The sequence below is a fragment of the Hyperolius riggenbachi genome, chromosome 2 (genome assembly GCF_040937935.1).
Source record: "Hyperolius riggenbachi isolate aHypRig1 chromosome 2, aHypRig1.pri, whole genome shotgun sequence".
Lineage (NCBI taxonomy): Eukaryota > Metazoa > Chordata > Amphibia > Anura > Hyperoliidae > Hyperolius > Hyperolius riggenbachi.
Genome location: NC_090647.1, coordinates 70,676,325 through 70,744,487, shown reverse-complemented (window position 1 = coordinate 70,744,487; position 68,163 = coordinate 70,676,325). Strand labels below are relative to the sequence as shown.

General features: G+C 46.5%; 2 protein-coding genes across 2 annotated transcripts in view; both read right to left on the bottom strand.

Annotated features, from left to right (window-relative positions):
- Window positions 1–8,215: 8,215 nt before the first annotated feature.
- Window positions 8,216–35,164, bottom strand: LOC137543904 (sarcolipin-like). Its single transcript, XM_068264975.1, has 2 exons — window positions 35,062–35,164; window positions 8,216–8,861 (listed from the first exon to the last, which is right to left on the bottom strand). Exon 2 carries the CDS (start codon window positions 8,780–8,782, stop codon window positions 8,657–8,659), a length of 126 nt encoding a protein of 41 aa, XP_068121076.1. The 5' UTR covers window positions 8,783–8,861; window positions 35,062–35,164; the 3' UTR covers window positions 8,216–8,656.
- Window positions 35,165–59,671: 24,507 nt separating this feature from the next.
- Window positions 59,672–68,163, bottom strand: part of LOC137543902 (sarcolipin-like) — a 15,194-nt gene continuing 6,702 nt past the window's right edge. Inside the window, exon 2 of the mRNA XM_068264974.1 lies at window positions 59,672–60,323. Coding sequence (XP_068121075.1) covers window positions 60,143–60,238 — 96 coding nt within the window. The 5' untranslated portion in view covers window positions 60,239–60,323 and the 3' untranslated portion in view covers window positions 59,672–60,142. The remainder of the gene's footprint in view (window positions 60,324–68,163) is intronic.

The following is a 68,163-nucleotide window of genomic DNA, read 5'->3' as shown; positions in this document are numbered from 1 at the left end:
TGCTTCTTTTGTCTGCCTCTGTTCCCCCTGTGCCTCTTTTATCCCCATGTTACCATCTTGTCCCCTTTTGTCTCAGCTCGCCCCCCTGCGCTAGCCAGGTATAGGTGCCCCCAGTGTAGGTATCCAGGCATAGGTGCCCCCAGTTTTGGTTCCCCCAGTATAAGTAGCCAGCTATAGTTGGTGCCCCAGCATAGGTAGCCTGGTGTAGATGCCCCCAGTATAGGTAGCCTGGTATAGCTCGTGCCCCAGTAAAGGCCAGCAAGATACATGTGCCCCAGTATAGGTATTCAACTATAGGTGGTGCCTCGGTATAGGTAGCCTGGTATAGTTGCCCCCAGTATAGGTAGCCTGGTATGGGTGGTGCACCAGTATAGGTTAGCCAGGTACATGTGCCCCCAGTATAGGTAGCAATTTATAGGCATACCAGTATAAGTAGCCAAGTATAGGTGGTGCCCCAGTATAGGTAGCCAGGTACAGGTGGTGGCCTCAGTAAAGGCAGCCAAGTATAGGAGGTGCCCCAGTATAGGTAGCTAGGTATAGGTGGTGCCCCAGTATAGAAAGTCCACAGTAGCGGGCTCAATCATCTGCTCCCCATGTTCAAGTGCTGATGTCACTCTTGTACTGGTTAGTGGCCCGCAGCCAGCACATGCGGCCCTTCCAGTGCTTTGGGGGGGCCAGGGCCCTGAGAAGCCCTGGGCCCCTCACTGCAGTGTCAGTTGTCCCCCCTGATGGCTGCCCTGATCTTATGTCCTGTTTGTGGCCGCTTATTTCTGACAGGACGTAGATTTCATAATCAATTACAAGGATATATAAAGTTTAAAAAAATTGTCAGGAAACCAGCAAAAATGACCATGAACTTTCTTCTTTTTTAATGTGCAAAAATTGTACAAGTGTACAAAATTCTTCAATCTCTCTGGTTAAACTCGATGGACGTATGCCTTTTTTCAACCCAAATACCTATGTAACTATGTAACAATTCATCCATAGACATTTAATGCAATACAAGTGGAGAATAAATATTCAAGGCAGGCGACAACGTCGACTTGTTTTGAGTGGAAATGACTCTTTTTCAGGCCTTTATAAATACAAAGTGTATCTGAATATCATATACTGACAATAGTGGTTAATAAACATCGGAACAATGATAAAGCCCGGACAAACCACCAAACAGATGCCAAACAAGGTAGCCGCATGAAAGCAGGACAGCCTGGGACCTGTTGACCACCTGAGTATGGATGAATTGTTGCATTTAAAAATTTTGCACACTTGTACACTTTTTGCACATTAAAAAAGAAGAAAGTTCATGGTCATTTTTTTAATGTTATATATCCTTGTAATTGATTATGGTTTATATTATTGTGCTGGAACACCGTGAAGGATAGTTTTTTTCCCATATTTCCCTATTGAAATTATTGCAGGACGTAGATTTCAACATTGCTGCTGCGCGATCCCGCTGATCTGCCTCTGCCGCAGCTCACTTGCCCTGCGCAGTATGACGGCAGAGTTCTGTGAGCCGATTTCATTGGCTCCTGACCACGTGATCACTGTGAGCTAATCCCACTGGCTTACATTGATGACAGGGTCAGGAGCCACCCCCCAGTTACCAAACAAAGACAATTAAGAAAAATACAAACCGTTTAGAAAAAACTACAAAGACAGTTGACTTAGGGACTTAGCCTTTTTAATATGTATATTTTGAGGTTATATTACTGTTATGTTAGCAAATAAGGGCTTGCAATGATTCCCCGGATAACTAAAAAAAAAAACACAAGACAGAAAAAAGACACCTTTATTTCTAATTAATATATTGTCGCCATACATTGTACTAGGAACATCATTTAAATGTTGTGATGACCGGGACTAACAGGCAAATAAAATGTGTGGATTACATTTATAGTAGCAATGCATAGAAAATAAAGTAATTACTGAAAACAAGTATCCCCTCCAAAAAGCTTTGTGGCAAAAACAACAAGATATAGATCATTTACGTATGATCCGTAGTGATTAAGTTATTGGCGAATTAATGGGAGGAGCTTTGACAGGAAAATTGCTTCCGTCCTTGAGGGGAAAACACCTGTAGGCTGAAGTGGTTAAAGGAAACCTGAGACTAAAAGCGTCTTAGGTTCCATACTTCCTTAAACCCCCTTAAAGCCGCTCGTCCCTCGCCGTCTCTAGTCCCCGGCAATTCCTCCAGAAAGCTTGGCCGAGTCGTGCTTCATTGCGCATGCATGGCCCGGTCAGGCGCGCTTCCACGTCGCGCTCCCGTCCCTTGGAGTACTACTGCGCAGGCGCAGATTGCTCCCAGGGATGGGAGTGTGATGGGGGAGTACACCTGGCCGGGTCGCGCATGTGAGATGAATCGTGAGTTGGCCAGCCTTTCTGGAGGTATTGCCAGGGCCCGGAGCCACACAGGGAGATGGCAAGGGACAAGCGGCTTTAAGGCAAGGGATGTAATAAATGGCAACAAGGGCTCTGAGAAATGAGTATAGCCAATGAAATCTCACAGGGCTCGGCCCAGACTGGTTGGTCTTTATCAGTGCATGGCATGGATTAATGTGGCTATAGGGTATGACTTCTTCTCTGTAGAAGAATGTGAGATCCACCTGCCAGCACCATGGACAGCACTCACAAGTCTATGACTCTGGAGACCTTCAAGTTCAGTCAGCTTCTTGGAGAGGGGATATTTAAGAAGATGAGTGACTGGATAGAGGATGGAAAGGGAACCCAGCTGGCACTGAGGCTGTGGTACAAGGTGGTCATTAATGCCTTTGTCTTTAAAGGACTACTGTAGGGGTGTAGGGGGGAAAAAGTTAAACTTACCCGGGGCTTCTAATGGTCCCCCGCAGACGTCATGTGCTCGCACAGCCAGTCACCGATGCACCGGTTACGCCTCCGGTTCACCTGTGGAATTTCCGACTTTAAAGGCAGAAACCACTGCGCCTGCGCGACCATGTCCTTGCTCCCGCTGACGTCACCAGGAGCGTACTGCGCAGGGCAAGTACTGGGCAATACACTCCTGGTGACGTCAGCGGGAGTGAGGTTGCGGCCACGTGACGCAGGCACAGTGGTTGTCGGACTTTCAACTCGGAAATTCCAGAACAGGACGTCTGCACGGGACCATTAGAAGCCCCGGGTAAGTTGAACTCTTTTCCCCCCTACACCCCTACAGTAGTCATTTAGGCAGGGAACACACTTGACTGTTTTCGTGCGCGTTTTCTGCAAAGAAAAACTGAGAACTCATGTTAATTAATGTGCTAGTGCACACTAACTGTGTTGTTCGCACGCAGAAAAAAACCTGACATTCTGCATCCTGATTCTGCACATTTTGGCAGTTTCCTCTATCATTTACATCAGCTGCTGTGAAAAAACACGCGCGTTTTCCTGCATAGAAACATACTTGGTGTGCAGAAAAAGTATGCAGAAAAACGTGCGCGGAAAACTGAAAGTCAAGTGTGTTCCCTGCCTTAAAGAAAATTTCTTAGCATCAATTTTTTTGATGATATTCTTCAATCCTACCTTCTGCGTATACACAGAGGGCTTGTGATTGGTTGCTCCAGTTTTCTTTGCCCTTTCTTGAATAATCAGCCTGCAGAAAGTATAATATCTATCCTGTACTGTAACATGTATACGTTCTCTCTTCTACCATGTTCCATGTCATTCCTCAGTGGGGGAAACCTCTTCCATTTCCAAGCAAGAAATTCTCCATTTAGAAATGGATATAATCAGGTATGTGATCTTTAATATACTCACCTATAGTGGCTTTAGGCACAATAAATCCATTTATTAAAAGAGTTTCGTCTAAGATAAAGCGCTGGTAAGCGCGAAACAATTGTCGACAATACCATCATCTCTGTTAAAGTGGACCCAAACCAAAAATGTTTTTAATTCAAAATATTTAGTTGCACCACTCTGAAACATACAATGATAAATAAACACTCCTTCAAGCCTATGAGCATTTCAGTGCATGCTTTTCACCCTTCTCTTTTCATTACTAGGGTTATACAGGTGGCAGCCATTAGCAATTCCTCCATGCCGGACACCACCTACTCCACCAGTTTGCCGGATTCTGTCCCGGCAATATGAAAGGAAGGGGGGGTTCCTCCAATAAATGTAAAATATTTTATATGTGTCATCATGCAGCTGAAAAAAGGTTGCTATTTATTATTATAATTTAGAAAATAGATTTTATTTCTGAAATCTTGTATTTTTAATTTGGGTCCACCTTAACTGCCAGCTACCCTGGAGCGGTGATGTATCATTGAAATAACATCTGCATAGTCTTCATGTAACACTCCTGGAATAAATGAAGCTTCTTTATCTGGTGCCCTCGGATGCTTTTTCTCCTGATGTTGAATAATTAAATGAAATATGATATTGAGAAATTGTTAATTCCTCTCTGTTATGCTAGGTACACACTAAAACATTTTCTGGCAGATTTACTGTCAGATCAATTATTTCCAACATGTCTGAACTGATTTCCAATCACTTTCCGATCGATTTCTGTTAGAAGTGAATGGAAAACAGTCAGAAATCGATCGGAAATCAGACATGTTGGAAATAATCGATCTGACAATAAATCTGCCAGAAAATCTCATAGTGTGTACCTAGCATTAGATTCATCAGAGCAGAGCGTCTGTGTGGCCTGCAGCTCTGGCACCCCCTGGTGACCATTCACATGTACTGTAATGACTGTTTCTATCAGGCCCGGATTTACCTCATAGGAGCCTATAGGCACAGATGTCTGGGCACCCTAGACTCTGCCCTCCATGAACCTACAAACCCCCACTGAACCGCACCGCAAGTGTGCTGGCTGTCCCAGCTGTCACTTCTCCCTTACTTCACTTCACTATATATATTTTAAAGGAAAACTGAAGTGAGAGGGATATGGAGGCTGCCATATTTATTTCCTTTTAAACAATGCCAGTTGCCTGGCTGTCCTGCTGATCCTCTACCTCCTAATGCTTCTTTAGCCATAGACCCTGAACAAGCATGCAGCAGATCAGGTGTTTCTGACATTATTGTCAGATCTGACAACATTAGCTGCATGCTTATTTCTGGTGTTATTCAGACACTTCTGCCACCAAATAGATCAGCAGGGCTGCCAGGCAACTGGCATTGTTTAAGGCTGCTTACACACCAAGACGTTACAGGCGCACGTTAGTGCGCCTGTAACACTCCCCCAACGCACAGCAATGTAACACAAGTGGGCTGTTCACACAATGTAACGCTGCACGTTCTGTGCAAAGTGCAGCATGCTACGGCGTTGGAGCGGCTATAGCCGCGTTAGACTGTTTGCACATGCGCAGTGGGGGGCGGAGAGGAGGCGGGGAGAGCCAGCTACAGTAGCCGCGCACATGGCTACTTAATATTCACTGCACTGGCGGGCGCTGATTGGCCGGCGGGACCACGTGATGCGGAGTGTCTCGCTCCGCATCACGTGGTCCCGCTGGCCAATCAGCGCCACTCTGGGAGACATTATAGGACTCGAGCCGCCTAACGCGGCTCACACTACCGTCGGCTCTTGCAGCACCATACGTTGTGTTAGGTGCACGTTATGCGACCTTAACGTGCCACCTAATGCAACGTCTTGGTGTGCAAGAAGCCTAAAAGGAAATAAATACGGCAGCCTCCATATCCCTCTCACTTCAATTGTCCTTTAAAATGTATATAGTGACTTATTGCTGTACTGACCATGGATCTCCCTGTCTACAGCAAGTCAAGGCTTTACTCAACTCAAACCTTCCTCTCTTCCTGGTATTTCAACAAGTCATTTTGGGGATACCATATAATTGTACCAGTGATTACTTCTCCTTCGAGGTTCTGGTCCATAAGATGGTGGGTATGGACCACCCATTTCCACCGCACAGAGGAGAAAGCAGAGATGATAGTGGCTATGTGCACTAAAAGTTCTGACATTTGAGTCTTGTAGAGAAGCCATTGACCCCAATGCCCAGGACCTAATAGAATAGGCAAATACATTCCCTCTCATAGCTGGGAACGGAAGAAAAATCATTTTTCTTTTAAAGGGAAGGTTCAAGCAAAATAAAAAAATGAGTTTCACTTACCTGGGTCTTCTACCAGCCCCAGGCAGCCATCCTGTGCCCTCGTAGTCACTCACTGCTGCTCCAGTCCCCCGCTGGCAGCTTGCCGACCTCGGAGGTCGGCGGGACGCATTGCGTACATTTTTACGCATTCCCGCCAGTGCAGGAACATTAACACATACATTTTTACGCGTTACTGGTTTAATGCGTAAATTTTTACGCATAGAACCAGTAATGCGTAAAAATGCATGTGTTAATGTTCCTGCACTAGCGGGAATGCATAAAAACGTACGCAATGCGGCCCGCCGACCTCCGAGGTCGCCAAGCTGCCAGCGGGGGACTGGAGCAGCAGTGAGTGACTACGAGGGCACAGGATGGCTGCCTGGGGCTGGTAGAAGCCCCAGGTAAGTGAAACTAATTTTTTTATTTTGCTTGGACATTCCCTTTAAGTGTAACAAAAAAAAAAGGATTTTACTCTGGAGTTTGTTGTAGGTCAGAATTGACAGGATTAAGATTTGAGTTAAAGGGAACCTGTAACGAGTAAAATTATTTAAAATAAACACATGATTGATGTACCTGCAAATGAATATTACATACTAACCTCACTGTCAGTTCCTCTCAAAAGCTCACCATTTTCTTCTTACAGTGATTCCTTCCAGTTCTGACAATATTTTGTCAGAACTGAAATATACCAGTTGCTGTCAGTTATATATCAGCAGCTGTCAGTTACAACTGAATGTGCAAGGTAATGTCCATGTTTTCCTATGGCTCAAGTGGGTGATATTACAGTTTAACAGTATGCTGATCAGGAAGCTGTTATGGGTAATGGCCATTTTTAAAATGAAGGATGGAGAATTCCATTGATCACAGTGGGCAAACGGGACGTGGAAGAGGAGAAAGAGATTGAGGAGTAGACTACACAGCAGGTAAGCATGACCTGTGTATGGCTATTTTGACATTTTATTTTCAGTTCGGGTTCTCTTTAAGCTCAGGATAAATGTCATGGGAATGGTGGTATAGTATGGTACAGGGTTAAGTTTAGGGTTTGGGGTGTAGAAAAGAATATGAAAGTTACGATATGTTAAGTAAAACAGATGGAAGAGGTTATATTAAGACAAAGTGCAAGGTATGAATTAATGTCAGGGTACAGTAAGCCATCACTCACTATCTGCTGCTAGCCATCACCCACTATTTGCCGTTACACGTTGTCTACAATCTGCAGCTACCCATCGTCCACTGTCTGCCACTTGCCATCAGCCCACTACCTGTCACCCACCATCTGCTGCTAGCCATCACCCACTCTCTGCTGCTTACATCATCCATTATATGTCACTATTTATCACCCACTCTCTGCCACAAGCCATCTCCTACTTACTGTCACATCAGGTGGCAAGCTATAAAAGTATGGCTATCACCCACTGTCACCCACTCTCTGCCGCAAGCCATTTCCCACTATCTGCCACTACCTGTCACCCACCATCTGCTGCTAGCCATCACCCACTCTCTGCTACTTACTATCACCCACTATCTATCACTATTTATCAGCCACTGTCTGCCATCTCCTACTTACTGTCACATCAGGTGGCAAGCTATAAAAGTATGGCTACCTTTACATGTGACAAATGTAGCAACCAAATCCTCAAATATTTGCAAACCACACAGATGTTTTGGAAGCATTTTTCCATGAAAGTAGAGTAGGGACTTAAATACAGATTAGAATGAGTTTAGCCACTCGGTAACACCATACTATACTGAACTGTGTCTGAGCTGCCCAAATTACTCCACCTATCCCATCATCACCCATATAGGATAGTCAGGGAAGAGATGGGAATAGAGACCAATACTGTATTTTCCTGTCAGTTGACTGCACCCATCTCCTCTCTGTTGTTGCTGGAAGATGAACTCTTTGTGGCCAGCATTGCAACTAAAATGAACTCCCACTCTACTAGTAATAAGGTGCTGGCTGCTGGATCCATCCAGACAGGAACTTTTATTTATTGTACAGACATGCAAGGAACAAATTTTTCTGTACTACTAATTATTACAAATTGTGAAAAGAGGATGCCAAACAAGGGCTTTCACTGTCAAGGCATTCAAGAAAGGATTTGTACGTAAAACTACTTAAAAAAAAAAAAAAAAAAAAAAAAAAAAAGCTCAAAAAGAAAAGAAAACTATTAACAGTTGGTGGGAAAACTTTATTGTGATGTCAGACACAGCAGTGAAATGTTCCATTTCACTCATAATCAAAACATTCCCAGTTCTTATTTCTAGAGCCAGAAGTTGGACATTTTCCCTCTGTTTCCTCCTTCAGACTAAACATATCTTCTGTGTATAACTCTCACTCAATCAAGTGCTCATCGTGACCAGCTAATCAGTCACCGTGCAGTTTCTCAAGACTCAAGCAGTGGAGGCTAACATTGCAATTTCACTTCCAGACTGGGGGACAGGCACACGCACGCAGGTGACAAGATTTTGTTGTGGTGAAGGCTTGGACCTTGGTGGCGGTGGAAGAGACCACACTGTGATGTTTCAGGGGGGCGTGCACAGAATTCTTGATGACTGTCACATATTTAAGAACTCTTGGTGTTGTTTTATTCCATAGTAAAGGACTTTTGTTAGCTTTGGTAAGATTTCACAAGAATCCACATGAGCAGGACGGTGATCAAGACAATCATGAAGTTAAGGAACAGCTCTTGAGTTGATCGCTCCATTCTGGCGAAGAGCGGAAGGTTTCTCAGCATTTATGGGCAAGAGAGAGGCACCAAGGCGTATCCTCCGAAAAGCTTCTGAGCTCTGTGATCACAACCAGATCAACTCGTCCTAAGGAAAGGTAAAGAAACAAATTACAAAGATCACTCAAAATTGTAGTTAAGCAATAGCTATATTTAACAATAATAAAGTGTACCCAATCCTTGGGTCTAAAACCAGATCCATACCTAAGAAGAGGGAAGCCTCTGGATCCTGTAAAGGCTTCCCACAGTGACCTCCAGACCACCGTTGTAGCTCGCGGACCCTCCAAAGAAATCCAACATAAGGTTGTGGATATAAGATCCGGGTTGCGCACCTCTTCATGCACGAGTGCAGCCACACTGCCCCTGCACAAGTATTGCCTGCACAGTAAGCCGGAGGCGCTCAGGCACCAGTGGCTCCATGCTACTGCGCAGGTAAAGCTGTGCTTACGCTGGTGCAGCACAACCAAGCTCATGCATGAAGAGGAACATGATCCGGATCTTCCAGAGGCCCCTGGCAAGCCGCGGCAGAGGCAAGGAGGACTTGGGAAGTCTCTAGGATCCAGGGGCGTCCCTTTTCTTAAGTATCTGCATTTTGTTCTGAGGGGAAGTGTGCCTTCCCCAGCATGGCAGGCTATGCAGAGTGGTGCAGAGAGTGTTTTTATATTTACCTGTCCAGATGGTTGGATTGGCTTCTTCTCTTCCTCCACCCACGGCAATGTAATCCCGACATCCTCTTCTTGCTTCCGATCACATGACTTGTGATCGGGACTCAGAAAATAGTGTCAGCGTTGCAGTGCCATCCGATGGTGATAAAGTCTCTTCCATCTCCCCTTTTCCACCACCAGAGGGTGCAGCTATGCTGACACTAACATCTAACCCCTTGTTCACATGTAATATAATGTGATCAGAAGAGGATGTCGGAATTGCACCTAGCCTCCTATCTAGTCATAATTTTTATTTTATTTTTTTCATCCACAACTAATTTTTAACCTTTTTTATCGTAATTGAATCAACATCTGCACCCAAAAAAACTGAAAAAATAGGAAATCAGTGATACTGTCCACTCTGTCAGCTATGTGCCAGTTTATAAACAGGAAACAAGGCAATATGTAAAAAAAAAAGAAATAAAACAACTTTTCACCACTTTTTTGTTAATATAAATTATCCAGAAAGACACAAAAAATGGTAGGATGTGTCAATTATTTTTTTTTATTTCTTTTATTTATAGCATGACCCTTTACAGAGAATGCTGAACTATTCAAACACAATTCCCTCATCATGAAAGGTCCCTACCACAGATTAGGCCCAGTGCCAACAATAATAACACATGTGAAGTTCTCTCCTCAAAGCACATGGCTTGTCTCAGACCAGTAATTGGCGGCGGGCAGGATTATGTTACAAAGGAAGAAAGTTAAATGTCCATAAATGCCAGACTAAACAGATGGCCTTTCAGTCTAGATTTAAATAACTCAAGGGATGGAGCTATTTGGACTGCAGTAAGGAGTTCCTGAGGGTAAGAGCAGCATGTCAGAAGGATCTGGTTCCTGTAACGATTGGTGTCAGCAAGAACAGATTTTCTGATTATTGGTGATCTGCAGTATCACCAATAATACAGATGCTATACCTGATTATGTGGTGATCTGCAGAATCACCAATAATATAGTGAGACACAGGACTACCAGATGTAAAGATAGGTGTTTGGTGCAACAGTATGTATATAGAGATACTCACTACCCCAGAGGAGCTGGTAGAAGGAGATATCACTATTGAACACAGGAATACAAACTCCAGCAAGCTGGAGATGCAGACAAGGTAGTGATCAGTTCATCCGAGGAGCGGGTGGTATACAGTAAGGCAAGGGTACTGATCACCCGAGGAGCGGGTGATTCAGACTGCACTGCAGCAGGAGATCACCTGAGGAGCAGGTGATTAAGACTGTACAACAGCTGCGAATCACCTGAGGAGCAGGTGATGAGGATAGTGCTGTAGTTGCTAGTCACCTGAGGAGCAGGTGATTAAGACTGTACTGCAGCCACTGGTCACCTGAGGAGCAGGTGATTCAGACTGTACTGCAGCTACTGATCACCTGAGGAGCAGGTGATTAAGACTGTACTGCAGCTACTGGTCACCTGAGGAGCAGGTGATTCAGACTGTACTGCTGCTACTAATCACCAGAGGAGCAGGTGATTACTATACTGAGAATCCCTCACCAGTGACTAGGCTCACTGGTGAGGAGAGGAGAGTCAGACAAGCAGATTCGGCAACGGACGGACAGATACGGTACAGAGACAGAAGGCTAATCAGAGTAGTGTTCAGGCAGAGTCGGCAACAGGATCAGATAGGCAGAAGCACAGAATCAGTAAGCAGAAGAGTAGTCAAAGCTAGCAGTAGGTCATAACAAATAATACAATTCAATTAGTACTTTAAGCTATCAACAGAATCTGACTAAGTGTGGATCCCCAGCTCCTGCTGGTTCTAGCACACTTTGGGATCTGACTAAGGTCTGAGTGCTAACACGTAGCATTCGCAACAGTAGACGCGGAGAAACTGACAGGCCAGTCCTATATGTACTGAAAGCGCTCCACAGCACTGCCCCAGTCACTCAGCCAATCCGCAGCACTGCTGGAGTCAGCTGACCGGCCGATCAGCTGACTCCCCTTCTACTCGCATAAAGGTCCTGTCGCCTGGCGCGCGCACGCGTAGCCCTCAGTCTATGTGCAACTGAAGGACCAGGCAAAACTCCAGCATGTAACTGCGCGGCGAAGGCCGCCGGCTGAGACGCGGGGATAGCCGCCTTGCCGCTTACCGCTGCGGCGGTATCTCCGCTATCTATTACAGTTCCAAAGTTTTGAGTTGAAATCCTGAGGATTAACAATTTAATAATCTTATATGAGGCGGTGGTTGGTGTGATGCAATTGTAACAAATCCCTGAGACAGCCGGGGCCTATATTGGACTTGAAGGCTAAACTTGAAGAGGATTCTCCATTTTATGGGTGACATGTTGAGTTGAGCTAAAGATTGGCGTTATGTGGCAATGGTGGGTTTGGTTTGTTAACAGTCTTGCAGCAGTACTGTGTACTAATTTATTTGGACGGCCGGTGTAGTGGACACTGCAATAGTGCTTTGATGGAATGAAAGCATGAACTTGGGTTAGGAGATCCTCTGGGGGTGAGGTGCTTAATTTTTGCAATGTTCCCTAGCTGAAAGTAGGAAGATTTCACATCAGCAGAAATTTGATTTCTGAAGTTTAAAGCAAATGTGAAGCCATGCTGAAAAAAATGAGATACCTATGGAGAAGGAAGGTTTCGGAACGCACTCGTGTTCCTGAAGACAGGCACAACCGTACTGTGCATGAGCACTCGCCAATGCGCAATACAGAACCGCTTGTCTTCAGAATTCCTTGGAAATGCAAGTACTTCTGAAGCCTTGATAAAGACTCCCAAAGGTGTATTCGACCAGTTGTTTGAATCATTTTTGTGGGGAAATAAGGGTGGACCGAGGGCCCTAAAAGGAACGTGAAGGTTCTATGGGGTCCAGAGCCTTCCCTCTCCATAGATGAGAATCTAAGTATTTTTTGAAGGATGGCTTCAGTTTTGATTTAATTCCCCATCAGTTAATACTGCCTACAAGGTCAGAGGCTTTTAAATGCTTGATGTCCTACCCTCGGAGGTGCTGGGGGAGAATAGAGCTGGTTGCTGCCAGCACTGGCCTTCAATAACAAGAACTTCAGGTTTTAATTTCAGCCAGTTGTCGCTCATATCTCCTGTAGCTCAGCTAAGCGAGCATGTACTGTTGACATGAGGCATGTCACATCACAACATTACCAACCTCTCTTCCTCAAGCTTGCATAGCCTTTGACCTGAAGCTTGAGAAAGAGGGTTGGTCCCCTTGAAACATCCTTTTATTATGCTGGCTGTCTGCATTTGAATCTTGCGGTGATGCTATTATAAATAAAAGAGCATGAAGATTTGGAATCTAGTGCTGGGTCATCAATTTTTGCTGTTCCAGTTGTTGTACCTCATTGGGCAAAGAGGTTTGGACTCATAGCACACCTGCTTACTGATTGGGTGCTGCGTAACAATTGTTGCTATGTCACATCACAACATAACCACCTACAGAATCTCACAAAAGTGAGCACACCTTTTACATGTTTGTAAATACTTTATCATATCTTTTTATGGGACGCAACGCGTCGATGGGCGGGTGCAAATCCCGTGGCCAATGAGCGCTCCTGAGCGGCGGCAGCTCTAACAGCGTGTGAGGTGGATCGGCGTCTGCTCCCCGTTAAGGCACTGCGGATCGGGTAGAGCGCCTTGCCAACCACCGAAGATTGTCGGCGAAAAATAAAGCTCAAGACCACTGCAATCCTTTACTGACAAAATCCGGAGATGCTGAATGAGAATCCCAGGAATAAGCACTTGTGGTGAGATCTATAATTGCCGTTATACACTGCTGATATATATGCTTGCAAGTTGAAGATTCTTTCTCATATACACCTACGTTCAGCTCTCTCCCCCTCTCTGAAGATTTGGACTATACGGGTACCGGTACCAGAAGGGGTGTATGATTGCAGGAGGGTGTATGGTGAATTGAGTGAGCGCTCAAATCTGGCCAGTTTTCATTGATTTTAATTGGTTGGTCTGTGTCTATATATACCAGGCTTTCTCAACCAGGGTTCCTTGAGGACTCTGCAGGGGTTCCTTGGCATTTTACCCCATCGTGGGGAAGTATACTAGAGCACACTATAATAGGTGGTACTGTAACAAGAAGCACTAAATTGAGGGGTCTGGAGGCAGTATAATGAGTAGCATTGTAATGGGGGTAGTGAAATTAACAGCCTAACCTACTTTTAAAGACCATGCATCTTAAAAATAAATGTAGGGGTTCCTCGAGACCAAAACATTGTTTGCAGGGTTTCCTTGAGATCCAAAAGTTATTTGCAGGGTTCCTCCAAGGTAAAAAGGTTGAGAAAGGCTGATATATACTGTATGATTCCTTCAATAATACTGTTTTTGTATGTTTATACCTATGAGAGACCATGACTATGAATGTTTTTGGATAGTGATGTACTTTTTCTTGTGGTCACTCCCTTGGGATTGAGGTGGGGGTAAAAAACATTAAGGTGATGGTTGAGTCAGGCAGCTTGTGATTCAATATATACCACACTGAAGATATGACCCTTTGATACGATGTAAAGTATTCACTGTACAGCTTGTATAACAGCGCAAATTAGCTGTCCCATCAAAATACAAACACTAATTACTGTCTAATTCTGGGCATACACGGCGTTGAGGGGAGGATTGATAATATCCGATGTGTCCGTTCACCGCGGGGATCGATTCCGCGGTCGATCCCCGCGGGCGGACAATAGCGGCGAATCGAGCGGGAGATAAGAAGCGTCGGCGGGGACGAGCGGGAATTAATCCGCGCGCACGCACGGACAAGCGGGGATGCGGCGGGGGTCGATCCGGCGGATAATCGGCCGATGGATCGACCCGTGTATGCCCAGCATAATATGCTGGCAGCAAAAGATTTCCAGTACAATGAAACTGAGCTGCAGTACGGTGGCCAGGGCTATACAGTTGTTTAACAGGAGAGGCCCCACTCAGAACCGACCTCGCCAAGGTTGGCCAAAGATGTTGAGTGCATGTGTTTAGCGCCATTTGCAAGTGCCACTCCCATTGTCCATGCCGCTGCTGTGACCCTGTAATCCGTTCACTCTGCTGTCACACTGACAGCAGAGCTCCATATCTCGGTCAGGACCCAATTTAAATTGGCTCCCGACTGTGATGATTTGCTCAGCTGCCTGTGCAGGCAGCCAGCCTTTTGACCATTGTGTAGGTTTGCATGCTGCAGGACTCTGGAAAGAAGAGCTTCTGTCAGTTTTGCAGCTTGTGCTTGCAGAGGAATTTGCATACGTTGTCATGCAAATTGCCTGGCCACATTCATTGGAGGCGTGTACTATAAGTACTATGTCTTTCCCACAATGCTTCGCTGTTCATAAGGATTTTGTCCTGTGTAACACTCCTGCCGGGAGTGTCAGCCATGCTCTTTGTTTGAAGTTCAGCTTAGAGTAATTCCTGAATCTGCGCTAGGCAGATTTCCCTAGTGCAGTTAGGATTGTATTATCTGTATTGCCTGTTCTGTCTTGTCTTGCCTGTTGCCATTGTCCTGTCCCTATGGTGGTTGACAGGAAATGTCACCTTCCCCATTGCGGTGAACAAGCGCTGTTAGCGCGAAACGGACGTCCGCAGGGGGACTCAGACCTGGCGCCCACTTAACCTGCTCTGATCATCTGGCTGCTATCCAACTGTAAGTGCCTTTTTTCTACAATAAAGTACCCTAACTGCAGTGCTGGCTCAAGCCTCCTCTCTCTATACCCATGCGTTGACAGGAAATGGTTCTGATCTCTGTTCTTGGAGTATAGCTGGTGCAGCGGTTGCTACCAGCTATCTCTTCTGTTCTGTCTCCTGGGATCGCACTAGCTACTTTTTGCTAGCGCTGGGGATCCTTCTGTTCTGTCTCCTGGGATCGCGCTACCTACTTTTTGCTAGAGCTGGGGATCCTTCTGTTCTGTCTCCTGGGATCGCGCTAGCTACTTTTTGCTAGCGCTGGGGATCCTTCTGTTCTGTCTCCTGGGATCGCGCTAGCTACTTTTCGCTAGCGCTGGGGATCCTTCTGTTCTGCTACTCTGTACCTGGATCGCGCTAGCTACTTTTCGCTAGTGCTGTGGATCCTATCTCTCGCTTGTCCCTGTTTTCGTGTGTCTGTCTTATCTGCTACGACCGCTTGCTGGAGGCTCGGTGAGGTAACCGTTAAGCAAGCGTTCGCGTCCTCTGTTTCATGTTTGTCTGTCGATGGTTAGTTAGGCGTGCTTGTCTCTATTGTGCTTATCACGTGGAGACCGCGCATAACCGCGTGCACTGTTGCGAATGAGTGCGGTGTTCGCGGTTAGCTAGCGTTTGTTGTTTTCCGCATCTTCTCATTGTATTATTTACTGTGCCTTTGCTACCCTCGTATTCTGTCCTGATCTGCCTTGTGTCACGTCTGGTGATCGCACCTCTCGCGATCGCGTTCCTGTTTCATATCTGCTGTTGTGTTTGCGTGGTCGCGGGGTGGCGACTGGATTGGCGCACACACATACAACCTGTCCCTTTGCTCGTTCTCATTCGCAATCGCCTCTCTTGCGATTGCGTTCTGCGCTTCGTACAATTCCTGTCTGGCATTTGTGGAGGTACAGAGGATTGGTTCCTCTGCACTCCCCAGCGCCATCTGCCGACAGGAATTTCCCTCTACAGGTGCGTAGCACCTTTTGCTGGGTGCTTGCAATTACACGCTTGTGGAGGATTTCCACCGTGTCAGCGCACGTGTTGTGCGCTGATAACGGAGAAAGTTCCACAATCGTTACACCGACCCCGTGATTACAGTTAGCCAATCACGGTGATCACTGCTTGTATTCTTAAGAGAAGAAAAAGTCTCTGGTCCTTAAGGGGTCAGAGACGCAGAGTACGGAAAAGGTTAAAGGCCCATACACACGTCGGATTTGCGCGAACGACGGGTCGTTTGAACGTTCCGTCGTTCGCACGTTTCCGCATGAAATCCGGCGTGTGTACAGACTATCGTTCGGGAGATAAGACTGGTTACCAGCGATCCGCCCGGTGGATCGTTGGTAACCAGTCTTATCTCCCGAACGATAGTCTGTACACACGCCGGATTTCATGCGGAAACGTGCGAACGACGGAACGTTCAAACGACCCGTCGTTCGCGCAAATCCGACGTGTGTATGGGCCTTAAGGCTGGCTTCACACAGCGATAGTACGCGGTAATCCCTGTCTGCCAGCTGTCAAGCAGGAAGTGACGCTAACTTCCTGTTGGTGAAGCGATCATGTGCGCGGAAGCATATTACTAAAATACGCTTACACGCATGCGTGACACGTAAAACCAGCGCGTCGCCCTAGACTTACATGACTTCCGGTCCGCTGCACGTCGTCGCAGAGCCACACGGTAATGTAGGATTGCCCTCACATTGGGGATGAAAGGCCCCATAGAGTAACATTGCCCTAGCGGTGGGGTGTGGTAAAAATGCTGCACCGCACCACCCCAGTGGGTAAGGGCCTTCAAGATTAAAGATGATAAGCGAGAAAACCCACAAACAGTTTGCTGAAGACAAACAGACTAAGGACATAGTGCTAATAGTGCTCCCCGTGGCACCTGCAGAGTACTCACAGCAGAGCAAACTCACCTTTCCAGGCAGTGCACTCCCACCAGTCTGTGTCCTTCCATCATCACCAGTTCCCTTTCACAATGAGCACTATTAGCTGGGGTGAGATGTAGAAAGCCCATCAGCCACCACTGGGGTCTTTCCCAGATAAGTTCAGCTCCCGATGCTGTACAGACACATCACTAGCCTACAGGCTAGCAATGAGTTTGTTGCTATGAAGGGCGGCAGAGGGGTGATGAGTGGTGCACAAAGTGGCGGCTTTGTGTGGGTGGGGTGATTGGGGAGAACTATATGATTAGGGGCTACTCTGACTTTGGGCATCACTAAAGATCTGCCATGCTGGATCTTTAGGCAACTTCAGGTATCTGCTGTACACATGCTAGATCCTCGTCCGTGGTGGTCTTTATCTGCTGCCATGGCCCAGTTTAATAAAGTATGTATACAGAGCTTATCCAGCTAAAGATATACCCGCAGAACATTGTCAACTATGACGCATTGCTTTGACAAGACAAGAGCAGCCTTCCTAACTAAGTTAAAATCGCTTGTTTCACAAATCTCCGTTTATTTCTTCATGTATAAAAACTTCACTTCCATTCTCTTAAAAAGAAACCGTAACCAAGAATTGAACTTCATCCCAATCAGTAGCCGATACCCCCTTTCCCATGAGAAATCTATTACTTTTTCTGAAACTGATCATCAGGGGGCTCTGTATGGCTGATTTTGTGGTGAAACCCCTCCCACAGTGTGATGTCAGCGGCTCACAGCTCTGAGGTCCTGACATCACACCGTGGGAGCCTTGTTGCACTGTGGGAAATAACAGCTGTTTACAACTGCCAAAAAAGCAAGCAGCATCTCCTTCCAGTGACATCGCCTGCCAGCAGTAAAAATGTCACCATATGATAAATGTCAGAATGTAAATCAGGGAGAGGAAAGATTTTACAAAGAGCACACACTGACTAAATCACTTATACATTATTTTTTTTTATTACATTATTTTCACTGGAGTTCCTCTTTAAGCTTTGTTTCTTTGTTTACCTCTGTTTAATATTTATATTTTTCTTGATATTGAGAAGCTGGTAAAAATCTATTATATGGAGAGAAAATTACCATGTCCTTCAATGGCGGTCTTTTTGCTGGTAGTAACAATACTGTTACTCACGGTGGTATATTCTCCACAGTCAGCACGTAATGCATAACCTGACGTGAAGGAGACACACACACGTAAGCACAAGGAACCAGGATATCCCCAGTGTAGTGGAGGAGAGGACTGACTCCCGTAGGAGATGTGGTACACAGAGCAGGCGTAGATCCGCGCAACCACAAACAATACTTAATATACAATGGATATTATATTCCTAGTGTATTATAATTACAGCTATCAATGAAACTACAAACGACTGACTAACATATGTATATATCGGCGAGGAACCGATATATAACATAAGCAAGGAACACTAGCTAGGAACTGGAGCAATACAAGGAACAGGACTAGGAAGGGTTCGCTACTTCTACGCAAAATTGAGCGCAATCCACGCAAGGTAACTGGAACAGGACTGAACTAACTAAGCACGGGTGATCACGATAAGCGCAACCTACCGAAACGTGCTGGAAACTGACTGACTGAACACAGGATATAAACAGTTCGAGTACGTATACAGTATATCAGCGACACTGATGTATTAACGTAACACAAATACAAGGAAAATAACAATCACGCTAGTATGTGTATATATTGGCGATGAACCAATATATGATGCAAGACTAGCAAAGTAACAAATACTGATAAACAAGAACTGGACTAGAAGGACTCACTGACTCCTACGCAGGAGATCAGTGCAGTCCACATGAATTAACACTGGTCCAGAGTAACAGCAAGACAGGTTGATGCTGGAACTATGATAGCCTATGGAGCACTGCAGAAAGTAGCTCTTTGTACTGAGGACATCAAATGGGAGCAGACATGCAGATTCCCACACAGGTGAATGATAATCAGTCACAAGCTGGCAGCAGGGAAAGGCAGACAAAGCTATGCAACCTGCATGAAAGGGATTGGAGCTCCACTGCAACAGACAATGTTTGACTTCACAAGAGCATCTTAAAGAGGAACTCCAGTAAAAATAATGTAGTAAAAAAAAGTGCTTCATTTTTCACCATAATTATGTACAAATGATTTAGTCAGTGTTTGCTCATTGTAAAATCTTTCCTCTCCCCGATTTACATTCTGACATTTATTACATGGTGACATTTTTACTGTGGGCAGGTTATGTAGCTGCTCCTAGCTGTTTTGGCTGTTAGAGACAGCTGTAAACAGCTAATTCCTGTCTGTGAACATTGTTACATTGTGGCAGTTTGCCCAGAGTACTGCGGTACTCAGAGCTTCTTGTGGGAGGGGTTTCAGCACAAAATCAGTCATACAGCGCCCCCTGATGGTCTGCTTGTGAAAATCATTCTATTTCTCATGTAAAAGGGGGTATCAGCTACTGATTGGGATAAAGTTCAATTCTAGGTTGGAGTTTCTCTTTAAACTGTCATTAACTTCAGAGCGACTGCAGATGGAATTAACACTCAGTGTGAGCGCAAGCAAAACTATGCGAGCAAATGCACGCAAAGAAATCAAAAACTGCTTGTCTACATGCTGCAGAAGTGATCATAACAAATACATTTAGTTAAACTGCAGTATAGTAAAGCAACCACAAGATGTCACTGTAAAATGTAGAGTGCTGCATTGACATCTACAGTATTGTATTTTCCTGTTTTCATTCTCTATGTTTCTCTCTCTTATAAGTAAGTTGAAGGTGGTGATTAACCACTTCACCTCGAAGGGTTAATCACCACCTATAACTTTATTGCTACTTATCACAACAAAACAATCTATATCTTTTTTTTTTCGCCACCAATTAGGCTTTTTTGGGGAGGTACTTTTTGCTATGAATTATTATTATTTTTTTATTTTATTTTATTCTAACTGCGTTTAACAGGAATAATAAGAAAAAAAATGGGGAAAAAATGTATTATTTCTCAGTTCTCATTCATTGATCTAGCGGCTACCGATCGGTGGTAACGAGCAGGGGGGAGTGAGTGGGAACGCGCGGCAGGGAGGGACGTAGTCTTTGCACAGAGATATGGCATTTTGCAGGGATGTAGTTACTCGTCCCGGCAGAGGGAAAGTGGTTAAAGGACCACTATTGCAAAAAAAAAAAAAATTTAAATAAGAAGTACATTTCTTCCAAAGTAAAATAAGCCTACGCTGCTGTCGCTTACAGTAAGTAGTAGAAATCTGACAGAACAGGTTTTGGGGTAGTCCACCTCGTCATGAGGGATTCTCAGCATGGCCTTTATTCTTTAGAAAGACGCTCCCTGATAAGTATTTTTACAAAGATGCTGGCCAGCCTCCCTTTCGTCTTCACAGTTTTTTGGCAGTTGAACAGAGTAACTGCCATTCGCTAAGTGCTTTAGAAAAAAAAAACCTGAGAACCTCCCATGAGAACATGGGCTATTCCAAAACCTGTTGGTTCTTTCAGATTTCTTCTACCTACTGTAAGTGGCAGCAACATAGGAGAAAAGTAATGTATGGCTCATTTTACCCTGGAAGAAATGTACTTCTTATTTGTATATGTTTACATATATTTAAAATGTTATGATTTTAGAGATAGTGGTCCTTTAATCTCTGCATGTTTTTCTTCAGTAAAGAGTTCTAACTTGTTATACTGGGTGCTTATCTGCATGTACAGACTACTCTGCTCCATTACTTTTCTGGGCAGAGTGTGGACAGTGTTTCTCGCACACAGAGCAGAAGGGTTCCAAGTTCCTGCCGCTCATAAAAGAAATTCCAGAGGGATCGAGTTACTCGCTATAGTGTGTCACCAATCACCACGTCTAATCAGGTGAATGAGCGATAATGCGCTGCAGCACGGACTGGCCTTGGCGTTATTTATATAAACGTTGGTAATTGCATAGCTTGGAAATCCTCTGCTTTCCATTTTTAGCCCCATTTTATGAAGTTGTGGAAAATGTACTATAAAAGGCATCTGAGGATCTCTTTTTTTTTTTTACCTCTGATGATTGTCCCGTTGCTTTCTTAAACTCAATATGGACATAAAAGACACTCATTTTTTTGCTTTCCGAATCTGTTTCCATGCCTGATATAGCAATAAATTATGGTGATACCCCAATAAAGTCACCAATTTAAGGAGAAACCGTAACCAAGAATTGAACTTCATCCCAATCAGTAGCTGATACCCCCTTTCCCATGAGAAATCTTTACTTTTTTCAAACGGATCATCAGTGGTGGGGTGGGGGGATCTGTATGGCTGATAGTGTGGTGAAACCCCTCCCACAGTGTGATGTCAGCGCCTCACAGCACTGAGGTACTGACATCACACTGTGGGAGCCCTGTTGCATTGTGGGAGATAACAGCTGTTTCCAACTGCCAAAAATGCAAGCAGCATCTTCTTCCAGTGACATCACCTGCCAGCAGTAAAAATGTCACCATATGATAAATGTCAGAATGTAAATCAGGGAGAGGAAAGATCTTACAATGAGCAAACACTGACTAAATCGTTTATACATAATTATTGTAAAAATAAAGCACTTTTTTATTCCATTATTTTCACTGGAGTTCCTCTTTAAGCCAGGGCCGGTTCTCTCATGAAGCAAGGTGAAACATTTGCATCAGGCGCAGAGATTATAGGGGCAGCATGTTTGAACTGTTTTTACACTTACAGCATGCAGAGTAGGAGGAGAAATGAGAGGAAAGCAAGCGAGGTGAAGAGGTCATCATTTAGGGAAAAGTAGCTTGTTGTGCTGTGTGAGAAGTCTGACAGTGAGTGAGGAGGGGGGAGGCAGGATTGCAGCAGTGTGTCATTTGACTCGCACAGCAGAAGGGAGGAGGTGGCACTGCTGTCCTGACTGAGGAGGAATGGAGGACGGCTGACTGGCTAAGGGTGAGCAGTTTGTTGGTCACAGACTCGCAGCCAGCCAGTGTGTTATTGTGGTGAGCTGCTGCACGTAATGCCTCAAGTTGTTGCATATGCTCCCTTGCTGACTGAGAACATTAACTGAAGCAGAGTAAATTGTCGGGAAATCGGGGGGGGGGGGGGGGGGCACATTCTCATAAGTTTGCCTCAGGCAGCTAAAAGTCTAGAACCGGCCCTAAGCATAACTAGAAATCATGGGGCCTCCCAACAAAACTTAAATGGGGCCCCCCAATGTACCCACTCTTACCTTTGGTGGCCCTCACAGCCCAGGTGCCCATCTTACAAGGGTCATAAAACAGGTGTGACCATCATAATCTTCACACCCATAACAAGTATTGCCACAAGAACACCGGATGTGAAGGATGGACCCCTTTATTGGAGGAAGTGAGGTAGCAGTTGGGGCCTCCTTACAGCTCTGGGCCCCCTGCAGTCGCAGGGGCTGCTCCTCTGTAGTTACGCCCCTGAACTGTAGGTTGCTTACAGGGGTACAGTGAGACCTGATGCTTTGTTTCAGTGGCACACCTGGAACCCGGCATGCCCCCTAGCAAATGTAAACCAGCCAGCTCTACGCACAACCCTGCAATCACATGACATGCAGAGACTGGAGCTGCACTGTACAGAGTGGCTGAAGAGAGGAGCGAAGAGCGCATGTCACTAGATCCGCTGCCAGGCGCCTCTCACAAAAGAGGGCCCCTTTACCCCTGTCTGCCCCCCCCCCCCCCCCCATTCAAAGCTCACATTTATATACTTTCCAACTCTGTCATCGTCATCTAAAAGACCCCCCCAAATCTGTTCCTCAGGGCTCATTCTCACGGGTGGCCTAAAGGGGCACTCTGTGAGCATTCCATGTTGCTCACAAAGTACACCCCAACCACATAAAGGCACCCGGAAATTTGGGTGCCCAGTAATCCGGATAGTAAAGTATTTAACCACCCTGGCGTTCTATTAAGATCGCCAGGGCGGCTGCGGGAGGGTTTTTTTTAAATTAAAAAAAAACTATTTCATGCAGCCAACTGAAAGTTGGCTGCATGAAAGCCCACTAGATGGCGCTCCGGAGGCGTTCTTCCGATCGCCTCCGGCAGCCAGAAGTAACACGGAAGGCCGCAATGAGCAGCCTTCCGTGTTTGGCTTCTCCTGTCGCCATGGCGACGAGCGGAGTGACATCATGGACGTCAGCCGACGTCCTGACGTCAGCCGCCTCCGATCCAGCCCTTAGCGCTGGCCGGAACTATTTGTTCCGGCTGCGCAGGGCTCAGGCGGCTGGGGGGACCCTCTTTCGCCGCTGCTCGCGGCGGATCGCCGCAGAGCGGCGGCGATCGGGCAGCACACGCGGCTGGCAAAGTGCCGGCTGCGTGTGCTGCTCTTTATTTGAGCAAAATCGGCCCAGCAGGGCCTGAGCGGCAGCCATCGGCGGTGATGGATGAGCTGAGCTCGTCCATACCGCTAAGATGGTTAAAGAGACTCTGAAGTCTCCTAAAAAACAGCTTTTTACTTCAAAAATATGTTTTTCATCCCTACCCTACCTAAAACGCTGCGTCCCCGCGGCTGTAATCTATCTAAATCCCCCCAAACTCCCCAGGGGCAATCCAGGCAGCGCTTCCGTGATATCAGCGCCGGATCGCCGCCTCTCCCCCGCCCCTCTCAGTTTTGCTTCACTGAGAGGGGCGGGGGAGAGGCGGAGATCTGCCGCTAATAGACGCGAATGGAGGCAGAGCTGCGGCTGAAAGTTCTGCCTCCAACAGCAGCAAAATCCACAACCAAGAAAGTCGTGGATTTTGCGGGGGAGAGGGAGGGGGAAGTTAGGGGGGGATTTAGTTAGATTACAGCGGTAGGGATGCAGCGTTTTAGTTAGGGCAGGGAAGAGAAACAGATTTTTGAAGTAAAAATAGGATTTTTATGAGACTTCAGCGTCTCTTTAATACTGATAGCTGACTGTTAAAGTGTAAATATGATAGTAAAATGTCTGTATTAAAGAGAGTCTGAAGCCTTGCAAAAATCCTCTTTTTATTTGACATTTATCTTCAGCAATATGAGCATAGCTAAAACGCTGCATTCCCGCAACAGAACGTTGACCCATAACATGCGGATGCATTCACATCAGATGCCATACTTCCATTGCAGTGCACCGCATCAGGTATGAAATGTCCCATAGACTTTCATTGTTTTAACATTACCGTGCAGTAAAAACCAGTAACGCAAAGCAATGAAAGCAGTCTAGTGTGAAAGGGAACTGAGAGTTCCCAGCACAGAGCGAGATACTGCTTGCTTGGCCGCTGGAAAAAGCTGTTATTTCCCACAATGCACGAGGTTCACAGACAGAAAACTGTCAGAGCCATGGCCTTGACATCACACTGTGGGAGGGGTTTAACCACAATATCAGCCATACAGACTCCCCTGATGATCTAACTATGAAAAGGTAAAGATTTCTCATGGATAAGGGGATATCACCCATTGATTGGGATGAAGTCCAATACTTGGTTAAAGTTCCTGTTTAAGTCATCTGCTTTTGACTTTTTTGTTTGTTTTTATAGTAAATTATTACAAGTCATTTAACAGAATGAAATTTGTTTCAGTATTTTCATTGAATCTCACAGAAACGTCAAAGTCCTCCTTGACTAAGTTTAGAACTGCTTGTGCGCTCACGCCTTAAGACAACTGTTTAACTGTGAAGGATTAACAGACAACATTGCTAAGACGGGTCAGTACAGCGGTCAGGGTCTCCCACAACGAGTTGCGGACATGTTTCCCGTAAGATCATGAAACATGGATACATGAGAACATTGTTAGTCCGAGGATAACACAGCTAAGGATCCTGGATAAAGCACAGAGGCTGCTGCTGAAAGCCAAAGAACTAACTAAAGCAGACGTGACAAACCCAAGTCTGGGGATGGGATCACGGCCGCTTCTGGACTTTTTGCTGCCTGATACAAACTTGTAAGGATGCACCCCCACCCCCTGATTTAGAATGTCCGCACAGCACCCGACAATTTACTCTGCTTCACTTAAAGTGAACCTCCGGACCAAAAATCTACTCAGCAGAACTGAAAAGGCTTGGTGTTTCTTTAACAGTTTCACAGCATCAGAACTTTGTTTTTCTTACCAAAGCATCATTTTAGCTGCATTTTTAGCTAAGCTCCACCCATCAAAGAAAACTGCCCGGGCTTTTTTTCCCCTGATGCTGTGCAAAGCATGATGGGATTTCCTATGTTGTTATTCACGTTGCCTAGCAACTGGGAGGGGGTGATCAGCACACAGAACAGTTGGAACTGTGTCTCATGCTCCCTGTCACCTCCTTTCAACCAAAAAGATGGCTGCCCTCATAAAATCAAACATTTTGCCTGTTCTTTTAAAACAGGGTGGGTAAGAGATTATATTACCTATCTATTTTAATTAACATAAATAATGTAACTTAATGACAGTATGTTTGTTTAGGCTAAAGTTCCTCTTTAATGTTCTCACATGACATGCTGCAGCTCAACACAATAGCACACTGACTGGCTATGTGTCTGTGACAAACACACTGCTCACCCTCAGCCACTCCATTCCTCCTCAGGAAGGTACACACAGTACAAAAATGCTGCCCCTGAAATCTCTGATGCAAATGTTTCATCTTGCTTCATGAGAGAACCAGCCCTGGATGGGATGCCTGGGTAGAGGCACCTTCATCCAGCTGCATTACATGTCATTTCACATCCAAGATGAAATTCACTATTAACATAGTGAATGAATAGCTACACAAGAGTGTACTTACTCTCCCAGGGACAGAATATGCAGTAATATTAAAGAGGAACTTTAACCCAGGATTGAACATCATCCCAATCAGTAGCTGATACCCCCTTTCCCACAAGAAAGCTTTACCTTTTCTTGAATAGATCATCAGGGGATCTGTGAGGCTGATATTGTGGTGAAACTCCTCCCATAATGTGATGTCATGACCATGGCCCTGGTAGCTTGCGGTCTGTAAAGTTTGCTGCATTGTGGGAAATAACGTCTGTTTCCGTCTGTTTATTGTTTATATAGTATTGTTATACCTTGTATTCTGCCTTGCAGCGCTGGGCAGCCAGGGCACTATCTGCACAAGATTGTATGTCTCCATGGGTTTCCTCAGGGCACTCCGGTTTCCTCTCACATCCCAAAAACATTCAGATAAGTTAATTGGTCCTAGACTACAATGCATAGAATTTTCACTATGTAGGGACAGTAGTGCAGCTGAGGAGCTCTAGGCCCTAGTGCAAGTTTTATATGACCCCCCCCCCCCCCCCCCCCAAGCATTCTATACATACTGTAAAAATGTATGTGCTTCACCAAAACATGCCAAGGACAACCACAGTATTAGAAGAGCAAGCTGGGGATGGGGGGCAGTTTGTTAATGATTACCACTATTCAAAGCATCGATAGAAGTGATCATTACCAGCACATGACCAACTAAGGGTGGCTGGATAGTGTAATGGGTGGCTGGATAGTGTAATGGCAGCGGCCGGAGGAGATCTTCAATCAAGTTGTAACAAAAGGTCGCAAGTTAGAGTATATTGGCGTGTGACCTTTTCCGAGGATATTGGCGTGGGAACATTTTTTTAAAGGGGCAGATAAGTATTTCTGGTTCATTTACAATAATATAGGACTTTATTCATTGTTGTGTTTTTATTTTACTTAACCCTTTGTGGAAATGGGTAAGGGGTACTTTTCCCATATACTAATTTCTCCTGGGAGGGTGCGGGCATCTGGGGCCCCCTTCTTAATGTGGTCTCCCAGATGCCACTATGAACCCCCCCCAGGGAGTCATCATGCCCACCTCCTCATGGGGCACCGGAGGTGGGGAAGAGCTCCTTGTCTATGGATTGGACAAGGGCTCCGGGGGGGGGGGGGGGGAGGTGAAGGCTTGGCTGCCCCTCTCCCCCAGAGCCCCCCTATACCATGGAACATGCGGGATGGTATAGCTCAGGGTGCGAAGCCCCACTCGGCCGGGGCTCCACATTATGGCTATCCCAGCCTGCATGGGGGTCAAGGGGTTAAAGATCCTTGGTAGGGGCGACCCCACATCATTTATAAAAAAAAATGTCCCCCCTCTTAACATAAACAAAAAGTTGGTGGGAAATAAAAAAAAACAAAAAACGATGTGGGGTCCCCCCTACCGAGGATCTTTAACCCATTGTCCCTCATTCAGGCTGGGATAGCCATTCTCCTTGTTCCCACTGTTCTTCTCAACATTTGGTGTTTCTAGCATGTAAGGGGGCTTTGCTATTAACCGTTAAAGTTGGCGGGTTTTTAATCACGGACACCGACTTTTGATTAGTGATTACATGCGGTTATTCGACTCAAAACTGCACTCCAGACGGATATCCCTTTCTACTCGTGATCGTGATCACGAGTCAATTCGGAAGTTGGCGGAGTCATGCTCGTGATCAGGGATTTCTGAACAACCCTGCAGACTTCTATTTTACAGGTTAAAATAAAGCTATCTTTACAATTTTGTATCATTGCAAATAAGACTAAATGATAAAAGGAAAAAATGTTTCCTATGCCCGGACTCTGACACATCCCGGTATCTCTGCAAATGTAAACAATGTAGTAAACGTCATTTCATCTGTTTAGAGAAAGCTGTGAGCCTCTTCCTATGTAATATATACAATGAATTCTGGGAATAAACGCGCACATAGCACCAGGGGAAACAGTAAGCATATTAAAGGGAACTGAGCACAATATATATATATATATATATATATATATATATATATATATATATATATATATATATATATATATATATATATATATATATACTGTATAAAGTCTAATAAAGTTAGACAGACACTTTCTCCAGCCAAATCCATGTTACTTGTCATTGTAAGTGGGCTGTTTTGCTGGTGTCTGTCTACAAGGGTATATGAAGAAGTAAGTGGGCTGTTTTGCTGCTGTCTACAAGGATACATGAAGAAGAGATGGAATAGCAGCCCTGCTAGGCGAGGAGGCTCTGTAAGCAGCGTGAGGTGATATGTGTCTCTCTGCTAATCCCTCAGGAATAATACAAAGGTCATACTTGATACATCCCATCATTTTGACTAATGACATGTAACTGTAACCCAGGTATGTAAAGTCTGACGCACGTATCTGTGATCCGGCCAAACAGCACCTGACCTTAAAGCACAACCCCTGCCAAGTTTTTGTTTGCTTTAGAAAGAAAGGTTTGGAACCTCTGGTTTGGCAAAGTGCACAAGAGAACCCCGATGCGCCACGTTGACCATGGGCAAAAATGAACCCGACTCACCTTGTTGGCAAAGCGCTCACTTGAACCCAATGCACCATGTTGGCAATGCGCAAAAGTTAACCTGATGCACCATGTTGCCAAAGCACACAATTAACACAATGCACCATGTTGGTAATGGGGAAAAGTGAACCCAACACAACATGTTGGAAAAATGCACAAGTGAACCCAATGCACCATGTTGGCAAAGCGCACTAGTGCACCCAATGCACCATGTTGGCAATGCGCAAAAGTGACAGGTGAGCGGTTAGGGAGGGACCCCTGTGGGAGGGATGCCTGCACGGGGCGGTCCTGCTAGCGACGCAATCTTGCGATTTGCGTCCAACTGAAGCCTCCCACCTGAATGCTAATGGCTACTAGATGTGGTATGGCAGGTAAAGGGTGTATGACAGTGCATCCTGATTGGCTGACGAGCACCTGCTGACGACTCAAATGTAGCTGCATGCATGTATTGCTGTGTTCTATTGCTTGTGTGTGTCGAATTTAGCATTCAGTATGGAGGCAGTGTTGGTGGGTTTTCTGGATGTGAGAGGTCCAGAGCCTGGGTGTGAGAGGTCCAGGCCCACCTGCACTCCCCTCCAGGTATCGTGCATTGGCCTTGGGGCCCCGGCCAGTGAGAGAGGTCCGGGGCCCCTGGCCATCGTGCGAACCAATCGTGTGTTTTTAATGCGCAAAAGTGAACCTGATGAACCATGTTGGCAAAGTTCACATGTGAATCCGTCGCAATAAGTTGGCAATGCCCACAAGCTAACCTGACGCACCATGTTGCCAATGCGCGCAAGTGAACATACCCCTCACCCTGTCTGCTTGTTCGTACTGAAATGGTGCTGAAGTGTGGTGCCAGTATTCAGCTGCTCCAAATTCGATATGCTGTATTTGAACTCCAGAACTAGTTGCAGGAAGGACCAGAGTTGGAACTTCCCAAATCTTTACTAAATGTATTAGAAAAAGGAGTTTTTGTTTCTGTCTGTGTCCCCATTGCAGATAATTCCCTTACTTCCTGTTTAAGGGGACAAAGCCCCAGGAAGCAGGAAATGTAGGCAACTCTCTTTATAGTTACATAGTTATTTGGGTTTACAAAGTTCAACCAGAGAACAAAGTACAACACCAGCCTGCTCCCTCACATATCCCTGTTGATCCAGAGGAAGGCGAAAAACCCTTACAAGGCATGGTACAATCAGCCCCAAAAGGGAAAAAATTCCTTTCCGACTCCAGATGGCAATCAGATAAAATCCCTGGATCAACATCATTGGGCATTGCCTAGTAATTGTAGCCATGGATGTCTTTCAACGCAAGGAAAGCATCTAAGCCCCCTTTAAATGTAGGTATAGGATTTGCGATAACTACTTCCTGTGGCACATTCCACATCTTAATCACTCTTACTGTAAAGAACCCTTTCCTAAATAAATGGCTAAAACAGTTTCCCTCCATGCACAGATCACGTCCTCTAGTCCTTTGAGAAGGCCTAGGGACAAAAAGCTCATCCGCCAAGCTTTTATATTGCCCTCTGATGTATTTATACATGTTAATTAGATCCCCTCTAAGGCGTCTTTTCTCTAGACTAAATAAACCCATTTTATCAAACCTTTCTTGGTAAGCGAGACCTTCCATCCCATGTATCAAATTTGTAGCTTGTCTCTGCACCTGCTCTAAAACTGCAATATCTTTCATGTAATGTGGTGGCCAGAACTGAATTCCATATTCCAGATGTAGCCTTACTAGAAAGTTAAACGGGCAATATTATGCTAGCATCTGGAGTTTTTATTTCCCTTTTAATGCATCCCAAAATTGTATTCACTTTAGCTGCAGCGGCTTGGCATTGAGTACGATTACTTAACTTGTTGTCGATGAGTTCTCCTAATTCCTTCTCCAACTTTGATGTCCCCAACTGTATCCCATTTATTTTATATGGTGCTAGACCATTGGTACGACCAAAATGCATGACTTTACATTTTTCAACATTAAATTTCATCTGCCATTTATGGGCCCATATAGCCATCCTATCCAGATCCTGTTGCAATATGCCCCTATCTTCCTGAGAGTTGATGATTCTGCACAATTTTGTATCATCTGCAAAAATAGTAACATTGCTCACTACTGCATCTACTAGGTCATTAATAAATGAATTGAAGAGCACTGGACCCAGTACAGACCCCTGTGGGACCCCACTGCTAACAGTCACCCATTTTGAGTATGATCTATTGGCGTCAATTCACCAGAGAGGATTTACTAAGAGAAAAAAGGTAGGTAGTTTATCTCATGAGGTATTTTAACACTCTGGAGTCAATTCACCAGTGTGAGAGGACAGAGAGAAAAGTGTTTGATAGCAGGGGATAATGGAGAGATATGCATGAGGAAAGTGTGAGAAAGCAGAGAGTTAGGTAATCGGTATTAATGATTTACATGGGATACTTTTCCTCTCTGTAAGCTTGAAAGTGAAGCATTGTGGGTAGGAGGCGGAGTTTTTACCACTACCTGACCAGAGTATTCCCGCCTTTTACTGCCGGATCATATCATAAATCATATCACGAGTGAGTCTGAACTTCTTCACCACCTCTGTCTCAGTAAAATTATCAAGAACTGTTCTCTCACGAAAAATACGAGGGGCGATTAAACAGACCCTCCTCCTGCGCCTTTGTCTCCTCATAATAGAAGCAAGCTCTAACAGAGTAAGCTCAAAAGGCTCCATCTTCTACAGCAGCAGCTGCTGTGTGGAAAACACGCTATCTCCAGGTTCATTCAGGGGATAAAGAGATGAAAAAATAACGAATGGCCACACCCCCTTTCTTCCCTGGTGAATTGTGATTTAGAGAAAAACTTTCTACTAACTATCACCTATTTATCTCCTACTTATCTCACATTTATCTCTTGCATTTCTCTCTGAGGATAGTTTCCCCTATACTTCTGGAGAATTGCTATTTGGAGATATCACAGGAGGTAAATAACCTTCCAAGAGATAAATAGGTTGGTAACCTCTGGTGAATTGACGCCATTGACCACAACTCTTTGTTTTCTGTCCATTAGCCAGTTCCCTATCCATGCACACAGATTCTTCCCCAGTCCTTGCATCCTCAACTTTTGCACCAGACTTTTGTGTGGAACAGTGTCGAAGGCCTTTGCCAAGTATATCGAAGTCCAGTGTCAAAGTCCAAGTATATCACATCTACAGCATTCCCAATATCCACATTAGCGTTCACTACCTCATAAAAGCTGAGCATGTTAGTCAAACAGGACCTGTCTTTAGTAAACCCATGTTGATGCTGAGAAATAAGATTATTTTCTACTATGAAGTCATGTATAGTATCTCTCAGTAACATCTCAAATAGTTCGCATACAACTGATGTTAAGCTTACAGGTCTATAATTTCCTGGATCTGATTTTTTGCCCTTCTTAAATAATGGGAAAACGTGGGCTGTACGCCAATCCACTGGGACTCTGCCAGTTGCAAGAGAGTCACAAAAGATAAGATAAAGGGGTTTATCTATAACTGAACGTAATTCCCTTTGGACCCGAGGATGCATGCCATCCGGGCCAGGTGCCTTGTCTATTTTTAATTTATTTAGTCTTGCCTTCACTTCTTCCTGCGTTAAGTTTTTAATATTAAAGTTGGAAGATTGAGACTCTTCTGCATCTGTAATTTGCAATAGTAATATTTCCCTTGTGAAGACAGAAGCAAAGAAAGCATTTAATAACTCTGCCTTACCTTGGTCATCCACCATTGAGTTCCCACCCTCATCCTTTAGGAGTCCAATACAGTCAACCTTTCTTTTTTATAGTTGATGTACTTGTAAAACTTCTTTGGGTTAGATTTGATATCCTATTCCCTAGCGATTTTATTTTCAGCTTCAATCTTTGCCAGCCTAATTTATTTTTTACAACTTTTATTGCACTCCTTCGGTCCCCTCCTGTTTTAGGACCTTATAGGCATTCTTTTCCCCCTTCATTTTATCTCTAACCTTTCTGTTTATCTATAGAGGTCTTTTTTATTCCTAGACATTTTGTTTCCATATGGGATATACTGGTACATACTACAATATTGATTGAGAATAAGTTTAAAAGCTTGCCATTTTCCTTCAGTGTCCTCCCCTTGTAGTCAGGCCCCGATTTACATCACAGGAGCCTATAGGCACAGATTTCCTGGCACCCTAGACTTCACCCTCCATAAACCTACAAACCCCCCACCGAACCGCACTGCAAGTGTGCTGGCTGGCATAGCTGTCACTTCTCCCTTACTTTCCTTGCCTGTCATAGATAGATGCAGGTGCTTCTTAGCATTAATTAGCCAGAAGTACCCTCCGAATTAAGTAGCTAGAGGTGCCTCTTACTGAAGGGGAATCTGGTCAGTGGAATGCAGAGAGCAGGGTGAGTAACCTCCCATTTACACTCTCATCAGGACTCTGCATAGGGAAGGAGGGAGGAAGAGGCACTCGGGGAGGGGAATGAGCCGCCTTTCCATCGTCAGGCGCCTATAGGCATGTGCCTACAGTGCCTTATGGTAAATCCGGCCCTGCTTGTAGTACATTATCCCAGTTCATGCTTCAATGCAATTCACCTGCACAAGCCAGCTGTGACATTGGTAGGTAAATTCCAGTTTATAAATTGCAGTGCTGATAAGAGAACTCTTTATAGGAATCTTACCCATAACTGATGTCTACATAACCCAGTCTCCCTAAACCCTAGGTGAGAGAGGCTGAGAGGCTGACATATTTATTTCCTTTTAAACATCACAGGGGCAAACCCAGGATTTTCGAGGGGGAGGATTCCTAAAAAGTCTCCCTCAGCCACGCACAATACAGTATAATAATATGGTAGGACATCATGTTGGATACACATAATACAATTCACCGTCCGATTGACAGGATCTGACAATTATTTCCTAAATGTCCGATCTGCTCCCGATCGACAACGGGATTGATCAGGAGCAGTTTGGATACAGATAATAATGAGGACAGCTGACATTGCTATTGAAGGGTAAAGTGAAGCATTCATATTGCAGGGCACAGCGCTGTGCTCATGCCGGACTCTGTTAAGTTCTCCAGAGCTGCACCATGCTCTGTACACACACTGCTGCTCCATCCAAAGTCAACTGTAGCAGGGGGGATTCTGGGCAGCTGCAACCCCCCCCCCCCCCCCCCCCCCCTGCATTTGCCTATGCACCACTTGTCTGGTATTCCTGCTGATCCTTCTGGTCAGTAGCATCTGAATCACACACCTGAAACAAGCATGCAGCTAATCTTGTCAGATTTTGTCAGAAACATCTGATCTGCATACTATGGCTAAAGTTATTAGAGACAGAGAATCAGCAAGACAGCCAGTCAAATTCATTGTTTAAAAGGACACAAATATGTCAGCTTACATATTTCTGTCACCTCGGGTTCCCTTTAAAGAGAACCTGAAGTGAGGAGAATTTTGAGGCGGCCATTTTTATTTCCTGTTAAGCAATACCAGTTTCTTAGCAGTCCTGCTTATCTATTTGGATGCAGTAGTGTCTGAATCACACACCAGAAACAAGCATGCAGCTGATCCAGTCAGATTTCAATTCTAATCAGCATGCTTGTTCAAGGTCTATGGCTAAAAGTTGTTATTTAACTATTTAAGTAACTTACCTATCAGGTTGTTTTGCCAAAAACTCATGCCTCATGTATATTTATTCACGTTTGTTAGGGTGGCAATCTGCTCTATATAAAGCGAAGGTTGGTTACTAATTTATATCTTATCTCATGCAATGGTAATGATAACATTTACAGGCAGACAATTTGCGTTGTTTAGAGCTCGTTCACACTGGAGGCGTTTTCATCCCTTTTTCAAGCGCGAGCGATTTTTAAAATCGCCTTCGAAACGCTTGTGCAATGAATGTCTATGTGAAGGTTTGTATCAGCGCGGGTCGTGTGCTGTACGGTTAGCAAAGCGGTGCGTGGACCATTTTTGGGGCGATTCCGCTTCAATGGAAGGTATAGGAAAAACGCTAACAAAATCATTGCAAAATGTGAAGCGATTGCATTCACATTTTTAAGAATAAATACATTGTATTTATTCTTTTCCGGTTCAAAGAGTTCACTTCCTGACTTGCGTCGGGGAGTGAATGCAAAAAAAAAACGCTCAGGAAAATTGCTTAGAAAAGCGCTTTTAACAAAAATGCATCGCCCACCAGAGCCCCGGGAATCACACACAAAAAAAAAAATGCCTAAAAAAATGCTGAACGCGAACGCTAACACGAACGGAAAGCAATGTGAATGAGGCGTTAAAGATAATCTGTAAGGAATAATAGTGCCCCTATGGGGTACTTACCTCGGGAGGGGGAAGTCTCTGGATCCTAATCAGGCTTCCCCCGTCCTCTCTAGCCTCTGGGATCCAGCCCTGGCAGCCCCGAACAGCGTGCGGCAATATTTACCAAGCCTCGCACCTGTGCAGCCGCACTAATAGCTTCCCCTCGGGCTCCAGCGGAAATAACCCTGCGGACCCGATCGTGCTCGGCTATTTCAGCTGGAGCCTGAGCAAAGCTTATACGGTGGCTGCGCAGGTGCGAGGCTTGGTAAATATTGCGCCTATGGCGCCTGCGCAGCCCGCCGACAAGCCAGGATTTTCGGGGGCTGACAGCACTGGATCACCGACTCTGAAGAGGATGGGGGAAGCCTCATTGGGATCCAGAGGTTTCCCCCTCCCGAGGTAAGTACCCCATAGGGGCACATTTTTTCTTACAGATTCTCTTTAAGAGTAAATAAATATGTCAGCCTCCATATCCCTCTCACTCCAGGTTCCCTTTGAGATAAAAGGACAGATCATCATCCTCTGGAAGTGGCTGTGCAGGAAAGTCTCTGGCATAGATTACCTTGAGTGCAGCCGGTGGAGAGCTCATCAGAGTTGCAGCCTGTATTGTTCTGTCCCGTCCTCTGGAATTCTAATCCCTGTGTCAGGACTGAAATAGTTAGAGGGAGGAGCTGAGCCCACTTAATTGAGTGTGATGTCACTGGCAGTATATTAATATCAGAATGCGTTTGAACACAGCTACCCCAGCAACAATTTACAGCCGCTGTCATGGCAATTTAGTGGACTCGAACTTGACTTCAAGTCCTATTTTAATTGCCTGTGAAGCAGCTGGCATGCCGAACTTCTTCAATTAGAATATAAAAACAAAAGACTTGATGACAAGATACCAGAGCTATCACTAGCTGTCACCAAGTGGAACAGGATGTGACAACTCTACAGATACTGTAACAGGTTGAAGGAGTGTTAAAGTGGACCGGAAATCAGAACTTCCTTTCTGCTCTGAAAGATAAGCAGCAGCATTATAACCTCTACAGAGAAACATTTATTTGTTACAGCCGATACAAATCCTGCAATATATCTGTAGTGTGTTTACTTCCTGCTTTCATGGAAGCAGACATTGGGTTCACACCCTATGTTTACAAATTAGTTGCTCTGCCAGGACTGCCATGATTTCTGAGCTGAAACAGCTGAGAGATCAAATTACACTTGTGATTAGTTACAGATGAGGGGTAATTAGACATGCTCTTCTCTCTATATACATACAGGGTGCATTTCTCTCTGTTTGCCATGTGTCCTGTGCAAGAGTTCAGGTCCACTTTAAAGGGAACTAAGCACCCTTTCTTTCACTGGAATTTCTCCTGGCATAGAATCTGCCATGTTCCCCCCTCCCTTTCTCACACTCCTTATTTACACAAGTCAGAGATGCTATCTTGACACATTCACTCTAGATAATCTCTTTGAAGAAACTGTCCTAATTACCCACCCCTCTCTGTTGATGAAAAGGTATTATTTACTTCTTGGTAATGACTACAATGAAACAATTACCAAGTCCTTAGCTTCCTGAAATCTCTGTGGCCGAGGACGGACAGGCAGGCCTGCTGAAGTAGGCTAATAAAACATATTGCTAAACTTTGAATGTAAAATAAAAGGTAAAATGGAAGTTTAATTAAATAATGAGACATATTGTTGGCATGCATTTTTTATGTGCTATTAAGATGCCCTGGGTGCTAAAAATGGTGCTCGGTTCACTTTAAACTCAATCACTGCCTGCGCAATACAGTCCTGATGACATCAGCGGTGTAGCAGTGGAGCCCAGAAGAAGCCGACCTGGCGAGGTTGGGTTCTGCAGTGGAGAAGACCGGGAGCGACCAGAGCTGCGGTGAGGGCACAGGACAGCTGCCAGGGGCTGGAGGAAGCCCCAGGTAAGTGCATTCTTGTTTTTTTTTCCCTGGACGCATCCTTTGAGCTCTATCAAGGGAACCCTAAAACATAAGATGCATGCAATACCTGAATGTGGCCACTATCACTGGCGTGCTCCTCTGGATGGGAAGGCAATGTGCTGTCATCTGCAGTAAAATAAATGATTAGATGGAGAGCACCAGCCTGTGTTGTATGTGTTATCCCATGAAAGTGCTCACAGCAAACTGCAAGTTATATGTGTACTATAGGGTGCCCAGGCAGGAGGGTGAAAGAGGTTGCAGCTCCAAGCAGCTAACTTTTGCATCTGTAATATGGAATTCAGTTCTGGGCACCGCATTACAGGAGGGACATTGCAGTTTTGGATCAGGTGCAGAGACAAGCAACAAAATTGATCAGAGGGTTGGAAGGTCTCACTTACCAGGAAAGGTTAGATAAACTGGTCATATTTAGTCTGGAGAAAAGATGCCTTAAACTTGAAGTGTACCAGAGCTAAGAGAAATTAAAAGTTTTATACATGCTTGGGGCTTCCTTCTGCCCCATGCGCACAAGTCACTGCCACGCCGCCATCCTCAGTCTTCTCCCTCTTCGGTACCGGGTCCTGTTACTTCAGCCAGTCGCGGCCAGTCTGCGCAAAAGAAGTGCGCCCTCTACGTGTCTCTCAGGCAGCCACTGGAGAAATATGTAGAGGGCGAAAAAATTATACATACCAGGGGCTTCCTTCAGCCCCCTCCAGATGACACAGGAGCACAGCAAGGGAGCGATCAGCCTGGAGGGGGCTTCAGGAAGTCCCGAGTATCTATAATTTTTTTATCTCACTGTATCAGGTAAAGTTTAAAGGTGCGTACACAAGCACTACTATATAGAACGACAGGTCCGTCAGACCCTCCCGCTGGGAGGGCGTTCTCCCGACAGTAGTGCATGTGTACAGCCTGTCTGCAGACTGATAAGGCTGTTTCTCATAGTCCCCAACTGTCCCGTATTCGTCGGGATTCTCCCGCTATCCCGGTATGAGCCCCCCAGGTCCCGAGCGGCTATCAGTGTTGACAGCCGCCCGTAGCAGGAGGAGAGCAGCGCAGTGGAGGGAGAGCTGTGAGCAGCGGCGGAGAAGGGGGCCATCTCTTCCCTCACCTTAGGGTGCTCTCCCTCCCTCGCTCTTTCCTCCGATACTAAGTGTGGCGACGTTTGGCAGCGGGCAGGACTTACCTTCCGTGTTGCTCCAAGCGCCGTAAGTTCTGGTGCCGCAGCCACTGCTTTGGTCTGGATCAGTCCAGTGTAGGGGCAAATCATCTCGCGCCTGCGACGAGACCAGACGGAGTCACGGAAGGTAAGCTCCGCCCCTCTGCCAGCCACTGCACTTCGTTCCGGAGGGGACAGCGAGGGAGGGCGAGCACCCTAAGGTGAGGGAAGGGGGGGGGAGATGGCCCCCCTTCTCCACTGCTGTGCCCACCGCTCTCCCTCCACTGCGCTGCTCCCCTCCTGGGGGGGGGGGGGCGGACGGACACCTGGCTACATATTCTGGGGACATATACACCTGCCTATATATACTGGCCACATATACACCTGCCTACATATACTGGCCACATATACACCTGCCTACATATACTGGGCACATATACCGCTGGCTATATATACTGGACACATATACCGCTGGCTATATATACTGGACACATATACCGCTGGCTATATATACTGGACACATATACCCCTGCCTACATATACTGGGACATATACACCTGCCTACATATACTGGCCACATATAAGAAAAACCAGAGTAGGAAGGAATAAAAATGGTGAGTGGTACATACCAATAAAACAATTCAACCAAAAAATAGTAAAAATATATGAAACTTTATTATATCAAAAACAGTGTATCTAAAAACAGCCTGACCTCATAGCCTAACCACCCCATCCATTTATCTCCACAACATCCACAACAAGCTCAGCATACACACTCAAACTGACATGATTCAAAAGCACAAAGCAGGGAAAATGTTTCCGCAGTATGTTTCTGCAGTATTAACAGAGCTCTAGTTGAAAAAATGCGTTAGTCTGCCTGTACAGTTTCCACTATGCAAGGGAAGCAGCTATTATACTGCACTGTTGATTACAGTCCATATCTGGTACCTCCTTACTGAAAAGGCATATCAGGCAGTCTCTTTATCTCCTCTAAAGTTGTTGCCAGGAATACAAAATCAGTTGGGTTTAGTCAAAAGCAGTTAGCAGACAAACAGCAGTGAAGAATAGCGCCAGCACATGTGCACTAATGTCCAGCAGATATAGCAGAGGGATACCTCAATTTACTGTTCATGGAGCAAGGCACAAGCAAGCAGGTTAGTGCTGTCACACACAAATCTGTGTCTGGATAGCTGGGCCAATAAACATCATCAGTCACTGTCCATAAGTATAAGCAGATAAAGCAGCTCCAATGGCAAAGCTAAGCAGAAGCGGTTCCAGTGCTGATTGGCTTTAGTAATAAAGGCTGCTCACCAGGTCTTGTGCTCGAGATGTCACACGATAATGCCGTGCAAGTTCTCCACCCGATGGAAATAGTAATGGTGTAGGCTGAGGCTGAGGCTGAGTGATGTTTAGACAGCCAGAGGGCCCATCGGAGATTCCATATGGAGAGGTGGTCAGGAGGCCAGGCAAGCCAACGGTGACACCACTTCACAGCCCCGACATGTTTCACGAGTGTATCCTCGTTTCCTCAGGAGGCGTGGTTCACCCAAAACAGCTGACAGCCGCTTATAACGGCACTTGCGCCCTATAAAACACACTCCATTCATGGCTCCGCCCCCTCCGCGCCGCGTACCATGCGCTAGCCAGGAGCGTCCCCACACCGCTCCATAACCGCCAGCTGCAATCCGGCGGCAAGCGGGGCGCCAGAGAACGTGCATGGCCAGACGCTTCACGTCGGCCGGAGCAGATCCCACATCCCATGCCCCATTTCCGCCCGCAGCACTACGTCGGGCGGAAGGAGCAAAAGAGACCCGCCCGGCCGACGTCAGAGACACCACGTCCGCACACCCCCATGGCAACCAAATGCCAAAATGGAGGCACGGCGGATGTCCCACAGGTAAACAGCGGCACGGAAAGGTAACGGAGCCACGCCATCAAGACATGCATGACACATGCCTCACACATAAACAAAAATTGCAAAAACTATGCATTCATCATTTTATATAATCTACATCCATGCCCATATATACCATTTTTCTCGTTAGCAAATAGAGGCTGCAAACAAAAGCAACTCCTAGAACAGCGGCAAATCTGCCAAATATATCTAAAGATGGTAGTGGGAAAGGGACTCTTTGAGGCTGAGACTGTCAAGCAGCCCACAGCAGAAGGCTTGGGCACCCAGGAGGACAGGTATAATCCCGCACACATTGGGCAACATGTGAACGCCCAGCAAAGACATCGGAATCTACACAGAAAAACCAGCTAAAGCGGGAGAAAGGGGGCAAAGCCCTCCATCTCGTTTAATCCTGGGGGAGAGGTGGCTCTGAGATTAAAAATCCAGCGACACTCTCTTTGACAGAGCAATCTATCTAGATTGCCCCCTCTTATTGAGCCATGTATTCGATCGATCCCAACGAATCTAAGTCCCCTAGAATCTCCGCCATGGTATCGCCTAAAGTGCACCCCGACCGGGGCAGTGGAGTTGACACTTTTTATACTCTTAACGTGCTCAGAGATACGTTCTCTGAGTTCACGTGTCGTTTTTCCTACATAAAAAGCCCCACAGGGGCATAGTAGTAAGTAAACCACAAGTTTTGTGGCACAATTAACATAGTGTGACAATCTCCACTGCTTCCCGTCCGGGAGCACCACAGACGTTCCCACATGCATGAACCTGCAAAAACTGCAGCCCCCACATGTGTAAGTTCCCAAGGTACGACAATGTAATCGTGTATTGTCTTCAAAATGACTATTGACTAGCATATCCCTAAGGGATGGGGCTCTTTTAAATGTAATATTTGGCCGTGGTGGAACAAAAGGGGCCAACCGTGAGTCATTGCACAACATGTACCAATATTTGTCCAAAATCCGTACAATTTCCCCATGTTGCATACAAAACCGGGTGCAGAGTCTGGTCTGCTGTTGGCCAGAACCTGCCACTCGGTTAGGGCTGAGTAGTTTATCTCTATCACTGTCTAAGGCTCTTTGATAAGCCTTTCTTAGAATTTTATCATTGTATCCCCGTGATTGAAAACGCTTGCGCAGCTGACCGGCCTCCTGTACAAAAGATTCGAGTTTGGTGCAGTTCCGGCGAACCCTTAAGTACTGACCTACAGGGATGCCTCTAACTGTATGGCCTGGGTGACAGCTATCGGCTTTCAACAAGGCGTTCGTGGATGTCTCCTTTCTAAATAAACCTGTGCTGATCAGGCCCGAGTCATCACAGTTGACACGAAGGTCCAAAAATGGGATCTCGTGGCAATCACAATTCATTGTAAATTTAAGATTCCGACCATTTACATTTATGTGCTCCACAAATTGAGTCAATTGCGTCCGACTACCTGTCCACAGTACGAAGATGTCATCGATGTACCTGTGCCAAACCAAAATGTGGCACAGGTACATCGAGAGGGCCTCGTCTGCGAACAGCTCCCGCTCCCACTCCCCCAGGTACAGGTTAGCATACGCCGGGGCACACATTGTCCCCATCGCAGCCCCCTGCACCTGGAGGTAGTGGTCGCCATCAAAAATAAAAATGTTATGGGTCAGGAGAAATTTCAATAATGTCAAAAGGAATCTATTGTGTATGGCCGATTCAAGGCCCAACTCTGCAAGAAAGGCCCCAACAGCCCGAACACCAAGTTCATGTGGTATGCATGAATACAAGGCCTCGACGTCCAAAGCAACAAGCAACGTGCCGGGCGGGACCTGCACACCATCTATAGTTCTAAGAAAATGGGAAGTGTCCCTTATGTAAGACGGGAGGGACTGCACATGAGGTTGCAAGTGCCTGTCTATATAGACACTAATCTGTTCCGTAAGGGAGCCACAGCCCGAGACGATTGGATGTCCCGGTGGGTTCACTAACCTTTTATGCACTTTAGGAAGGGCATAGAAGGTGGGTGTTACTGGGTGTGTTACTTTCAAGAAATCATAAACCTCATTAGACTACATATACTGGGCACATATACCCCTGACTACATATACTGGGACATATACACCCTGGTTACATATACTGGGCACATATACCCCTGCCTACATATACTGGGCACATATACCCCTGACTACATATACTGGGCACATATACCGCTGGCTATATATACTGGACACATATACCCCTTCCTACATATACTGGGACATATACACCTGCCTACATATACTGGGACATATACCCCTGACTACATATACTGGGCACATATACCGCTGGCTATATATACTGGACACATATACTACCCCTGGCTACATATACTGGGCACATATACCCCTGCCTACATATACTGGGACATATACACCTGCCTACATATACTGGGACAGATACCCCTGCCTACATATACTGGGACATATACCCCCTGACTACATATACTGGGCACATATACCCCTGACTACATATACTGGGACATATACCTCTGGCTACATATACTGGGCACATATATCCCTGGCTACATATAGTGGGGACATATACCTCTGGCTACATATACTGGGCACATATATCCCTGGCTACATATACTGGGCACATATATCCCTGGTTACATATACTGGGGACAACTGGCTGTTTGTCATTATGTGCATTTACTGGTGAAAAGCTGTCTCTTATGTGCATTTACTGATGAAAAGCTGTCTCTTATTATATGCATTTACTGGTGAAAAGCTGTCTCTTATTATGTGCATTTACTGGTGAAAAGCTGTCTCTTATTATGTGCATTTACTGGGGAAACGCTGTCTCTCATTACGTGCATTTACTGGTGAAAGGCCGTCTGTCATTACCTGCATTTACTGGTGAAACGCTGTCTCTTATCGCAAAAAAATTGATGGTAGGCGTGGCTTGGGGGTGTGGTTAGGGGGTGTGTTGGGGTGTGGCTAGGGGTGTGGCCTATGTCCCGATTTCTAATTTTAAAATGTTGGGAGGTATGGTTTCTGAATGATCCGCTCAGCAGATCGTTCAGAAACAGCGTTATCAGTCTGTCTGACAGACTGTACACAGGCACTACTGTCGGGAGAACGCCTGCCCAGCGGGAGGGTCTGACGGACCCGTCGCTCTCTATAGTAGTGCGTGTGTACGCACCTTAAGGTTAAAATTTCCCCTGAACCTGAATGTAATCAGGACTCCCACTGGTTTGCTGGAAACAAGTGCAAAATAGCAGTGTTATTCACATGTGTAGCATTTACTCAGAAATACCATAACTGGCAATGCTGTGCAGTATCCTGTGTCCTATTTAAAAAAGTATAACAATTAACAAAATGCTTGTATTCAATATCTTAATCAAAAGCACCTGGTGATAACCTAATAAACACTACAAAACAACTGTACCAAATGAGTTTTACTACTGCAATAAAGTGCAAATCGTTGAGAAAGTGCTGCAGTAAGATAAAGTACAAAATAAAAGAGCCGTTTACGGAAAGGAGGACCAGCACCGAAGGGTGGAGATGGGGAGACAGCCCGACGCGCTCGCAGCTGTCTTGGCTGCTTCTGAGGAGGCCTCCTCAGAAGCAGCCGAGACAATAATACATAGGGCTTGATTCAGTAAACTGTGCTAACCTACTTAGCACGCCTAAAGACTTTAGGCATGTTAACCAGGGTGCTAAGTAGGTTAGCACTGTTTCTAAAATCAGATCGCGCGCAAAGATCTGCGCTCAAAACTTTGCACGCGGATCTTTGCGTGCGATCTGATTTTAACACGCCCAAACTGAGTTATGGCGTGATAATGGCTTTTTCAGAAGCGTGCTAACAGTTAGCACTGCTTACTGAATCGAGCCCATAGTGTTTGTTGTGTTCAGTAGTCGGATGCAGATGCAGAATAACTGAAACTAGGTTTATTTACAGGTTTCATCAGCTCTCTATCAAGGCCGGCACTTCCATAGAGGCAAAGGGGGCAATTGCCCCAAGGCCGCAGAGCCTGTAGGGGCCACCCAAGGTATCCCCCTCCAGCTATGGTAACCCTATTGATGCTATTCATGCCTGCAGGGGATGAGGAAGAGATGAGGTCCAGAGCATACAGCACAGGTCTGCCTCGTGTCCTGCCTGTATTAGATAAGACTATGATATGTGTAGTATAGAGTGCGGTGCTGCCTCCAGTGTCCTGCCTGGATTAGATAAGACTATGATATGTGTAGTATAGAGTGCGGTGGATATGTGTAGTATAGAGTGCGGTGCTGCCTCCTGTGTCCTGCCTGGATTAGATAAGACTATGATATGTGTAGTATAGAGTGCGGTGCTGCCTCCTGTGTCCTACCTGTATTAGATAAGACTATGATATGCATAGTATAGAGTGTGGTGCTGCCTCGTGTCCTGCCTGGATTAGATAAGACTATGATATGCGTAGTATAGAGTGCGGTGCTGCCTCCAGTGTCCTGCCTGGATTCGATAAGACTATGATTTGTGTAGTATAGAGTGCAGTGCTGCCTCCTGTGTCCTACCTGGATTAGATAAGACTATGATATGCGTAGTATAGAGTGCGGTGCTGCCTCCTGTGTCCTGCCTGGTTTAGATAAGACTATGATATGCGTAGTATAGAGTGCGGTGCTGCCTCCTGTGTCCTGCCTGGATTAGATAAGACTATGATATGTGTAGTATAGAGTGCAGTGCTGCCCAGGGGTGAGCCTGGGGTGCCTGGCACCTGGGTGCAAGATTTTCTCTGGCGCCTATGGGAGTGGTTAAATTAACCGCGCCCAACCACATAACCACACCCATGTCCTGCCTAATCACACCCACACCTTCCACCTCTTTACGCATGCGTGTGATACCCCATTCCTACCCCTCTTCCATGGGCTTGCTCCTGGCTGGCTTTGGCTGCCTGCAAGTCTGCTAGTCTCTGGACTGACTCAGGCTGAGAGGCTCTGCGAGTGCGATATAGTCACACATGCGTATTTATGGCTGCCTGCGGCCACCCTACTCTTGCTCGCTGTCGTCGGCTCCTCCCCCCCGCCAAGCCCAAGCGTGAGGTGGGCTGCCTGTATCTTTCCCGTTGCGCCGCGCAGCCTGCCAGTGTTGCCAACCTTTCACGTTATTTTTTACTGACAAATACCTAAAAATTTACTGACAAAAGATTATTTTTACTGACAAAATTTCCCCACTGAATGCACATAAGAGACTGCTTTTCACCAGCAAATGCACATAACAAGAGACTGCTTTTCACCAGCAAGTGCACATAACAAGAGACTGCTTTTCCCCATGTAAATGCACATAACAAGAGACTGCTTTTCACCAGCAAATGCACATAACAAGAGACTGCTTTTCACCAGCAAATGCACATAATAAGACAGCTTTTCACCAGCAAATGCACATAATAAGACAGCTTTTCACCAGCAAATGCACATAAGACAGCTTTTCACCAGCAAATGCACATAATGACAAACAGCCAGTGTCCCCAGAATATATAGCCAGGGGGTATATGTGCCCAGGATATGTAGCCAGGGGGTATATGTGCCCAGGATATGTAGCCAGGGGACCTATGTGCCCAGGATATGTAGCCAGGGGACCTATGTGCCCAGGATATGTAGCCAGAGGACCTATGTGCCCAGGATATGTAGCCAGATGACCTATGTGCCCAGGATATGTAGCCAGAGGACCTATGTGCCCAGGATATGTAGCCAGAGGACCTATGTGCCCAGGATATGTAGCCAGAGGACCTATGTGCCCAGGATATGTAGCCAGAGGACCTATGTGCCCAGGATATGTAGCCAGGGGACCTATGTGCCCAGGATATGTAGCCAGGGGACCTATGTGCCCAGGATATGTAGCCAGGGGACCTATGTGCCCAGGATATGTAGCCAGGGGACCTATGTGCCCAGGATATGTAGCCAGGGGACCTATGTGCCCAGGATATGTAGCCAGGGGACCTATGTGCCCAGGATATGTAGCCAGGGGACCTATGTGCCCAGGATATGTAGCCAGGGGACCTATGTGCCCAGGATATGTAGCCAGGGGACCTATGTGCCCAGGATATGTAGCCAGGGGACCTATGTGCCCAGGATATGTAGCCAGGGGACCTATGTGCCCAGGATATGTAGCCAGGGGACCTATGTGCCCAGGATATGTAGCCAGGGGACCTATGTGCCCAGGATATGTAGCCAGGGGACCTATGTGCCCAGGATATGTAGCCAGGGGACCTATGTGCCCAGGATATGTAGCCAGGGGACCTATGTGCCCAGGATATGTAGCCAGGGGACCTATGTGCCCAGGATATGTAGCCAGGGGGTCTATGTGCCCAGGATATGTAGCCAGAGGGTCTATGTGCCCAGGATATGTAGCCAGGGGACCTACGTGCCCAGGATATGTAGCCAGGGGACCTACGTGCCCAGGATATGTAGCCAGGGGACCTACGTGCCCAGGATATGTAGCCAGGGGACCTACGTGCCCAGGATATGTAGCCAGGGGGTCTACGTGCCCAGGATATGTAGCCAGGGGGTCTACGTGCCCAGGATATGTAGCCAGGGGGTCTATGTGCCCAGGATATGTAGCCAGGGGGTCTATGTGCCCAGGATATGTAGCCAGGGGGTCTATGTGCCCAGGATATGTAGCCAGGGGGTCTATGTGCCCAGGATATGTAGCCAGGGGGTCTATGTGCCCAGGATATGTAGCCAGGGGGTCTATGTGCCCAGGATATGTAGCCAGGGGGTATTTGTGCCCAGGATATGTAGCCAGGGGGTATTTTTGCCCGGGATATGTAGCCAGGGGGTATTTTTGCCCGGGATATGTAGCCAGGGGGTATTTTTGCCCAGGATATGTAGCCAGGGGTTATATGTGCCCGGGATATGTAGCCAGGGGGTATATGTGCCCGGGATATGTAGCCAGGGGGTGATATGTGCCCAGGATATGTAGCCAGAGGGTATATGTGCCCGGGATATGTAGCCAGGGGGTATATGTGCCCAGGATATGTAGCCAGGGGGTGATATGTGCCCAGGATATGTAGCCAGGGGGTGATATGTGCCCAGGATATGTAGCCAGGGGGTAATATGTGCCCAGGATATGTAGCCAGGGGGTAATATGTGCCCAGGATATATATAGCCAGGGGGTATATGTGATCAGTATATGTAGCCAGGGGGTATATGTGATCAGTATATGTAGCCAGGGGGTATATGTGACCAGTATATGTAGCCAGGGGGTATATGTGATCAGTATATGTAGCCAGGGGGTATATGTGATCAGTATATGTAGCCAGGGGGTATATGTGACCAGTATATGTAGCCAGGGTGTATAGGGTCCTCGTTTAGGTAGTGAGTGAGAGGAGCGCACCCAACCCTCCCCTCCTCCCGCCGCCGCCGCCGCCGCTCCCCCCTCACCTTAAAGCAGCTTCAGACCTCAATCAGCGGGCGACCCGACCAGTGAGAAGGCGCCGGAGTCCGGACGCACCCGCTCTATATGCGGAAGTGATGTCACTTCCGCATATCAGTGCGGCGTGCTAGGTCCTAGCGCCCGCCCGCCTGATCGAGGTCTGACACGGCGGCTAGAGAGAGGGAGGGAGGGAGCGAGGGAGCGAGCGCCGGCGGCCACAGGGGGAGAGCAGCGGCCGGGCGGCGCCTCTCAGAGGCAGGCGCCTGGGTGCCTTGCACCCGCAGCACCCGCCCAGGCTCGGCCCTGGTGCTGCCTCCTGTGTCCTGCCTGTATTAGATAAGACTATGATATGCATAGTATAGAGTGCGGATGGTGCTGCCTCGTGTCCTGCCTGGATTAGATAAGACTATGATATGTGTAGTATAGAGTGCGGTGCTTCCTCCTGTGTCCTGCCTGGATTAGATAAGACTATGACATGTGTAGTATAGAGTGCGGTGCTGCCTCCTGTGTCCTGCCTGGATTAGATAAGACTATGATATGTGTACACTCTGCATTTATAGGCTAACTAGCTGATGACCCGGCATTGCCTGGGTATGTATTTGGCTGGTGTCAGCTCCGCCTACTTTTTCTAACCCTAAGTGTTTACTCAATGACCAAGTTTGTAAGCTATGGCATCAATAAATTGTATATTGCCATAGAAATTAAATAAATCAGATTGGTGGTTTGTGACTCCGCCCCTCTCCAGCACTTGAACCCCAGTCACCCAGTGACCAACTGTAGCAGGTTTGAGGCATCTGCTATTAACAGTGTAAAAATGGCAGCAATTTAAATATTCCCCTTGAAAATCAACAGGTGAATTTTGATTGGCTATTATAGGCTTCACCCACTTCCCTGAATATTGATCCCAGTCACCCAGTGACCATTTGGGCATCGTTTGAGAACCCTGCCATTAACAGTGTAAGAAGGCCTGCAGTTTATATTTTCCCACTGAAATTTCTTTTTGGCTCTGCCCACTTTTTGTAACCTGGACACACAGTCACTCAATGACCAAGTTTGTGAGCTTTCGAGTCCTTGACGTCAATAAAAACAAATCTGATTGGCTGTTTGTGGCTTTGCTCCTTTTCTGAATTTGAACCCCAGTCACCCAATGACCAACTGTACCAGATTTGAGGCTTGTGCCATTAACAGTTCAAGAATGGGCAGCAATTTTAATATTCCCCTTGAAAATCAACAGGTGAATATTGATTGGCTTTTTTAGGTTCCTCCCTTTTCTGAATATTAATCCTAGTCACCAGTGGCGCAGGGGGGTGTGGCGCACCGGGTGACAGACACCCAGGGGGGTGTCACCACGACCCCCCATAGCAGCACAGCAGGAGGGTGCAACTATACTAGCTATACTGGGGGCAACTATACTAGCTATACTGGCGGGGGGGCAACTATACTAGCTATACTGGCGGGGGGGCAACTATACTAGCTATACTTACGGGGGGCAACTATACTAGCTATACTTACTGGGGGCAACTATACTAGCTATACTGGCTGGGGGCAACTATACTGGCTGGGGGCAACTACTAGCTATACTGGCTGGGGGAAACTATACTTACTGGGGGCAACTATACTGGCTGGGGGCAACTATACTATCTATACTGGCTGGGGGCAACTATACTATCTATACTGGCTGGGGGCAACTATACTAGCTATACTTACTGGGGGCAACTATACTAGCTATACTGGCTGGGGGCAACTACTAGCTATACTGGCTGGGGGCAACTATACTTACTCGGGGCAACTATACTGGCTGGGGGCAACTATACAAGCTATACTGGCTGGGGGCAACTATACTAGCTATACTGGCTGGGGGCAACTATACTAGCTATACTTACTGGGGGCAACTATACTGGCTGGGGGCAACTATACTGGCTGGGGGCAACTACTAGCTATACTGGCTGGGGGCAACTATACTTACTGGGGGCAACTATACTGGCTGGGGGCAACTATACTAGCTATACTGGCTGGGGGCAACTATACTAGCTATACTGGCTGGGGGCAACTATACTAGCTATACTGGCTGGGGGCAACTATACTAGCTATACTGGCTGGGGGCAACTATACTAGCTATACTGGCTGGGGGAAACTATACTAGCTATACTGGGGGCCACTATGCTAGCTATACTGGGGACCATTATACTACCTATACTGGGGCCCACTATACTAGCTATACTGGGGACCACTATACTACCTATACTGGGGGCCACTATACTAGCTGTACTGGGGACTACTATACTACCTACACTAGCTCCTGGCACTACCTAAACTAGGGGGCACCTCTCACTACCTAAACTATCTAGGCCAGCCAGCCCAACATCACCACCAGCCAACCATCCCAGAATCACTGGCAAAAAGGCCACAGCATCACCACCAGTCAGGCCAGCATTTACTTCAACCAGCCAGGCACAGCCACAGCATCACCGCCAGCCAGGCACAGCCACAGCATCACCGCCAGCCAGGCACAGCCACAGCATCACCGCCAGCCAGCCCAGCCCAGCCACAGCATCAACGCCAGCCAGCCCAGCCACAGCATCACCGCCAGCCAGCCCTGCCACAGCATCACCGCCAGTCAGGCCACAGCATCACCGCCAGCGAGGCCACAGCATCACTGCCAGGCCTTTCAGTCCACACATCATCCCCAATCCAGCCAAAACAGTATTGCCAGCCAGGCACAGCAGCCAGTAGAGGAGAATTCAGAAGCCAGGTGAGAGGTGTCTACCATATTAAGGGGGCATTCTGCCTATTTATGTGAAATGCTGTCTATTTATGTGCCTCATGACTGCTGAATTTGTCTTGTTAGTGGTCTCATGATTGCTGAATTTGTCTCGTTGGTGGCCTCATGATTGCTGAATTTGTCTTGTTGGTGACCTCATGATTGCTAACTGCGAGAGTATGGGAAAAGCTGAATCATAATCATATGAGACAATAGCCTTAAACCTACTTTTTTATCTTTTTAAAACAGGAAATTAAAACTGGGGGGAGGGGGTTTCTAAAACAATACATTTTTCAGGAATAGGATGGATGAAATTGTTTATCTTCACAGTTTATTTTCAACTTGGATTTTCCATAATGTTTACGTATGAGTTAAAATGTTTGTATTTAGTTTAAATTGCTGTTGGCGCTTTGCGATAGATAAGTGACTTTTGGGTTGCAGTTTGTGCACTCAGCCTCCAAAAGGTTCGCCACCACTGTCCTAATCTAATGTCCCACCATTGCTAAGTTCATGTAAATTTGTCTGGGGGCAACTATACTAGCTATACTGGCTGGGGCAACTATACTAGCTATACTGGCTGGGGGCAACTATACTAGCTATACTGGCTGGGGGAAACTATACTAGCTATACTGGGGGCCACTATGCTAGCTATACTGGGGACCATTATACTACCTATACTGGGGCCCACTATACTAGCTATACTGGGGACCACTATACTACCTATACTGGGGGCCACTATACTAGCTGTACTGGGGACTACTATACTACCTACACTGGCTCCTGGCACTACCTAAACTAGGGGGCACCTCTCACCACCTAAACTATCTAGGCCAGCCAGCCCAACATCACCACCAGCCAACCATCCCAGAATCACTGGCAAAAAGGCCACAGCATCACCCCCAGTCAGGCCAGCATTTACTTCAACCAGCCAGGCACAGCCACAGCATCACCGCCAGCCAGGCACAGCCACAGCATCACCGCCAGCCAGGCACAGCCACAGCATCACCGCCAGCCAGCCCAGCCACAGCATCACCGCCAGCCAGCCCAGCCACAGCATCACCGCCAGTCAGGCCACAGCATCACCGCCAGCGAGGCCACAGCATCACTGCCAGGCCTTTCAGTCCACACATCATCCCCAATCCAGCCAAAAACAGTATTGCCAGCCAGGCACAGCAGCCAGTAGAGGAGAATTCAGAAGCCAGGTGAGAGGTGTCTACCATATTAAGGGGGCATTCTGCCCATTTATGTGAAATGCTGTCTATTTATGTGCCTTATGACTGCTGAATTTGTCTTGTTAGTGGCCTCATGATTGCTGAATTTGTCTTGTTGGTGGCCTCATGATTGCTGAATTTGTCTTGTTGGGTGCCTCAAGATTTCTGAATTTGACTTGTTGGGGGCCTCATGATTGCTGGATTTGTCTTGTTGGGGGCCTCATGATTGCTAACTGCGAGACTATGGGAAAAGCTGAATCATAATCATATGAGACAATAGCCTTAAACCTACTTTTTTATCTTTTTAAAACAGGAAATTAAAACTGGGGGGAGGGGGTTTCTAAAACAATACATTTTTCAGGAATAGGATGGATGAAATTGTTTATCTTCACAGTTTATTTTCAACTTGGATTTTCCATAATGTTTACGTATGAGTTAAAATGTTTGTATTTAGTTTAAATTGCTGTTGGCGCTTTGCGATAGATAAGTGACTTTTGGGTTGCAGTTTGTGCACTCAGCCTCCAAAAGGTTCGCCACCACTGTCCTAATCTAATGTCCCACCATTGCTAAGTTCATGTAAATTTGTCTCCACTTGTGACCACACCCACATTTTGGTCCATGACCACACCCATTTTTAAGCGCAGCCGCACAATGTAGCCCCAATTTTCGGCTAAGCGCGCCTGCACGTTGTCTTCCTGATTGGGGGGGGGGGGGGTGTCTGTGGATAATGAGCACCGGGTGCCAAATACCCTAGGTACGCCACTGCCAGTCACTCAGTAACCAACTATGAAAAGTTTGAGAACCCTGCCATTAACAGTGAAGAAGGGCTGTAGTTTACATTTTTCCAGGGAAATCTGTTTTTGACTCCACCCAGTTTTTGTAACCTTGACACACAGTCACTCAATGACTGTGTGTAAGGGATAGCGGAGATGCCGCCGCGGAGACAGGCGGCATGTCGGCTGTCTCCGCGTATCAGCCGGTGGCCTCTGCTGCGCAGTTTCATGCTGGTGATCTGCCTGGTCCTTCCATTGCACATAGGTTGAGGGCTAACTAGCTGATGACCCGGCGTTGCCCGGGTATGTATTTGGCTGGTGTCAGCTCCACCCACTTTTTCTAACCCTAAGTGTTTACTCAATGACCAAGTTTGTAAGCTATGGCATCAATAAATTGTATATTACCATAGAAATTAAATAAATCAGATTGGTGGTTTGTGACTCCGCCCCTCTCCAGCACTTGAACCCCAGTCACCCAGTGACCAACTGTACCAGGTTTGAGGCATCTGCTATTAACAGTGTAAAAATGGCAGCAATTTAAATATTCCCCTTGAAAATCAACAGGTGAATTTTGATTGGCTATTATAGGCTTCACCCACTTCCCTGAATATTGATCCCAGTCACCCAGTGACCATTTGGGCATCGTTTGAGAACCCTGCCATTAACAGTGTAAGAAGGCCTGCAGTTTATATTTTCCCACTGAAATTTCTTTTTGGCTCTGCCCACTTTTTGTAACCTGGACACACAGTCACTCAATGACCAAGTTTGTGAGCTTTCGAGTCCTTGACGTCAATAAAAACAAATCTGATTGGCTGTTTGTGGCTTTGCCCCCTTTTCTGAATTTGAACCCCAGTCACCCAATGACCAACTGTACCAGATTTGAGGCTTGTGCCATTAACAGTTCAAGAATGGGCAGCAATTTTAATATTCCCCTTGAAAATCAACAGGTGAATATTGATTGGCTTTTTTAGGTTCCTCCCTTTTCTGAATATTAATCCCAGTCACTCAGTAACCAACTATGAAAAGTTTGAGAACCCTGCCATTAACAGTGAAGAAGGGCTGTAGTTTACATTTTTCCAGGGAAATCTGTTTTTGACTCCACCCAGTTTTTGTAACCTTGACACACAGTCACTCAATGACTGTGTGTAAGGGATAGCGGAGATGCCGCCGTGGAGACAGGCGGCATGGCGGCTGTCTCCGCGTATCAGCCGGTGGCCTCTGCCGCGCAGTTTCATGCTGGTGATCTGCCTGGTCCTTCCATTGCACATAGGTTGAGGGCTACTCACGCGCCAGGCGACAGGACCTTTATGCGAATAGAAGGGGAGTCAGCTGATCTGCCAAGTCAGCTGACTCCAACAGTACTTCGGATTGGCTGAGTGGCTGGGGCGGCGCTGCGGAGCAACTTAGTATATATAGTACCAGACTGTCAGTTGCTCCGTGTCTGCTGTTGCAAATGCTTACGTGTGAGCGCTCAGACCTTAGTCAGATCCCAAAGTGTGCTAGAACCAGCCGGAGCTGGGGATCCACACTTAGCCAGATTCTGTTGATAGCTTAAAGTACTAATTACATTGTATTATCTGTTATGACCTTCTGCTTTCGTTGACTATTCTCCTGCTTGCTGACTCTGTACCTCTGCCTATCTGATTCTCGTTGCTGACCCTGCCTGAACACAACACTGAATCAGCCTTCTGTCTTTGTACCTTATCTGTCCGTACGTTGCCTACTCTGCTTGTCTGACCTCTCTATCCTTGCCAGTGGGCCTAGCCACTGGTGAGGGATCTGTAGCAGTCACGTGCTCCTCAGGTGAAGCTTTATTGTAGTACTGTCTGTAATACCTGCTCCACAGGTATCCAATAGCTGTAGTATAGTCTTAATCACCTGCTCCTCAGGTGATCACCTCTTGCAGCTTTACCGGTGGCACCTGCTCCTCAGGTGTCCACTGGCTACAGTACTGTCTGAATCACCTGCTTCTCAGGTGATCAACCTTGCAGCATTACCAGTAGCTCCTGCTCCTCAGGTGCCCTTTAACTGTTGTACAGCCGGACTCGCCTGCTCCTCAGGTGATCCTTGGCTGCAGTATTGTCTGTAGTCACCCGCTCCTCAGGAGACCTTATCTTCCTCATTACTGTTGCACCAAACACTATCTCACATTGGTAGTCCTGTGTCTGGCTATACTAGCATTATTGGTGATTCTGCAGATCACCACATAATCAGGTATAGCGTCTGCATTATTGGTGATACTGCAGATCACCAATAATCAGAAAATCTGGTTAGCTGACACCAATTGTTACACTGTGAATGGAAGCAGTTTATCCAGCAAAGAAATCTGATTGGCTGCATGTGGCTCCGCCCCAGTGACCAACTGTATCAAGTTGGAGAACCCTGCCAATAACAGAATGGCTGAAATCAATCTAACAAATCTGATTGGCTGTTTGTGGCTCCACCCTTTTAGTGAATTTTGACCCCAGTCACCCAATAACTGACTGTATCAGGTTTGAGGCCTCTGCCATTAACAGTGTAAGAATGGTAGCAATGTAAATATTCCCCTTGAAAAATCAATAGGGGAATTTTGATTGGCTGTTGTAGGCTCTACCCACTTTCTGAATATTCTTCCCAGTCATCCAGTGGCAGCCAGTGACCAACTGTGTCAAGTTTGAGAACCCTGCCATTAACAGTGTAAGAATGGTTGCAGTTTGTATTTTCCCTTGTAAAAAATGTAGTTGTTGGTACATACAGTCACTCAATTACCAAGTTTATGAGCTTTGGTGTCCTTGGTATCAATAATTTGTATATTCCCATTGAAATTAATCAAATCTGATTGGCTGTTTGTGGCTCCGCCCCTTTGTGAATTTGAACCCCAGTCACCCAGTGACCAACTGTACCAGGTTTGAGGCATCTGCTATTAACAGTTTAATTATGCCAAACTATGATGCTAACCTAAGACCCACCGCCAACCGATATGGTGATGCTGTCTGTACAGCTGGGGTCAGTAATACGCTGAATTTGATGGGGGGGGGGGGGGGGGCAATGGCAGCAACTTAAATTTGGCAGCAACTTAAGTATTCCCCTTAAAAATCAACAGGTAAATTTTGATTGGCTGTTGTAGGCTCCACCCATTTTTCTGAATATTAATCCCAGTCACCCAGTGACCAATTGTGCAAAGTTTGAGAACCCTGCCATTAACAGGGCCTGTACACACTGCTGCTCTTTTAAAATGGCATGTGTTTTTTTAATCGCAAGGTCTTTTGAAAAATCATGAAAATCGTGAAGACCTGTACACACTGGTGCGATGCAATTTTTCTATTTTCATGAAGACTTTGCGATTTAAAAATCGCATGCGATTTTAAAAATGCAGTGCAAGCACAGCGATGTGTACAGGCCCTTAGAATGGCTGCAGTTTATATTTGACCAGTGAAATTTGGTTTTGGCTCAGCCCACTTTTTGTAACCTTGACACACAGTCACTCAATGACCAAGTTTGTGAGCTTTAAGGTTCCGGGCATCAAAAATGTCAATATATGTGAGTTGGCTTTTAAAATCCTACAAATCCCTAAGCAAGCTCATTTTTCTCTTGGATATATCATAATGGTACATGCTAGGCTGGCTTAAGCATGTAGCATTGTAGTGTGTTGTGTTGGTGGTATTATGGTTAGGATAGCAGCCTACAGAGCGGTGGGCCTGGGTTCAAATCCTGGGCCTGGCCAATATATGTGAGTTGGCTTTTAAAATCCTACAAATCCCTAAGCAAGCTCATTTTTCTCTTGGATATATCATAATGGTACATGCTAGGCTGGCTTCAGCATGTAGTGTTGGTGGTGGTATAGTGGTGAAGAGAGCTACCTACCGAGCTACCTGAACCTACCTGGGTTCAATTCCCGGCCAAGGTATGTAAGCTGGCTTTTGAAATTCTACAATTCCCTGGAAGAGGAGGGAGGAGGGAGGAGGGAGAAAAGGACAAAGGGAACAGTGTATAGGGTCTATGGGCAACCATGTAGCATAAACAAGGTTCCATTTGCGATTATTTTAATTTTTCCGTCGAAATCCGAAATTCCGCGGAATTTCGTAAAAATCTGGCGGAATTTTCATAGCGGAATCCGTGAATTCCGGCGGAACGGAATTTGTTTGTTCCGATCATCCCTACTTGTAAACTCAAGTGAGCAGAGGACCATATTTCAGCTAGGCAGCTAGGCAGGGAAATAAAGGGAAGAGGAGGAATATATTATAGATAAAAAGAATCCCCAGCATGCAACTGAATGGCAATGGCTATTAAAGGGCCAGTGCTCCTAAAGTATGGGATAACTCCAAACCATAACAGCAGAAAAAGTTTTGAAAGTTTTGAATGCAGGATTAGCATCTTCATCTCTTAATACACTCAGACCAGTTGCTGTTGAAAGATGGATAACAAATGACCATAATGAAAGAGCCTGTGTATCTTCGGGAACCTCTTTTGATCAAATTAATTATCAAATTAATTGATCATAATAAAAAGAAAACGATTGATGTCCCCTTGTAAACCCAGCCCTTGCCAGCTGGCCTCTGTTGATTATCTTCTTTGCCAGACTCGCTGGTGAAGGAGAACAGCTGCTGGGAAACACGACACTGGATTCCTGACATGATGTTGGCAGTGGAAGGCAAACTGTAGTGAGTTACTGGTGACCTTTTCCATGTGAAGTATGTTGCACTATTTCCCTCCAAAACACAGGACCAATGCATGCACTTACGTGCTTTAACCACTTGAGGACCCAGCCTTTACCCCCCCCCTTAAGGACCAGCGCTGTTTTTTGTGATCTGTGCTGGGTGGGCTCGGCAGCCTCCAGCACAGATCAGGTGGCATGCAGAGCGATCAGATCGACCCCCTTTTTTTCCCCCTATGGGGATGATGAGCTGGGGGGGTCTAATCACTCCAGTGGGCAGGCATGTTGCGGGGGCACCTCAAAGCCCCCCTCCGCAGCGAAATTCCCCTCCTCCCTCTCCTACCTCTCCCCCCTGCTGATCCGCGCTGCACAGGACGCTATCCGTCCTGTGCAGCCTGTGACAGGATGTCCCCTGTCACATGGCGGTGATCCCCGGCCGCTGATTTGCCGGGGATCGCCGATCTGCCTTACGGCGCTGCTGCGCAGCAGCGCCGTACAATGTAAACAAAGGAGAAATACATCTCCTGCGTTTACATTTAGTCTGCGAGTCGCGATCAGCGGCTCGCAGGCTATTAACGGAGACCCGCTCCGTGATCTAACAGGAAACGGCCGCTCGCGCAAGCGGCCTTTCCTGATTAATTAGGGAGGCACCTGGCGACGCAGATCTGCATCGCTGGTCCTCCAGCTACCACTTTGCCGCCGCACGGTATGAGTGTGCGGTCGGCAAGTGGTTAAAGCGGGATTATCACCATAAAAATCAAATATTTTATTTATTCAAGAAGTGACCAGTTCCATGTCCTATTCATGAAACAAAAAGTGCAAAAGAAAATGAATACCAATGAAATAAGTTTGAAGGTGATTAAAGTGGACCTGCACTCAGAAGTCCTCTCTGCTCTAAAAGATACACAACAGCATAATAACAGTTAAACAAAAACCATGTATTTTGTTACAGCTGATACAAATCCTAAATAAATTTGCACTGTTTTTACTTCCTGATTCCTGGAAGCAGATGTGTTGTTTACAGTCTGTGCTTTCAAGTGGGATTATCTGCTCATCTGCCATAGGCAGTCATGTGACACATGGGAGGGATCAAATTACAACTTGTGATTAGACAATGAGAGTGAATTAAACAGGCTAAACTCTCTAAAAACATTCAGGCCTCATTCACGCCTAAACTCGAAAATGCAAACTTTCCACATTTTTGTGCGCTTTTCTTTTCTCCTCCCGGCGTCCACTGTGCGCTGCGTTTCTGGTAAAAGCGCTTTTCTAAGCGCTTTTCCAGAGCGGTTTTGCAATTCACTCCCTGACCCAGAAAAGAATAAATACAATGTATTAATTCTTAAAAATGCAAATGCAATCGCTGCACAAAGCGATTTTGTGAACATTTGCATTTTTCCTATACCTTCCATTGAGGCAAAAATCGCCCAAAAATTGTACAGGTACCTCTTTGCTGCATGCACAGCGCACAAGCCGCACTGATATGACCCTTCTCATACACATTCATTGCACAAGTGTTTTGTGGGCGATTTTAAAAATCGCTTGCGCTTGAAAAAAGGCAGAAAACGTCCCTTGTGTGAACGAGCCCTCAAGGTGCATTTCTCTACTTTTTCTTTCTGTCCTGTACAAGAGTTCAGGTCCTCTTTGAATAGAGGAAGATACTAACTGGATTCAATGACTGGTAATACTAAGAAATACTAAGAAATGACCTCCAGCAAACTGGCATGGACCTCAAGCTGTCAGGTGACAGCCACAGGGACAAATTATGGTTCTGGTGCGAGGCTGGTCCAAGGTGTCCCCCAGAGTATAGATAGCCACCCCCAGTTTAGGTAGCCAAGGTGTCCACCCAAGTATAGCCACCCCCAGTATAGGGAGCCAAGGTATCCCCCCCCCCCAGTATAGCCACCCCCAGTATAGGGAGCCAAGGTATCCCCCCCCAGTATAGCCACCCCCAGTATAGGGAGCCAAGGTATCCCCCCCCCAGTATAGCCACCCCCAGTATAGGGAGCCAAGGTATTCCTCCCCCCCCCCCCCCCAGTATAGCCACCCCCAGTAAAGGGGATCGAACTTGTCGGAAGTAATCGATTCGACCAGCAATCTGATGAAAAATTGCATCGTGTGTACCAGGCATAATGCACATAGTGCAACTTGCGTTATGTATGCAACGTTGCTTGTATAACTCTCATTACGGCAATTTTACCGTTATTTAGTGAATCATCCTCATAGTTCCATCTCAAATACAATTATTGATCCTCCACCCCTATAACCTTCTGTGTGACTTATTCCCTTTGGGTGAGTCCACACTGTGATGGACCCAGACAGATTGCGTAGCGTACCCAATGTGCTCGACCCACACTGGGGCTTTGTTGAGGTGTTCGCACTGTTTGCTGATTGGAAGATTGCCATTTATTGGATATGGCAATGTATCCGTTAAAAATTCAGTAGTGCTGGTCAAACCCATGCCAGTAAAAATGAATTTTGTGATTCGGTTAGTAGGATAGCATGGGTCTGTTCTAAATGATCAAATCTGCCATATATCAATGGGTACGCCGGGCGGATCGTTCAGGAACAGCCTTATCAGTCCACCGACAGTGCGTACAAACGCACTACAGTCTGCTGAAAGTCTGCCCAGCGGGAGGGTCCGACGGACCCGTCGTTTGCTTCTGTAGTGCGTGTGTACACACCTTAATCCTTATGTTCCTGAAGTTCACCTGTGCACTATTTAGGCACATACACACGCCATACTGTAGCAAACGACGGGTCTGTCAGACCCTCCCGCTGGGTGGACGTTCTGCCGACAGTAGCACGTGTGTACACGCTATCGGCAGACTGCAGTCTTATCAGTCTGCCCACAGCATGTGCACACGTGCTACTGTCGGCAGAACGTCCGCCCAGCGGGAGGGTCTGACGGACCTGTCGTTTGCTACAGTATAGCGTGTGTACGCACCTTTTCCTTCATCTAAGTGATGCCTATCAATTAATCCTTACCTGATGCACTTATCCCTTAATCTGCCTGACACCTACCCATTAGCTAATCTCCTCATCTTCCTGAATCCCATAAATCAACTTATTTCTTCATCTGCCTCATGCCCAACAATTAACTAATCCCATCACATGCTTCATACTCATCCACCAAGTAATTCCCTTGTCTTGTGGTAGGGTGGCTGTCAGAGAAGAACAGTGGCCTTCAAACAATCTTCTTCTGGGTGGCAGAAGAACAAAAAAGCTGCCACGTATAGGTTATGTTAGGAAAATATGAAAATATCCTAACTGATATTTCATTTTTACCTTTTCTGTTTCTTTTCCTTTTTGGTAAAACATGATGGATGGATGTCTTTTTTCAACCAAACTAACTATGTTATTATGGGTACCTGCACCCTCAACAACTATTATTAATAAGCATGTGTAATAACCACAACACACTCACTGCTCAGTCATGAATTAAATCCAAAGTTGTTTCATTTTTTTTGTTTATTGAGTTAAAAATGTATTGTGTCCCAGTGTTGATATATTTTATAAGATGGATGTGGAGCTACAAAAAGGTATTGCTAAAATGGCATTCATGTTGGTGTTTTGGGTGAGAGAAACACAGCATATCTGAGCTTCTGAGGTTTTTCGCTACATTCATAAGCAGTGGTTGACAGAAGTATGGACAACTATATCTTCTAAAAGCAGCAAGATGTAATGAACATCTTGCGCCTCTCTTTGGTTCCCATCGGTCAGGTCACAGTTGAGCAGGGAATCTTCAGTGCAGATGTTATGTACAATCTGTAGAAGTGCCATTGACTTTGAGCACATAGCCCCTTTAGTGCTGAGGAAGATTTTAGGAGATAAGCTCTTCGGCACTGAAGGGGCTGGAAAGATTGATCTGGGTGTTTCCACCAGCCATCATCTAGTCCAGTTATTCTAGGTAAGACTTGACAAGAAGCCACATCAGCATCACAGTGATCAGCACGATCATGAAGTTAAGGAATAGCTCTTGTGTGGATCGCTCCATCTTCTACTACTGTCGGCGGGGCGGTTGGTTGACCACAAGGAAGTCAAGAAATACCACAGCAAACCACGTAAGGTCTTCAACACAACTATGTGGAAAAAAACATATTGCACCATTACTCGTTTATTTACTTTACTTATTAGCATAACAATTTTTATTATCCTGATTTTTCACAGAACAGTATATCTGTTTGACAAGATGAAGACGCAGAGATAATGTAGAAACTCTGTACACATGTTGTGTCAATGGGGGAAATTCTCACCTAAAAGGAACACAAAATTGCAAAGCAAGGTGTCCAACGCTAGACCTAAAGGGCCATATCCATGCCAGTGTTTAGGATGGACCGAGAAACGTGTTCCTTTCCTGATGCAGTCCCATCATCACTTAATTTAAATCTGGAAGAACCTTTGGCCCTTGAGGACTGGAGATGGACATCCTTAATTATACCATAACTTGACTTATGCACATAACTATAGTCATTTATCATTAAATGCAGCAATGTTTCTTTCTTATGAGCATATGGCTAGGACATGTAATTGTTTGAGAAAAGATTTAAAGTCCAATCACAGGATTTTATTTTCACTTTATTGCTACCCCCTGCCCACCTACACTTTATGGAATGAAAAACTCTGAACACCCACAAAACCACCTCCATACTAACCTAAAAGGGCCTCAAGTCTGACCCCTCTCCACAACCAACTGCCATACATTCCTTGGGCCACACCTCCAGACAAGCCACACCCACTCCCACAACCCCTGTCGAATCCTACAATCCTATGTAATGTACTGTATTTACTACCCATCAACCCCCTGTAGCCTTGCCTGCCCATATAGCAAAGCATGGGGGTTGAGGCTAGCATCGGTAACCCCCATGCAGTATGTAACAGGAAGAGTGAGTGTTGTGAATGCTTTGCCCCCCTCCCACAAGGCACTGTGAGAGGTCGGGCCAATGTAGTTACATAACGGTCTGAGGCAAAAGCCTTTGGGACCCTGCCCGGAATCATGTGTCTGTCGTTATCACAGGGCAATAGAAGTATGTGACCTACTGGGGGAAGGGATACGCTTGGCTGTTGCCAGGAAAGAAACATTTCTGGCCATCAGCTTCAAAGGAAAACCGATAAGACAGAAATAAGGGAGGGTACATTTTTGATCCTTAAAGAGTACTTGAAGTATAAAAAAACAGGCTCTGTCAGTTAATGATAAAGGACATGGGGGCGGGGGGGGGGGGGGTTTGGGTGGTCTGCCGTAATTCATGCAGGCAGGTGAGCACTCCACCCATCAAGCTCGGAAACGTGGTTGTGTCTGGCTTTTTTACATTTCTCCGGGGCTCTGGCCAACATCATCCAAGTTGCTGTGGCCCATCCCCATCTCAGCAGCCAAGGCCTAATTGGTGGCTGCTGAGCTGAAGGTGGGCAGGGGATGGTGGAGTGTTACCCATGTCTGAATTAGAGTGGATCAAGTAAGTTATTAGCCCCAAAACTCCCCCCCCCCCCCCCCCCCTCAATTCTGCAGCATTAAAGGGAAGGTGCAAGCAGGAGAAAAAAAACTGATCTACTTACCTGGGGCTTCCTCCAGCCCCTGGCAGCCTATGTGTCCCTCGCCACAGCTTCAGTGTCCCCGCCAGGTCAGCATCTTCTGCGCCTGCGTGAGTGCTCTGCTGCACCACTCGTGATGGCGCTCACGTGGTCTGGAGCGTTCTGCGCAGGCACAGAAGATGCTGACCTGGCGAGGTCGGCATCTACAACGTAGGGGATCCCAGGGCACCGGAGCTGCGGGGAGGGACACATAGGCTGCCAGGGGCTGGAGGAAGCCCCAAGTAAGTAGATCTGTTTTTTTTCCCCTGCCCTTTAAAGTGAACCTCTGGACTAAAAATCGACTCTGAAAAGGCTTGGTGTTTCTTTAACAGTTTCAAAGCATCAGAACTTTGTTTCTCTTATACAAGCCTCATTTTTAGCTGCAAAGAAGAAAACTGCCCAGGCTTTTTTCCCCTGCTGCTGTGCAAAGCATGATGGGATTTCTGATTTTGTTGTTCTCGTTCTGCTGTTTTGGTGCAATTTTTTTTTTTTTTACATTTTGAATTTGACATTTGAAGCCTAGTGTGTGCAGCTGGGAGGGGTAATCAGGACACAGGACAGTTGGAACTGTGTCTCCTGCTCCTTGTCGCCTCCTTTCAACCAAAAAGATGGCTGCCCCCATGACAAAGATGGCAGCCCCCATGAAATCACATACATTTGCCTGTTCTTTTAAAACAGGGTGGGTGAGAGATTATATTACCTATCTATTCTAATTAACATAACTAATGTAACTTGATGACAGTATGTTTGTTTAGGCTGAAGTTCCCCTTTAAGCCAGAGCTTGGCATGACAGGTTCTGCCATTTATACTGGAAGTAGTCTTTAAAGATGTAATCTCTAGGTTGGGGGCATAACTACAAATCAAAGGGCCCCCCAGAAATACTTTGGTGGGGCCCCTTAATGTTCACAACCCTTTCTTTGCCTCTTCTTGGTGACCCTCATAGCCTGGAGGCCCATCTTACAAGGCTCATAAAACAAATGCGGCCATCAAGATCTTCACATCCATAAAATGTAGCCACATAAACACCCGATCTGGGCCGGATCAATGACTAATGGTGCACAGCGCCTATGCATAAAAATGGCGCCGCCTTAAAAAGATACGCTTATCGCTATTTATCGTTAGTACTGCATAATGATGGCGCACAGGGCAAAAGGAAGAAAAATGGCACACAGTAACGTTATTTATCAATAGCGCCGTTCATATGCCAAACAGCAGAAGTTATTTAACTGTAAAAAGGATGAATGGATTTAATGTAACAAAGTCAAGGTTAGGGTTAGGCACCACCAGGGGGATGGTTAGTGTCAGGCACCACCAGGGGAGTGGTTAGGGTTAGGCACCACCAGGGGGATGGTTAGTGTCAGGCACCACCAGGGGGGTGGTTAGGGTTAGGCACCACCAGGGGAGTGGTTAGGGTTAGGTACCACCAGGGGGATGGTTAGTGTCAGGCACCACCAGGGGAGTGGTTAGGGTTAGGCACCACCAGGGGGGTGGTTAGGGTTAGGCACCACCAGGGGAGTGGTTAGGGTTAGGTACCACCAGGGGGGTGGTTAGGGTTAGGTACCACCAGGAGGTTGGTTAGGGTTAGGCACCACCAGGGGAGTGGTTAGGGTTAGGTACCACCAGGGGGGTGGTTAGGGTTAGGTACCACCAGGAGGTTGGTTAGGGTTAGGCACCACCAGGGGAGTGGTTAGGGTTAGGCACCACCAGGGGGGTGGTTAGGGTTAGGCACCACCAGGGGAGTGGTTAGGGTTAGGTACCACCAGGGGGGTGGTTAGGGTTAGGCACCACCAGGGGGGTGGTTAGGGTTAGGCACCACCAGGGGAGTGGTTAGGGTTAGGTACCACCAGGGGGGTGGTTAGGGTTAGGTACCACCAGGAGGTTGGTTAGGGTTAGGCACCACCAGGGGGGTGGTTAGGGTTAGGCACTAGGGATGGTCGGAAATGCCAATTTCCGATTCCGCGGTAAATCCGCATTCCGCCATTGCCAAATACCGATTCCGCTTTCCGCTACCAATTTCCGCATTCCAATGCGGAATTTCCGCCGGAAATCGCGGAAATTCCGCCCATCTTTAACATCGATTTTCTCAAAAACTATAAGGTCTTTTTGAAAACTTTTTTTTGCATCTTGTTTAGGAGATTCTGCTTAATAAACCCTGAAAATTTGGTGTTTCTAGGACTTACGGAGGCTTTGCTATTAACCGCTAAAGTCGGCGGATTTTTACTGTAATGTAAATGCAGAAAATAGGCAGATGCGGATTTTCTGCATTTTAATTACAGTAAAAATCCGCCGACTTTAGCAGTTAATAGCAAATCGCCCTTAAGTCCTAGAAACACCAAATTTTCAGGGTTTATTAAGCAGAATCTCCTGAACAAGATGCAAAAAAAGTTTTTAAAAAGACCTTATAGTTTTTGAGAAAATCGATGTTAAAGACGGAAGGAATTTCCGCGATTTCCGGCGGAAATTTCCGCGATTTCCGGCGGAAATTTCCGCGATTTCCGGCGGGAAATCCGCCTAACACACTTGCATTACCGATTTCCGCATTCCGATGCGGAAATGCAATTTCCGATCGGAATTTCGGAAATTGCATTTCCGTGGAATCCGAATGAGCATCCCTATTAGGCACCACCAGGAGGGTGGTTAGGGTTAGGTACCACCAGGGGGGTGGTAAGGGTTAGGCACCACCAGGGGGGTGGTAAGGGTTAGGCACCACCAGGGGGGTCTTAGGGTTAGGCACCACCAGGGGGGTGGTTAGTGTCAGGCACCACCAGGGGGGTGGTTAGGGTTAGGTACCACCAGGGGGGTGGTTAGGGTTAGGCACCACCAGGGGGGTGGTTAGGGTTAGGCACCACCAGGAGGGTGGTTAGGGTTAGGTACCACCAGGGGGGTGGTTAGGGTTAGGCACCACCAGGGGGGTCTTAGGGTTAGGCACCACCAGGGGGGTGGTTAGTGTCAGGCACCACCAGGGGGGTGGTTAGGGTTAGGCACCACCAGGGGGGTGGTTAGGGTTAGGCACCACCAGGAGGGTTGTTAGGGTTAGGCACCACCAGGGGGTGGTTAGGGTTAGGCACCACCAGGAGGAGGGTGGTTAGTATTAGGTACCACCAGGGGGGTGGTTAGGGTTAGGGATAGGTACAGAGAGGGTTCTGTGTGTTAACGCTAAATAACAATAAGGCTTTAATGTTAAATAGCGATAAGCGACAAACAGATTAGCGGCAACACCGTGCGCCATTATTCGCAAGTGCCATTTTCCGATGGATCCATCTGGGGTATCAGAGAAAGGGGAGGTTAGTAGTTGCCCCCCCACACACACACACCTGGGCCCCCCTGCTGTCGCAGAAACTGCTCCCCCCAGTTACACCCCTGGCTCTAGGGCCATCATCCTGAACCAGACTTCACTCCTTAGTAAATAACTACACTAGAACAATCCAAAGACATCTGAAGGGTCTGATGTCCTGCATGCTTGTTCCAAGCCAGTGACCACTAGCAAGACGAGCTACAATTAGGATGACAGCCCCTGAGCTACCTTTACAAGCACTTCAAAAAGGTTGGTTTTCATAGGTGTTATGATACAGCTGTTGTGATACAGTATTAGGTAATGCTAACATTAACAAGTAACATGACCTCTGGATATTTCCTGTGACAGCTGTGTGCCCTTTCTGTAAAGCATTGCTGCTGCATGGAGTCACCTGCTATGTGATATCAAGCTCAGCTCAGGCTCCCCCTGCATTAGTTGGCACACTTGCTGTTTTGTAAAAAAGGAAGGGACCGATTCCTTTTAAAGACTCCAGCTACACCAGACTTAGTGGAACCCAGATTGTGTGGCGATAACCTTTCAGTATGCCGTGTGGAATGTCTGGGACTGGTAGTGCTGGTATCCTGACAGTGAATACCCTAAACGTTTTTAATAACTTGTGCAATGCAATTTTCATCTACAGTAGCTTAAACCCGTAGTTCACTTAAAGGACCAAAATCCTGATGTATAAACTACATGTAAACTCATACAAATAAGAAGTACACTGCTTCCAGAATAAAATGAGCTAGAAATTACTTTTCTTCTATGTTGCTGTCACGTACAGGGATGCTCGGATACCCCTTTTTAAAATCCAAATTTATTCGGCTCCGGGTACCCAGATATCCGGATCCGAATCGGATATCCGAAACTTTTCGGAATCCGAATAGAAAAAGATATCTGAACTCATTATCCGGGAAATCCGAATTGATTCGGATATCCGAATATAAAGCCATAAGTGGCCTGTAAATTGTTTAAATTGCTCTCTTTCTCTCTCTCTCTCTCTCTTTCTCTCTCTCTATGCCTCAGAAAGGGATTTTTGCCATTGAAGGTCTCCATTCGGGTATCCGAACTAGTAACTATCTGCACGGATTTCGGATTTCATATAGAAATCAGAGTTTGCTCGGATAGTGCTATTCGGATTTACACAGATATCCGGAATCCGAATCAAAGTTCGGATAGTGGAAAAAGTTCGGATTATCTGGGTAGTTCGGATACCCGAATATTGGATGAGCATCACTGGTCACTTACAGTAGGTCAGTCTTTTTTCACTGAGAGGGGCCGGGAGAGGCAGAGATCTGCTGAGATTGACGCGACTGGAGGCAGAGCTACAGCGCAAAGCTCTGCCTCCCCCGGGCAGCAAGATCCATGACCTGGAAAGATGTGGAATTTTGCCCCGGGGTTTTGGGGGTATTATTGATCGTTCTGCCACGGGGGTGCGGCGTTTCAGCTATGGCCTCAGAACCGCCATCAGGGGGGTACAACTGTCACTTCAGTGATGGGCCCGGGGCCCCTAGAAAGCCCGCAGCTTCGGGGCCCCCCAGGCATTAAACTCCTGACTTAGTGCTGCCGCTCTGCTGTCCCCCCGAGTATTTGCTATCCAGCAATTGAGTGTCCCTCCCACCACCCCGATGCAGGTGCTGACAATAGGGGGGGATTGCCTGTGCAGCTAAACCGGCATTTGTGCCACAGCTTGCTCCAGCGATCGCCGCTCTGCACATTTCCGGGCCGGCCTCCCGGGTTCCCTTCTCTGATTGGGACTGAGCGGCCGCGTCATGACGCCAATGACGTCATTGATGGCATGACGCTGCCGATCAAAGAATACCCGGGATGGGAAAGAGTAGACTGCACTAGTGTGCAGAGAGAGTGCAAGGATTTTGAAGAAACGGGGCGCGCAGGGTGGCACAGTTACCTAGACAGCATGGTCATGGTAGGAGAGTAAAATTAAAACATGCAGTGCCACTGTGCCAGCGCCTGCATCGGGGGATGGGGGCAGGGCAGCGCATTTTATTGTAGGCAGGCTTAACTGTGTGGGGCTGGGGACTGGGAGCACGATCACCTGAGTCCTCAGGGGCCCTCAGCTATTAATATTTATTTATATAGCACTAACCTCTTTATAGCGCTGTACAGAGCATGCTACCAAATTAACTGTGTGGGGTTAGGGAATGCGGTCACATGCGCCTCAATTATTCATATTTATATAACAATATTGCATCTTCTGCAGGCTGCAGCGCTGCTCTGTACAGATTGCATATCGTTGCTGGCAGGTTTGCTCATCACAATTAACCACAGTGTGATTGAAATGAGTAATTGCTGTGGCTGTATGCGGTGGGGTTAAATACCCATAATGCCGCCGTCCGCCCTGCTTTTCAAAGAACTTGCAAGCGACCTATTTGTCGCGTTGCAAGCCTCGCTATGGCGTACTTCCTCCTACCAGCTTGAAGGAGGAAGTGCGCCATAGCGAGGCTTGCAACGCGACCAATAGGTCACTTGCAAGCTCTTTGATGCGGATGGCGGCATTATGGGTAATTAACTCCGCCACATACAGCCGCTCAGCTAAGGCAATTACAACTCACTTGAATCACGAGTAACCACCGTGATGAGCAAGCCTGGTTGCTGGGTAGCAAACTAACTGTGTGGTAGTGGGGAGCATGGTCACCTGAGCCTCATCTATTATTATTTAATATTTGTATAGCGCTGATATCTTCTGCAGCGTTGTATAGAGTATATTGTTTTGTTCTTCAGGTGCCGCATGACTGAATGGCTGGTGCTGGGAGTTCTTCTCTGGCCATGATTGGGGAAATCAATACCTAGATTCAATGTAATGTTTTTCATCATCATTTTATGTATGTTCCGGCCCCCCAGCAGTCTGAAGTATGTTGACCCCGCCCTTGACCGAAAAGGTTTGGGGACCCCTGTTACAAATGTTGGTGGACACGGGGGTGGGGTGGCTAGAGGGTGTGCACAGCAGTCAGTGGGTGGGCCCAGGCTTGATGGTTTGTGAGGGGCCCCAAAATTTCTGATGGCCCTGTATGGCCTTATTACTGAACAGAGCTTGCAGATAA

Excerpts from the sequence above, each read along its gene's own strand:
- LOC137543904 (XM_068264975.1), bottom strand. The coding sequence starts at position 8,782 with ATGCTGAGAAACCTTCCGCTCTTCGCCAGAATGGAGCGATCAACTCAA.